General features: G+C 46.7%; 2 protein-coding genes across 2 annotated transcripts; one reads left to right on the top strand and one right to left on the bottom strand.

The window, feature by feature from the left end:
* The first annotated feature begins 23,759 nt into the window (after positions 1 to 23,759).
* On the top strand, positions 23,760 to 38,246 carry LOC145361967 (keratin, type II cytoskeletal 8-like). The gene is made up of 9 exons (XM_080217968.1): positions 23,760 to 24,141; positions 25,042 to 25,250; positions 29,333 to 29,393; positions 29,478 to 29,573; positions 30,664 to 30,828; positions 31,978 to 32,103; positions 34,853 to 35,073; positions 36,386 to 36,438; positions 37,517 to 38,246. Exons 1-9 carry the CDS (start codon positions 23,857 to 23,859, stop codon positions 37,657 to 37,659), a joined length of 1,359 nt encoding a protein of 452 aa, XP_080074094.1. The 5' UTR covers positions 23,760 to 23,856; the 3' UTR covers positions 37,660 to 38,246.
* Positions 38,247 to 46,687: 8,441 nt separating this feature from the next.
* Positions 46,688 to 55,025, bottom strand: LOC145361966 (intermediate filament protein ON3-like). The gene is made up of 9 exons (XM_080217967.1): positions 54,566 to 55,025; positions 53,001 to 53,209; positions 52,426 to 52,486; positions 52,190 to 52,285; positions 51,902 to 52,066; positions 51,074 to 51,199; positions 49,735 to 49,955; positions 49,259 to 49,308; positions 46,688 to 47,121 (listed from the first exon to the last, which is right to left on the bottom strand). The coding sequence occupies exons 1-9, from the start codon at positions 54,950 to 54,952 to the stop codon at positions 46,961 to 46,963; spliced, it is 1,476 nt and encodes a 491-aa protein (XP_080074093.1). The 5' UTR covers positions 54,953 to 55,025; the 3' UTR covers positions 46,688 to 46,960.
* Between the last annotated feature and the right edge of the window lie 17,064 nt (positions 55,026 to 72,089).

Raw genomic sequence — 72,089 nt, 5'->3', positions numbered from 1 at the left:
ATAAGAGATAGGATTTATAATCATCCAGAAAGGAATAATTTGATTAGGGATAGTTAGCGTGGTTTTGTGAAGGGTAGGTCATGCCTCACAAACCTTATTGAGTTATTTGCGAGGGTGACCAAAGAGGTGGATGAGGGTAAGGCAGTTGACATGGTGTACATGGATTTCAGTAAAGCGTTTGATAAGGTTCCCCACGGCAAGCTGTTGCAGAAGATACGGAGGCATGGGATTGAGGGTGATTTAGCAGTTTGGGTCAGAAATTGATTAGCAGCAAGAAGACAGAGGGTGGTGGTTGATGGGAAATGTTCATCCTGGAGTTCAGTTACTAGTGGTGTACTGCAAGGATCTGTTTTGGGGCCACTGCTGTTTGTCATTTTTATAAATGACCTGGGTGAGGGAGTAGAAGGATGGATTAGCAAATTTGCAGATGACACTAAAGTCGGTGGAGTTGTGGACAGTACAGAAGGATGTTGCAGGTTACACACACACACACACACACACACACACACACACACACACACACACACACACACACACACACACACACACACACACACACACACACACACACACGGGGTGAACATACTGACTCCACACAGACAGTGACCCAAACCGGGTGCCTGGTGCTGTGAGGCAGCAGTGCTAACCACTGTGCCACCATACCTAATAAGTGCACAGCATAATTTTCTCATCACTGTGCCCTTTCCTTGAGAGGATTTTGCTTTGTGCTTTTGTGTACGGGTTTTGTCCTGTCAGTGAGCCGATAGAAGCTGACAAAATTTCAGCGATATTGCTTCGTGGCAGTATGCAGATCAGGTATAGGTGGGGTTTTGTTCCCAGTAAATAGTGCACACACCTTGTCGAAAATATGCTTGTAGCCCTCTGCGTGTTTCATTGTGGGTCGTGGCCTGTGGAATGTAAACTGTTTTGGTCAAAATACTTTGAATGAAAAAATGTGATGTCTGTTCTTTGTTATGCATTCACGAGTATTATTGTGAAAGTTGACACGTGAATGATTTCTTTTTCCCCAAGCGTTTCCAGGCAAAAATGCTCACAAACTTGAAAGGCTGAGTGTCCATCGAGTAGAAACATAATACAGCGTGAATTTGCTCTGGAAGAATCTTGGTAAGAGTCACTATGAGAAGGTAAGCTACAGAGTAACTGCAATATAAGAACTAGGAGCAGGAGTTGGCCATCTGAGCCCCCTGCTCCACCATTCAATAAGATCATGGCTGATCTTTTTGTGGACTCAGCTCCACTTACCCGTCCACTCACCCTTAATTCCTTTACTGTTCAAAAATCTATCTATCCTTGCCTTAAAAACATTCAATGAGGGAGCCTCAACTGGGCAGGGAATTCCACAGATTCACAACCCTTTGTGTGAAGAAGTTCCTCCTCAACTCAGTCCTAAATCTCTCAAAGAGCACTAAAGCAATAGTTATAGGGAACTCTATAGTTAGGGGTGCAGATAGGGTGCTTCTGTGGACGTGAAAGAGACTCCAGGATGGTATGTTGCCTCCCTGGTGCCAGGGTCCAGGATGACTCTGAACAGGCAGAAAGCATTCTGAAGGAAGAGGGTGAACAGCCAGAGGTCATGGTACATATTGGTACTAATGGCATAGATAGGAAGAGTGGCAAGGTCCTGCAGCAGCAGTTTAGAGAGTTAGGTAGAAAGTTAAAAAGCAAGACCTATAGGGTTGTCATCTCAGGATTACTCCCTGTGCCAATGAGGCCAGGAACAAGGAGATAGTGCAGCTCAACACATGGCTAAACAGCTGGTGTAGGAGGGAGGGTTTCAGATATCTGGACCATTGGGGTCTCTTCTGGGGCAGATGGGACCTGTACAAGAAGGACGGGTTGCATCTAAATTGGAAGGGCATAAATATTCTGGCCAGGACCTTTGCTAGTGTCACACAGGAGGATTTAAACTAGTTTGGCGGGGGGGTGGGAACCAAAGCAAAGGTGAATTAGCTGAAGGGGAACCAGAGAGTAGGGCCAGTAAGACTCAGAGAAACAGCAGGCAGGGTGGGGTTGCTAATCAAAGAGGGTCTGGTGGACTGAGGTGCGTTTGTTTCAATGCGAGAAGTGTAACAGGTAAGGCAGATGAACTTAGAGCTTGGATTAGTACTAGGGTCTATGATGCTGTTGCTATTACAGAGACCAGGAGAGTTAATGCCCACTAACGCCTCTACTTTCTCAGAAGACGAAGGAAATTTGGCATGTCAGCTACGACACTCACCAACTTTTACAGATGCCCCATAGAAAGCATTCTTTCTGGTTGTATCACAGCTTGGTCTGGGCTCCTGCTCTGCCCAAGATTGCAAGAAATTACAAAAGGTCGTGAATGTAGCCCAATCCATCACACAAACCAGCCTCCCATCCATTGACTCTTTCGACACTTTCCACTGCCTCAGAAAAGCAGTCAGTATAATTAAGGACCCAACACACCCCGGACATTCTCTCTTCCACCTTCTTCCATCAGGAAAAGGATACAAAAGTCTGAGGTCACGTACCAACTGACTCAAGAACAGCTTCTTCCCTGCTGCAGTCAGACTTTTGCATGGACTGACATCACATTAAGTTGATCTTTTCCTACACCCTAGCTATGACTAGAATACTACATTCTACACCTTCTCCTTTCCTTCTCTATGAATGGTATGCTTTGTCTGTATAGCACGCAAGAAACAATGTTTTTCACTGTATTGCAATACATGTGACAATAATAAATCAAATCAAATATTAAGTTGATCTTTCTCTACACCCTAGCTATGACTGTAACACTATATTCTGCACTCTCTCCTTTACTTCTCTATGAACGGTATGCTTTGTCTGTATAGCACGCAAGAAGCAATATTTTTCACTGTATTGCAATACATGTGACAATATTAAATCAAATCAAATCACATTAAGTTGATCTTTCTCTGCACCCTAGCTATGATTGCAATACTACATTCTGCACCCTCTCCTTTCCTGCTCTATGAATGGTATGCTTTGTCTGTCTAAAGCCCAATAAACAATATTTTTCACTGTATCCCAATACATGTGACAATAATAAATCAAATCAAATATTGCTTCCCCCTATCCTTTGTGTTTATGCTAAAGAATAAGATATCCTACAGTGATGTGCTATAATGGATGTTTTGATACATTTAGAAGTCTTTTATTACTTATAAAATGCTTGGGAATGAGACAGAATGGACCAAGGTTGGCTTTACTATATCAGCTCTGACTCTGACTGTTTGCTATCCAAAGGCTAGTCATTCATTCCTTAAAGAGTCCAGTTGTATTTCTTTTTTAATTAAATCAAATGGAATATCCAGATTAACCTCCATCAAGTCATGAATTTGTATTATGGTGCATTCTGACCTTTTCTTTGCGGTCTGATAAGTTAGAGATTTGCTTTCACTGTGGATTCCTCACCCTCAGAGTGAGTTGCACCCAGCTCAGCAATGCACTGATTCAGAGCGTGTCAGAGTTTTGATATGCTGCTCATCCTTTTTTCATCCCACTTCCTGGTTCCTGAATTCAATGCAGATTATCACTCAGAATGGGGTCAGGCTTGGCCTGACAATGCAGTTGGTAATTGCCTGAAAATAGGGTCGGTAATGGCCTCAAAATGGCCTTAAGCTCCATTAATGCCAACAAAGAGGCTGTTTTAAAAGTCTCTCATTATTGGGTGCCCAGAACATATGCCTGTCTCAGGTGTGAGGCCATCTTTCATTTGCAAACGGAGGTCCAGTATACCCAACCAGCCAACAGCCATTCTACATCAGAGCTGGGCAGTGTGTTGTCCACGTTCCGACCATTTCCACAGCTGATGGGAATAGGCCCAACCCATGGTACTCAAAACCAGAGTCCTGGGTTCGATGACAGACAATTGGGTGACTGTCTGTTCGGAGTCTGCACATTCTCCCTGTTTCTGCATGGATAGGTGGATTGGCCATGCTAAATTGTCCCTTAGTGCACAAAGATGTGCAGGTTAGATGGATTGGCCATGCTAAATTACCCCTTAGTGTACAAAGATGTGCAGGTTAGATGGATTGGCCATGCTAAATTACCCCTTAGTGTACAAAGATGTGCAGGTTAGATGGATTGGCCATGCTAAATTGCCCCTTAGTGTCCAAAGATGTGTAGGTTAGGTGGATTGGCCATGGTAAATTGTCCCTTAGTATACAAAGATGTGTTGCTTAGCTGGATTGGCCATTGTAAATTGCCCCTTGGTATCCAAAGATTTACAGGTTAGGAGGATTGGTCATGCTAAATTGCCCCTTAGTGTTCAAAGATGTGTAGGTTCAGTGGGTTAACCATGCTAAATTGTTCCTTAGTGTCCAAAGATGTGCAGGTTAGTTGGATTGGCCATGCTAAATGCGTGGGGTTACGTGAATAAGGCGGGGGTTGGGGGGGCGCTGGGTAAGATGCTCTTTCAGAGAATTGGTGAAGACTTAAACATAGAAACATAGAAACACAGAACAGTACAGCCCTTTGGCCCTCAATGTTGTGCTGAGCTATGTCCAAACCCAAGATCAAGCTATCCCACTGATGGGCCAAATGGCCTCCTTCTGCACTGTAGGGATTCAATGGTTCTACGGGATGTTTGGGAGTATTTTTGTGGGGTTTGACGCCAATTGTACATTTGTGGCCAGTTCTGGGAATCGGCATTTCCTGTTACATTCCCTCTGTTGCTTTTCTGCTCTTCCCAGAGTGAGCGCTCCATACGTGCAGTGCAGAAGCTTCCACACATTCGGAGACCGTCTTCTTTGTTAGCGACACACTTATTTCCTGACATCCACTGAAAGCAGTTTGTGGTGTTACCCTTTGTGCCACCCAGAAAGGCCAGTGCAGCACACATGTAGAAAAGCCCAAAGCTCAGGGGGTACAGCAGTCGAGTGGCAATCCAGAAGGGGATGCACATGAGTTGGCAGAGTAGCTAGTGCCACCAGTTGTTGACTGGTAAAGCCATTTGGTAGACCTTGATGAAGGAGACATTGATTTGAATGCCACGAGATACTGCCCCATTGCCACTCCTCCCATCATTTTGCTGATAAGGCAACATATTTGAAATTACTAAGAACAACCTACCTCAACATCTTTCTGTGCATCACATTATTCACAGAACAATGGACTCACAGAAGAGCATTGGAATGATAATACCAAATTCTTTCATTGGAGAATAGTATGCAACCTTCAGTACTTCCCATAGTATTTTCCCTTCCTGCCAGTGGCTACTTATTAAGCTGCATGTGCTAATCCGATGCTTTTTCTCAAGCGCTGGGCGGTATCTTGCTGTCAACTGGTGTTGAGAAATGGTTTTCTCACGGGACTGGTGTAGCACGGTGGCACAGTGGTTAGCACTGCTGCCTCACAGCGCCAGGAACCCTGGTTTCATTCCCACCTCCAGCTACTGACTGTCTGTGTGGAGTTTGCACATTCTCCCCGTGTCTGCATGGGTTTTCTCCGGGTGCTCTGGTTTCCTCCCACGCTCCAAAAATGTGCAGGTTAGGTGGATTGACTCTGCAAAATTGCCCCTTAGTGTCCAAAGATGTGCAGGTTAGGTGGATTGGCCATGCTAAATTGTCCCTTAGTGTTCAAAGATGTGCAGGTTAGGTGGATTGGCCATGCTAAATTGCCCCAGAGTGTCCAAAGATGTGCAGGTTAGGTGGATTGGCCATGCTAAATTGCCCCAGAGTGTCCAAAGATGTGTAGGTTAGGTGGATTGGCCATGCTAAATTGCCCCAGAGTGTCCAAAGATGTGCAGGTTAGGTGGATTGGCCATGCTAAATTGTCCTTTAGTGTCCAAAGATGTGCAGGTTAGGTGGATTGGCCATGCTAAATTGTCCTTTAGTGTCCAAAGATGTGTAGGTTAGATGGATTGGCCATGCTAAATTGCCCCTTAGTGTCCAAAGATGTGCAGGTTAGGTGGATTGGCCATGCTAAATTGTCCCTTAGTATTCAAAGATGTGCAGGTTAGGGGATTGGCCATGCTAAATTGTCCCTTAGTATTCAAAGATGTGCAGGTTAGGTGGATTGGCCATGCTAAATTGTCCCTTAGTATTCAAAGATGTGTAGGTTAGGTGGATTGGCCATGCTAAATTGTCCCTCAATGTCCAAAGATGTGCAGGTTAGATGGATTGGCCATGCTAAATTGCCCCTTAGTGTTGGGGGACTAGCTCGGGTAAACACATTGAGTTATGGGGTTAGGGATTGTGGTCAGTGTAGACTCAATGGACCAAATGGCCTCTTCTACACTGTAGGGATTCTATAACACTCCAATAATAGGGTTAATATCAATAGATTCATCACACATGTTTGAAAAAAGTTGAGAACACAAAGGCCCAGAAAGTAGCCAACCCTGGCAATGACCGGAACATATGAAACAAAGTCACAGGAACTAAATGACATCCCATGGAGATAGGATCCAGTCCAGAGCACATCCTAGTAAGGCTACCTCAGATAGAGCTCTTTACAACAATCTCTTTACAACAATCTGAGGTCCCTATCTGCTTCAAGAAGGTGACCATCATCCCAGTACCTAACAAAAACCAAGCAGTGTGCCTTAATGACTATCAGCTGGTGGCTCGGAGATCCATCATTCGAAAGGTTAGTCATGGCACGAATCAATTCCAGGCTCCCAGACTGCCTGGATCCACTGCAGTTTGCCTACCGCCGCAACAGGTCCACAGCAGACACCATCCCCCTGGCTCTGCACTCAACCTGAGATAACAAGGACACCTATGTCAGACTCCTATTTATTGACAATAGCTCAGCTTTTAACACTATTATTCCCATGAAACGTATCTCCAAACTCTGTGGCCTGGGTCTCGGCTTCTCCCTCTGCGACTGGATCCTGAACTTCCTAACTCACAGACCACAATCAGTAAGGATAGGCAACAACACCTCCTCCACAGTAATCCTCAACACCGGTGCCCCACAAGGCTGTGTTCCCAGCCCCCTACTGTACTCCTTATACACCTCTGACTGTGTAGTCAAATTCCCCTCCAATTCGATCTTCAAGTTTGCTGATGACACCACCATAGTGGGTCAGATCTCAAACAATGATTCTGGAAGCCTGGAATTGATTCGTGCCATGACTAACCTTTCGAATGATGGATCTCTGAGCCGCTGGCCGATAGTCATTAAGGCACACTGCTTGGTTTTTGTTAGGTACTGGGATGATAGTCATCTTCTTGAAGCAGATAGGGACCTCAGATTGTTGTAAAGAGTACAGGAAAGAGATAGAGAATCTGGTGAACTGGTGCGGCGACAATCATCTCTCCCTCAATGTCAACAAAATAAAGGAGATTGTCATTGACTTCAGGAAGCGTAAAGGAGAACATGCCCCTGTCTACATCAACGGGGACGAAGCAGAAATGGTCGAGAGCTTCATGTTTTTAGGTGTCCAGATCACCAACAACCTGTCCTGGTCCCCCCCATGCCGACACTATAGTTAAGAAAGCCCCACCAACGCCTCTACTTTCTCAGAAGACTAAGGAAGTTTGACATGTCAGCTACGACTCTCCAACCTTTACAGATGCTCCATAGAAAGCATTCTTTCTGGTTGTATCACAGCTTGGTATGGGCTCCTGCTCTGCCCAAGACCACAAGGAACTACAAAAGATTGTGAATGTAGTCCAATCTATCTTGCAAAACCAGCCTCCCATCCATTGACTCTGTCTACACTTCCCGCTGCCTCGGGAAAAGCAGCCAGCATAATTAAGGACCCCACGCGCCCCGGACATTCTCTCTTCCACCTTCTTCCATCAGGAAAAAGATACAAAAGTCTGAGGTCACGTACCAACCGACTCAAGAACAGCTTCTTCCCTGCTGCAGTCAGACTTTTGAATGGACCTACCCCACATTATGTTGATCTTTCTCTAGATCCTAGCTGTGACTGTGACACTACATTCTGCACTCGCTCACTTCCTTCTCTATGAACAGTATGCTTTGTATAGCGCGCAAGAAATACTTTTCACTGTACACTAATATATGTGACAATAATAAATCAAATCAAATCAAAAGCTGATGAGGAACTTTAAAGCAGACCAGGTCTAACACACAACGCACTCTGAAAAGAATCGCCTGCCATTGACCACCAGAAAGCTCGGTCTTCAAGTCTTTCTTCCAAGGTGTTAGCTAAAGACAGACCAAATAGTTATAAATGCTTGAAACAAAACTCTTTCAAATGGGCTCGAAAACAAAGACAAGTGACACTTTCAGGATATGGAGAAGGGAAGGAAGCAAATATTTATTGGCAAAAGTGCAAACTGATGTTAAAGCCAAAGGAAAAAAAACAATTCTCCCTTAATAGATAATTAGAAGGTGGCGGGGTGGCACAGTGGTTGGCACTGCTGCCTCACAGCGCCATCGATCCCGGCTTGGGTCACTGTCTGTGTGGAGTCTGCACATTCTCCCCGTGTCTGCGTGGGTTTCCTCCGAAGGACGTGCTGGTTAGGTGCTAAATTCTCCCTCAGTGTACCCAAACAGGATTGTGGTGACTAGGGGAATTTCACATTAACTCCATTGCAGTGTTAATGTAAGCCTCACTTGTGACACTAAGAAATAAATAAAAATAATAAGTCAGTGGATAATATTTGCCGGAAGCTAGTTCTGGGGATGAACAGTGCGTAGGTGTGCGCCTAGACTACCCAAACAGGTTTTTAGGAGTCATGCAAACTGATGTGGCAGATAGGATGAAGGTATGATCCAGTTTGGTATGGCCTCGCTGACAGTCTCTGTGCTGTTTGAAAAGCAACTATTATCAGTTAGAGAGAACCGTACAAACTGGTTTTCAGCAAATTGCTCAGAGGGCGGATAAATTCTTCCATTGCACTTCTCATTGATCTCATTCCAAATCAGGCAAACATCTCCACCTAAGCATCCCGGTTGACCCTACTTTGCAATGGGTGACGGCCAAACTGCGGGGCATCTCAAAACAATTTCTGAAGGTTCTTGAAAGGTGGATTCACAGGTAGATAGGTCAGTGAAGAAGGCTCTTGGCATCCTGGCCTTTATCAGTCAGGGCATTGAGTATAGAATGGAATTGTATAGAATAGAGTATATAGGGGATGGCACAGTGGTTGGCACTGCTGCCTCACAACCCCAGGTACCCAGGTTCAATCCTGGCCTTGGGTTACTGTCTGTGCAGAGTCTGCACTTTCTCCCTGCCATGTCTGTGTGGGTTTCCTCCCACAAAGATGTGCGGGTTAGATGGATTGGCCTTGCTAAATTGCCCCTTTAGTGTCAAGGGGATTAACAGGATAAATGTATGGGGATAGGGCCTGGCTGGGATTGTGGGTCAGTGCAGACTCGGTGGGCCAAATGGCCTCCTTCTGCACTATAAGCTGTTTATTAGCTTGAAGTTGGGAAGTTATGCTGCAGTTGTATAGGACATTGGTGAGACCTGGAGTATTGTGTTCAGTTTTGGTCACCTTGCTATAGGAAAGATGTTATTAAACTGGAAAGAGTGCAGAAGAGATTTACAAGGATATTGCCAGGACTCAAGGGACTGAGTTAGGGGGAGAGATTGGACAGGCTAGGACTTTTTTCTTTGGAGCATAGGAGATTGAGGGTGATCTTATAGAGATGTATAAGATCATGAGAGGCATGGATAGGGTGAATGCACTCAGTCTTTTCCCCAGGGTTGGGGAATCGAGAACTAGAGGGCATAGGTTTAAGTTAAGATGGGAAAGAATTAATGGGAACCTGAGGAGCAACTTTTTTACACAAAGGGTGATACGTATGTGCCGGAGAAAGTGGTTGAGGCAGGGACATTGCCAACATTTAAAAGGCATTTGGACAGATACATGGATGGGAAAGGTTTCGAGGGATATGGGCCAAATGCAGGCAAATGGGGTTAGTTTAGATGGGCATTATGGTCAGCATGGACCAGTTTGGGCTGAAGGGCCTGTCTCCATGCCACAGATTCTATGATTCCAGGATTCTTACTTGGATCCCTGTATCACACAGGCCACCCATATCTAGTGAGGGTTACCATCAGTCTGGCCCAAGTTTAAATCGCTGATTTGCCCTCAGCAGTTCTGGGATCCACAATTTAGGAAGGATGTGAAGGCTTTAGAGAAGGCACAAGAAGGATTCACAAAATAGATGGGAGAAAGCTGAGGATTAACAGGGGATTTCCTTAGAGAAGAGAAGATTAAGAGATTTTTTTTATATATAGAGAGAGGTACTCAAAATCATGAGGGGTGCAGACAGGGCAGACCAGGAGAAACAGTCCCCATTGTGAAAGCATCCTGAGCCCAGTTCGAGAATGGCAAAAGAAGCCACAGCAACATGAAGAAACTCTTTTCTGTGCACTGTAAAAAAGTTTATTTATTTATTAGTCACAAGCAAGGCTTACATTAACATCGCAATGAAGTTACCATGAAATTCCCCTAGTCACCACACTCCGGCGCCTGTTCGGGTCAATGCACCCTAACCAGCACGTCTTTCAGACTGTGGGAGGAAACCGCAGCACCCGGAGGAAACCCATGCAGACACAGGGAGAACGTGCAGACTCCACACAGACAGTGACCCAAGCCAGGAATCGAACCTGAGTCCCTGGCACTGTGAGGCAGCAGTGCTAACCACTGTGCCACCGTGCCGCCCATAGAAAGAACGGGCACTTAATGTCATAATGTAAGCAATGATAAGATTAGAGTCTGTTATAATGTAAACAATAGTAGCATACTGTGAGGGTCAGGTGACCCAGCTGACCCGGTAGAAATAGAAAGCAGGTGGGGATTGTGGGAAGTTTTGTGTAGCCCAGAATGTGGACTGAGTGGTGGTGTAATGAAGTTCCTTTATTAAACCTTATTCTTTGATTTACTTTGTGAAGTGAGTTCTTTTAGTGCTTGCAACTGAAGTATCCTCAGTGTGGGATGGCCACTTAATAGGCACCTTTGATGTTGTCAAGAACATAAGAACATAAGAAATAGGAGCAGGAGTAGGCCATCTAGCCCTTCGAGCCTGCCCCGCCATTCAATAAGATCATGGCTGATCTGTCGTGGCTCAGTTCCACTTTCCCGCCCTCTCCCCATAACCCTTAATCCCCTCGCTTATCAAAAACCCATCAACCCGCGTCTTAAAAATATTTAGCGAGGTAGCCTCCACCACTTCAACGGGCAGAGAATTCCAGAGATTCACCACCCTTTGAGTGAAGAAGTTCCTCCTCAACTCCGTTCTAAACCGCCTCCCCTTTATCTTGAGGCTGTGCCCCCTAGTCCTACTGTCTTTTTTGAGCGGGAAGAGTCTCTCCACCTCTATCCTATCCATCCCATTCATCATCTTATACGTCTCAATGAGATCTCCCCTCATTCTTCTAAACTCTAACGAGTACAAGCCTAGTTTATTCAGCCTCTCCTCATAGCTCAACCCCCTCAACTCCGGTATCAGCCTAGTAAACCTCCTCTGCACTTCCTCCAAGGCCAAAATATCCTTGCGCAGGTGCGGCGCCCAAAACTGCACACAGTACTCCAGCTGTGGCCTCACCAATGCCCTATACAGCTGCAGCAAGACCTCCCTACTTTTATATTCAATCCCCCTCGCTATGAAGGCCAGCATCCCATTCGCCTTCCTGACCACCTGCTGCACCTGCAAGCTGGGTTTTTGCGACTCATGCACAAGGACCCCGAGGTCCCTCTGCACCGTCGCCTGCTGCAGTTTTACGCCAATGTTCCAAGATGTTCCAAGATACTTTACAGCCAATGAACTGCTTTTGAGGTGCAGTGACTGTAGGGAATATGGCAGCCATTTTGCACACAGCAAGCACAAACAACAATTACATCATAACCAGCTCGTCTGTTCAATGTTGTTGATTTATTGGACACTGGCCAGAACAGACCTAATGCTGATAGGCCCTGATCCAGTTCTAACAATGGGTATTACACTGGCAACTCTCCAGTGCACATCCTTCTGCATAGAACCCTGCACTTTCGTTTTCAAACCTCCCCTATTTCTTCCTCCATCTTGTGCAGAATCAGGGATAAAGCCAACCAGTTTGTGGCCTGCTGTCTTCCTTCAGCCAAACTAATTTGAAGTTTATTTATTAGTGCCACAAGTAGGCTTACACTAACTCTGCAATGAATTTTCTGTGAAAATCCCCGAGTCCCCACACTACAGCAGCCTGTTCGGGCACACTGAGGGAGAATTTAACACAGCCAATCCACCTAACCTGCACATCTTTGGACACTAAGGGACAATTTAGCATGGCCAATCCACCTAACCTACACATCTTTGGTCACTAAGGGACAATTTAGCATGGCCAATCCACCTAACCTACACATCTTTGGTCACTAAGGGGCAATTTACCATGGCCAATCTATCTAACCTGCAATTGGACACTAAGGGACAATTTACCATGGCCAATCCACCTAACCTGCACATCTTTGGACACTAAGGGGCAATTTAGCATGGCCAATCCACCTAACCTGCACATCTTTGGACACTAAGGGGCAATTTAGCATGGCCAATCCACCTAACCAGCACATCTTTGGACAGTAAGGGGCAATTTAGCATGGCCAATCCACCCTAACCTACACATCTTTGGACAGTAAGGAGCAATTTAGTGTGGCCAATCCACCTAACCTGCGCATCTTTTGGAGCGTGGGAGCAAACCGGAGTACCCAGAGGAAACCCATGCAGACATGGGGAGAATGTGCAGACTCCACACAGACAGTGACCCGAGGCCAGAATCGAACCCGGGTCCCTGGCGCTGTGAGGCAGCAATGCTAACCACCGTGCCACCGTACCACCCCAGTAAACGTTCTCAGAACTGCTTCCAATGCATTTACACCCTTCGTTAGATAAGGAGACCAATTCTGTACACGGTGCTCCAGATGCAGTCTCACTGGTGCCCCGTATAACCACAGCATAACCTCCCTAACTCTTGTATTCAATTCCCCTCGCAATAAACGATAACATTCCATTAGCTTTCCTCATTGCTTGCTGTACCTGTATATCAACCTTTTGTGATTCATGCACTAGGACACCCAGATCCCTCTGCACCTCGGAGCTCTGCAATCTCTCACCATTGAGATAATGAGCTTCTTTTATATTCTTCCTGACCAAAATGGACAATTTCACATTTCCCCGCATTATACCCCATTTGCCAAATCTTTGCCCACTCACTAAAACTATCTATTTGTTGCCTTCTTAGGTCATCTTCATGACTTCATTTCCTACCTATGTTTGTGTCATCAGCAGATTTAGCAACCATACCTTCAGTTCATTCATCGAGATCATTTCCGTAAATTGTCAAGATGTGAGGCCCCCGTCTGGCACACCACTTATTATATCTTGCCAATCAGAGGATGACACATTTAGGCCAACTCTCAGTTTCCTGATAACTAGCCAATCTTCAATCCAAAATGTTACCCTGTATGTACACCATAAGCTTTTATTTTCCACAATAACCTTTGATGTGGCACTTTATCAAACGCCTTCTGGAAATCCAAATATAGTACATCTTCCGGTTCTCCTTAATCCACAGCATGTGACTCCTTCGAATAACTCCAACAAATTGGTTAAACTTGATTTCCCTTTCACAAAACCATGTTGACTTTGCCTTGCATTTGCCAAATGCCTTGCTGCTACATCTTTAATAAAAGCTTTGAATATTTTCTCTGACAGATGTTAAGCTGTAGTTTCCTAGTTGTCTTTTTCTCTTTCCAGAGTGAGTCACAGGTTAGGCTGTAATGTGTGTGAGCAAAACATTGGTATTCCTTTCTCAGGGAATAGAATGCAAAAGCAGGGAAGTAGTGTTGAATTTAAATGGAACTTTGCTACGCCACGCTTGGAGTACTCTGTGTGGTTCTAATATTTTTACTACATAAAGCATCTTGAAACTCTGGAGTGTAAGTTATGGGCAAAGTTAAAGTTTATTAGTCACAAGTAGGCTTACATTAACACTGCAATGAAGTTACTGTGAAAGTTTCCTAGTCGCCACACTCTGGCGCCTGTTCAGGGACACCGAGGGAGAATTTAGCATGACCAATGCTCCTAACCTAGACATCTTTGGACACTGAGGGAGAATTTAACATGGCCAGTCCTCCCAACCTGCACATCTTTGGACACTAAGGGGCAATTTAGCATGGCCAATCCACCTAACCTACACATCTTTGGACACCAAGGGGCAATTTAGCATGGCCAATCCACCTAACCTGCACATCTTTGGACACCAAGGGGCAATTTAGCATGGCCAATCCACCTAACCTACACATCTTTGGACACCAAGGGGCAATTTAGCATGGCCAATCCACCTAACCTGCACATCTTTGGACACTAAGGGGCAATTTGGCATGGCCAATCCACCCTAACCTACACATCTTTGAACACCAAGGGGCAATTTACCATTGTCAATCCACCGAACCCGCACACCTTTGGACACTAAGGGGCAATGTACCCTGGCCAATCCACCTAACCTACACATCTTTGGACACTACATAAAGTATTTTAAAGCACTGGGGTGTAAGCTATAGGTACTATTTGAAATTAAATTCTAATTGTGTTCATCTGAGAATTTAATTATATAGGCAACAGGTCAAGTTACTCAACATTTTTAAAAATAATTTGTAGATTAATACTTATCAAAATCAGGACAGGACTTGACTAGCGCAATATAGCTTTTGCTTCTCAGTTAGCCTTGGGCATAGGATTGAAATTCAGGGCTGGATTTTACAGCGTCGCTCATCTCAAAACCGTAAAATCCCATCCGAGGTCAACAGAGCTTTCCACAGTCCGCCCCCCCCGTCTGCTCCGATTCCCGAGGTGGGCCGGGTGGTAAAATTCCAGCCTCTGTCTCTGTTCTCTCCCTGTAACTTCTGCTTCCCTGTGGACAGCAGACTCTGCAGTTTCAGATTTGCTGTGCAACATATTCACTGAAAGCTGTTCCTTATTAACTCCAATTCAAGCCACAACCCTTTAGAAATAGGAGCAGGAGTAGGCCAACTGGCCCCTTCCTCCACCATTCAATAAGATCATGGCTGATCTTTTTGTGGACTCAGCTCCACTTACCCACCCGCTCACCCTTAATCCCTTTACTGTTCAAAAATCTATCGATCCTTGTCTTAAAAACATTCAATGAGGTAGCCTCAACTGGGCAGGGAATTCCACAGACCCTTTGTGTGAAGAAGTTCCTCCTCAACTCAGTCCTAAATCTGCTCCCCCTTATTTTGAGGCCATGCCCCCTAGTTCTGGTTTCACCCACCAATGGAAACAACTTCCCTGCTTCTACCTTATCTATTCCCTTCATAATCTTATATGTTTCTATAAGATCTCCCCTCATTCTTCTGAATTCCAATGAGTATAGCCCCAGTCTATTCCTCACCCTACCCACAGCATGAACAATGATGTTATTCCATTCTGATTGGCCTAAATGGCGCAAGGCTGTTTTTAATTGGCTTAAGGGGTAGGCAATCAGTCTGTGATTGGCTCAGGTGGCGCATGGTCAGTTTCTCATTGGCTCCTCAAGAGTCATCTTTCGCTGTAATTTGCCATTGCCACATGATTGGCCCTCGCTTGTGTAAATTACTGATGGGACCACCCCCTCTCATTAAAGTTTGATTCTGTCACTCATTACTTTCCTTTCTTACTGTGAGACATGGGCATCTCTGGCTGGCTAGCATTTATTGCCCATCCCTCGTCACCCTTCAACTGAGTGGCTCGCTAGGCTATTTCAGAGGGCAGTTGAGAGTCAACCACATTGCTGTGGCTCTGGAGTCACATGTAGGCCAGACTAGGTAAGGATGGCAGATTTCCTTCCTTAAATTACATTATTGAACCGGATGGGTTTTTCCAACAATGGCTTCATGGTCATCAATAGATTCTTAATTCCAGATTTTTTTTATATTGAATTCAAATTCCATCATCTGCCGTGGCGGGATTCGAACCCCGGGTCCCCAGAACATCAGCTGAGTTTCTGGATTAATAGTCTGGTGATAATACCACAAGGTCATCGCCTCCTCTAAAAGAATATTTCATGATGGCCGGAATTTTGCTGTCCTGGAGCGGGCGAGGGGCAGACCATGGAAAGGTCTGTTGACCTCGGGCAGGATTTTCAGGCTTCAGTGCGAGTGAGGCTGGAAAATCCCACCCAATATCTTTCTTGCCTATTTGTTCAGTAAGAGTAATATGCTCTCATGTGTTCGTGACTCCCATTGGTATCACGGTACCCATGGTAGCCATAAGACCATAAGACATCGGAGCAGAATTAGGCCACTCGGCCCATCGAGTCTGCTCCCCCATTCAATCATGGCTGATATTTTTCTCATCCCCATTCTCCTGCCTTTTCCCCATAACCCCGATCCCCTTATTAATCAAGAACCTATCTATCTCTGTCTTAAAGACACTCAATGACCCGGCCTCCTCTGTGGCAAAGAGTTCCACAGATTCCCCACTCTCTGGCTGAAGAAATTCCTCCTCATCTCTGTTTTAAAGGATTGTCCCTTTACCCTGAGGTTGTGCCCTCTGGATCTAGTTTTTCCTACTAGTGGAAACATCCTCTCCACGTCCACTCTATCCAGGGCCTCGCAGTATCCTGTAAGTTTCAATAAGATCCCCCCTCATCCTTCTAAACTCCAACAAGTACAGACCCAGAGTCCTCAACCGTTCCTCATACAACAAGCTCTTCATTCCAGGGATCATCCTTGTGAACTTTCTCACAAGCCATTGTTTCAAACTTGTTTAATTGGTGTGAGGTCTTCATTTAGCAGTGACTAGGGCTGGGATTTTCCGGCCATTCCTGCCGGCGGGATTATCCGCTGCAGTGAACGGAGATTTAGCTAAGCGCCACATTTCTCTGTCCTCGCTTGCTATGGCTGTGGGGCATGAATGGTCGGAGAATTCTGGCCAGTACGTTTTGCATCGGTCATTTGAAGAATGATATTCCTTCTCTCTGAGGTTACTTGGAATGAGTTACTTCCCTTTTAAAATAAAGGGTAGAGTGGTTAAGTTGTTTATTAGCCTTAAAACTAAGAAAGAGGTGTACAAAGTGAGTAGTACTGAGAAGTTATATTGGGAATGTATAGAATACAGGTGAGAATAGTTTGGAAGTCTGCTTTATTTGAGATAAGACAGCATGTTATATCTTGGTACATGGATTCAGCCGAGAAGCTTAATTGATCTATCATCAGGTCCTTTGGAAATTCATTGAACAGGCATTTATCAATGAGTTTTGTTGTATGTGTTGTTGTATCTGTCAGTGCTTTAGAAAGTTACATAAATTACATAAAGTCTCTATAAAATACATATAAAATCAATGCTTTGTGTGCTAAATTATTTATCAGTGTCACAAGCAGGCTTACATTAACACTGGAATGAAGTTACTGTGAAAATCCCCCAGTCGCCACACTCTGGCCCCTGGTTGGGTACACTGAGGGAGAATTTAGCATGGTTAATACATCCTGTCTCTCAGACTGTGGGAGGAAACCGGAGCACCCGGAGGAAACCCACGCAGGCACGGGGAGAATGTGCAAACTCCACACAGTGACCTGAGGCCAGAATCGAGCTCATGTTCCTGGCGCTGTGAGACAGCAGCACTAACCACTGTGCCACCTATATATAACACAATGCATTCAACTAATACAGATGGACATTAAAAGATCTCAAGAGTTACAAAGGTAATGACAGAACTGAACTCTAAACTTACAGGGATCAAGATGGTTAAATACCGTGAAAGGAAGAAGTTCAGACAAATCAGGGGGGATTTATAAAATTCTAACAGGACTCGACAGGGTAGATGCAGGGAGGATGTTCCCGATGGTGGGGGGAGTCCAGAACCAGGGGTCACAGTCTGAGGATTCGGGGTGGACCGTTTAGGACGGAGGTGAGGAGACATTTCTTCACCCGGTGAGCCTGTGGAATTCATTCCCACAGGAAGTAGTTGATACCAAAACATTGAATGTATTCAAGAGGCGGCTGGATATAGCACTGGGGGCGAATGGGATCAGAGGTTATGGGGAGAAAACAGGATTAGACTATTGAGTTGGATGATGGTGATGAATGGCGGAGCAGGCTCGAAGGGCCAAATGGCCTCCTCCTGCTCCTATCTTCTATGTTTCTATGAAATGACTTCTTTTTCAACCTCACAAGTTAAACTGCACTAATTTAGTGCACAAGGCCAAATGTTTTAACAATTGTTTTTCTTGTTTACAGATGCCCCATAGAAAGCATTCTTTCTGGTTGTATCACAGCTTGGTATGGGCTCCTGCTCTGCCCAAGACCGCAAGGAACTACAAAAGGTCATGAATGTAACCCAATCCATCACACAAACCAGCCTCCCATCCATTGACTCTGTCGACACTTCCCGCTGCCTCGGGAAAAGCAGCCAGCATAATTAAGGATCCCACGCACCCCGGACATTCTCTCTTCCACCTTCTTCCATCGGGAAAAAGATGCAAAAGTTTGAGGTCACGTACCGACCGACTCAATAACAGCTTCTTCCCTGCTGCTGTCAGACTTTTGAATGGACCTACCTCGCATTAAGTTGATCTTTCTCTACACCCTAGCTATGACTGTAACACTACATTCTGCACTCTCTCCTTTCCTTCTCTATGGACAGTATGCTTTGTCTGTACAGTGCAGAAGAAACAATACTTTTCACTGTATCCCAATACATGTGACAATAATAAATCAAATATTAAGCTGATCTTTCTCTACACCCTAGCTATGACTGTAACACTATATTCTGCACTCCTTTCCTTCTCTATGAACAGCATGCTTTGTCTGTACAGCGCACAAGAAACAATACTTTTCACTGTATCCCAATACATGTGATAATAATCAATCAAATATTAAGTTGATCTTTCTCTACACCCTAGCTATGACTGTAACACTACATTCTGCACTCTCTCCTTTCCTTCTCTATGAACGGTATGCTTTGTCGGTATAGTGCGCAAGAAACAATACTTTTCACTGCATCCCAATACATGTGACAATAATAAATCAAATTAAATCAAAATCAAATCAGATCTTTACACAATAGATCTTTGAAGTTAGAAAATGCGGTTGATGGGGGGGTGCGGGGTGGTGGTGGGAGGGGGGAGGGGGGCGCGGGGGGTGATGGTTCCACACCAGTCTTGCATCAGTAGCTGAAGAGTCATTTGTTTTTCCTCCCTTATCAATTGTGATGCTAAGACCAGGTCATGTGATGAGCTCGTGCCCCAGGATTCAATATGAAATCATGTTGTTTGACACTAATTGGCCAATGCCCATAACTGAGCTACAAACTAATTGTAAATCATTCTCAAACTTATACTTAGCAACAGGAGAAAGGGCACCCAAATTGAGAGGGAAAATCTATCAGGACAGGTTAACCAGGCTGAGGTGCTTTCCGATGAAATCCAACAGGAAGCCCAGAGAGGGCTTTCTAATTTGGACATGGTTCAATAGGTTTGGAGTGAAAAAGCTGTTTCTAGTCGCAAGTGAATCCAGAACGAGGGACGTGAAGATTTGACACCACTGACAGGCCAAAACAGCGTTCAGGAGGGATTTCCTTCGTCAGACAGTGGTGAACTCACTGTCACTTGGACAGAGTGAGGCATCGATTCTTTTAAGGGGAGGCCTGAAGGACTTCTAAGAGAAGGGAATAGAGAGATACCAGGATAGGGTAGGAAAAGTTAACGAGACAAAGAGGAAGCTCATGCCTGCCTGCTTTAGGATCACTTGTGAGACAGCACGGTGATACAGTGGTTGGCACTGCTGCCCCACAGTGCCAGGGACCCGGGTTCGATTCCTGGGTTGGGTCACCGTCTGTGCGAAGTCCGCACCATTTCCCTGTGTCTCCTCCCACAGTCCAGAAGACAGACAGTGACCCAAGCTGGGAATCGAAACCGGATCCCTGGTGTTGTGAGACAGCAGCGCCAACCACTGTGCCACCGTGCCACTCTGTGTGCGCGTGGGTTTCTTCCAGGTCCTCCCACAGTCCAAACCCGAGGCAGGAATCGAACCTGGGTCCCTGGCGCTGTGAGGTAGCAGCACTAACCACTGTGCCGCTATGCGTGTACATGGATTTCCTCTGGTTTCCTCCCACACTCCGAAAGATGTGTTGGTTAGTTGCATTGGCCGTGCTAAATTCTCCCTCAGTGTGCCCGAACAGGCGACTAGGGGATTTTCACAGTAACTTCATTGCAGTGTTAACGTAAGCCTGCTTGTGACACTAATAAATAAACTTTAAATATACCTGTATTTATCCTGTTACATTCCGTGCAAAGTTATAATTATTTTTTGTTCCAAATTGAACTTTGTCCTCCTCCATCAGAACAAGATGTTAAATACTTCCCAGTCATGGATAATGTTTTGCAATTTTTGTATTGTCTAAAGGCCCTGTCCAACGAGTTTTGTGTTTTTTTTAATAACCACACAGTCTCATTTGACTGATTTACATTGAATAAGCACTGATGCTGTCAGGTTGTTGAGAAGATAAATGAACAGGAACGGGTTTATCTGCTAAGGCAAGGCCTTGAAGTTTCATTGCATGAATGTTAGTGGATTTCTTTCTGATTATTTTGTGAGACATGGACAGCACTGACTGGGCCAGCGTTTAGTGGTCATCCCACTGAGTGGATCACTAGGCTATTTCAGAGGGCAGTTGAGAGTCAACGGCACGGTAGTACAGTGGTTAGCGCTGCTGCCTCACAGCGCCGGGGACCCAGGTTCGATTCCTGGCTTCGGTCACTGTCTGTGTGGAGTCTGCATGTTCTCCCCGTGTCTGTGTGGGTTTCCTCCGGGTGCTGCGGTTTCCTCCCACAGTCCAAACATATGCAGGTTAGGTTGATTGGCCGTGCTAAATTGATACTGATGTCAGGGAGATTAGTAGGGCAAATATGTGGGGCTATAGGCATAGGGCCTGGGTTGGATTGTGGTTGCTGCAGACTCGATGGGCTGAATGGTCTCCTTCTGCATTGTAGAGATTCTATGTATAGCCACATTGCGGTGGTTCTGGAGTCTCACATAGGCCAGACCAGGTAAGGACAGCAGATTTCCTTCCCTAAAGGACATTAGTGAACCAGATGGGTTATTCTGACAATGGCCATCAGTAAATTCTTAATTCCAGACTTTTTTTATTGAATTCAAATTTCACCATCTGCCATGGTGGGACTCGAACCCAGGTCGCTGGAACGTTGACTGAGTTTCTGGATTAACAGTCTAGCGATAATAAACAAAGAACAAAGAACATTACAGCACAGGAAACAGGCCCTTCGGCCCTCCAAGCCTGTGCTGCTCATTGGTCCAACCATTCGTTTGTATCCCTCCATTCCCAGTCTGCTCATGTGACTATCCAGATAAGTCTTAAACGATCCCAGCGTGTCCGCCTTCACCACCTGACTTGGCAGTGCATTCCAGGCCCCCACCACCCTCTGTGTAAAATACGTCCCTCTGATATCTGAGTTAAACCTCACCCCTCACCTTGAACCTGTGACCCCCTGTGATCGACACCTCCGACCTGGGAAAAAGCTTCCCACTGTTCACCCTATCTATATCCTTCATAATTTTATACACCTCTATTAGGTCTCCCCTCATTCTCCGTCTCTCCAGGGAGAACAACCCCAGTTTACCCAATCTCTCCTCATAGCTAAGACCACTCAGCCCTTAGCCCAGTGCGACGCATTCATGTGGATTTTGTTTCACTATTATTCTAATCCACAGGTGATTCAGTCTGCCTTGTTGTCTAACAAGGGGCATACACGCGGTGTATGTGCGAGGGCTGCTCTTGGATGTTTCGAGAGTAGCCTAGTGCTTCATGTCGTTAGTGTACGCTTAAACTGGACCAGATGCTGGGCAAGACGACAGCTCAGTGACTATCACTGTTTGCTGTGCAGATACATGGATTTGGGCCAGTGTTTGTGGGAGTTTGCGCATTCTCCCCGTGCTTGAGTGGGTTTTCTCCGGGTGCTCCGGTTTCCTCCCACACCCCAAAGATGTGCTCTTAGGCTGATTGGTGTAACAAATTGTCCCTAAATTAGTCTCCCCTCAGTGTGGTTTCCAATGTGGAGTGCCATAAGCATAGACAAGGGTAGAAGAGGGGACTCACAATGTTAAAATGGCGGCGCGGGCTCGTTGGGCCAAAGGGCCTGTTTCCCGTCGCTGTGTTGTTCTTTGTTCTTTGACTGGGATAAGCCATTTGAACAAGAAAACATCGCTTTTGAAATATCGGACAAGGGAGTTAGTCGCCATGTCTGTATGTGGATCTCTGTGCTGTCCCTCCATATTAAAATTCCACAACAAATTGGACTCAGAGTTTTGCTGATGTTTACTCCTTCAGCTGCATCTGTGACAGCTCTGCTAAGGCGTAAAGCCTTTTATTGACAAGGGCAAGCGGCCTCTTCTGTCCAGAGAGCCAGGTGGTAGTAGATGGAACTGGAATCTCTCCACGCTTTCAAAAGTGTTTATTTCCTGAGACACAAACATGCCCACACACTTTCAACCTGTTCTTATTCAGAGGGGCACAAGTGAATGTCCACCACCTACATGTACATGGTAAGAAGTCTCACACACCAGGTTAAAGTCCCCAATGAAGGAGCAGTGCTCCGAAAGCTCGTGATTCCAAATAAACCTGTTGGACTTTAACCTGGTGTTGTGAGACTTCTTACTGTGCCCACCCCAGTCCAACACCGGAGTCTCCACATGACGCACGTACATATTAAGAGGACCTAACCCGTTTTAGACAACTGGCTTCAATCCTTTGGCCTCGGATGTTTCTCAGACAGACTTGGTGCAACAAAATTGGTCATTTTTGCCCCATTTAAGTTTATTTATTAGTGTTACAAGCCGGCTTACATTAACGCTGCGATGAAGTCACTGTGAAAATCCCCTAGTCGCCACACTCCTGTTCAGGTACACTGAGGGAGAATTTAGTGCCTAACCAGTATGTCTTTCAGACTGTGGGAGGAAACCGGAGCACCCGGAGGAAACCCACGCAGACACGGGAGGAATGTGAAGACTCCACACAGTAAAAAGTCTGAAAACCTGGTGTTGTCAGACTTTTTACTGTGTTTACGCCAGTCCAACGCTGGCATACCCACATCAAGACTCCACACAGACAGTGATCCAAGCTGGGAATCGAACCCAGGTCTCTAGTGCTGTGAGGCAGCAGTGCTAACCACTGTGCCACACACGGTGCCAATTTACTGCCAATTAAACTACGATACCCAATTTTTACCCCACTTAAATGACACTCTGCTTCATTGAGCTATTGGCATTGAACATTGAATTTGGGTGGCACAGTGGTTGGCACTGCTCCTTCCCAGCTCCGGGGTCCTGGGTTCGATTCCTGGCTCGGGTCACTGTCAGTGTGGAGTTTGCACATTCTCCTCGTGTCTGCGTGGGTTTCCTCCGGGTGCTCCGGTTTCCTCCCACAGTCCAAAGATGTGCGGGTTAGGTTGATTGGCCACGCTAAAATTGCCCCTTAGTGTCCTGAGATGTGTAGGTTTAGTTGGTAAATATGTAGAGATGTGGGGGTAGGGCCTGGGTGGGGTTGTTGCAGACTCGATGGGCCGAATGGCCTCTTTCTGTACTGGTGTTTCTATGAACAGGTGCTGATTGCTTTTTCCAAGACAAGTCAGTGGATACGGAATGATGCAGAACTTGTTCCCACTAAAATCACGAAGAGCAAGTCTTTTTAATTGTAATCATGGAATGTGCCCATTGGTCTTGGGCCCAGCCTTCGGTATGCTAGTAGCAGAACCACATTCCACACAACTCCCCAAAGAATGGCTATTCCTGATAAACGTGCAATACAACTTGAGGCAGGTCTTTCTATATAAAGGATAATCGAACAAGTCAACCTTACCCAGAGGTTGGCAAACTTTGTCTCTGAAGAGTTCCCGCTGATCTTCCCTCCCTGTCCCGTAACAGTGCTTTCTGAAAATGTCAAAACTGCAAAGCATTAAGAAAAGTGAGTACAGCAGTTCCAGCAGTGTGAGCAGCACTTTGAGCCAGTACAGGCATTCTGAAATGCAGCACCCAATAAAATCGAGCACAGTGACAACTGTGAGGAGCACTGAGCACGTCAGCTCTCCATCGTACCAGACCACCATCCAGACATCGTCTGCTCTGCGCCAAGAGCTCGACCCCCTCTTGCAGACGATCCGAAGAGAGGAGAAAGACCAGATCAAGACACTCAACACCCGTTTCGCAGGCTTTATTGACAAGGTAAATTGAATCTCAAGAACAGCTTCTTCCCTGCTGCTATCAGACTTTTGAATGGACTTACCCTCGCGTTAAGCTGATCTTTCTCTACACCTTAGCTATGACTGTAACATTACATTCTGGACTCTCTATGAACGGTATGCTTTGCCTGTATAGTGTGCAAGAAACAATACTTTTCACTGTATACCAATACATGTGACAATAATAAATCAAAATTAAGCTGATCTTTCTCTACACTCTAGCTGTGGCTGTAACACTACATTCTGCACCCTCTCCTTTCCTTCTCTATGAACGGTATGCTTTGTCTGTGTAGTGTGCAAGAAACAATACTTTTCACTGTATCCCAATACATGACAATAATAAATCAAATCAAACATTAAGCTGATCTTTTGCTACACCCTAGCTATGACTGTAACAGTATATTCTGCACCTTCTTTCTTTCTCTATGAACGGTATGCTTTGTCTATATAGTGCGCAAGAAACAATACTTTTCACTGTATCCCAATACATGACAATAACAAATCAAATCAAACATTAAGCTGATCTTTCTCTATAGCCTAGCTATGACTGTAACACTATATTCTGCACCCTCTCCTTTCCTTCTCTATGAATGGTAAGCTTTGTATAGTGCACAAGAAACAATACTTTTCACTGTATGTTGATACTTGTGGCAATAATAAATCAAATCAGATCAAAAAAAACTCATATTTTCCCTGTTAGTTTCTGCCCGAGATATTTTAGACCGTGCATTTAAAACAAAGGCTTGCTTTTTTTCCGCATCGGGAAGTGTGTGCTGTTCTTGTGTGTGCCTACCCTGAACCTGACAAGGACATCTCCTGCTTGCGTTCACGTCACGTCTTTTGCTCTCTCGACTTTCCCCCTCCATTCCCCACATCCTTCCAGGTTCGCTACCTTGAGCAGCAGAACAAAATGTTGGAGACCAAGTGGAGCCTGCTGCAGCAGCAGGGGGATTACGGTTCCAACAACGAGGACCTGTACAAGACATACATCAATGCCCTCAGCCGACAGCTGGAGAGCTTCAAGCAGGACAAGATACGGCTGGATGGTGAATTGCAGCAAATGCACAGTGCAGTGACTGGTCTCAAAATACAGTATGTATCTCATTAACTCCTTAAACTCATAGTACACGGCTAATGTAAACCTTAATGTCGAAAGAAGATCATCTGTTGTATCTGTCTCATATCTCCACAGTGTTGTACCTTCCCTTGCTTTCAATGACCCTTCCCCCTCTGAACAGATATAACAGTCTCACCTCAACCACTCACTCACATGGGTGGCATGGTGGTTAGCACTGCTGCCTCAGAGCACCAGGGACTCAGGTTCAATTCCAGCCTGGGGTCTCTGTCGAGTCTGCACCTCATCTCCATGTGTTTCCTCCGGGTGCTCCAGTTTCCTCATAGAATAGAAGCCCTACAGTGCAGAAGGAGGCCATTCAGCCCATCGAGTCTGCACCGACCGCAATCCCACCCAGACCCTTGCCCCATCACCCACATATTTTACCTTAGCCTGTCCCCCTGACACTAAGGGGCAATTTAGCATGACCAACCCGCACACCTTGTGCTGTGGGAGGAAACTGGAGCGCCCGGAGGAAACCCACGCAGACACAGGGAGAACGTGCAAACTCCACACAGACAGTGACCCGAGCTGGGAATCGAACCCGGGTCCCTGGCGCTGTGAGGCAGCAGTGCTAACCCACTGTGCCACTGTGCCACCCCACAGTCCGAAAGACATGCTGGTTGGGTGCTTAAATTCTCCCTCAGCGTACCCCAAACAAGAGTGTGGCGACTCAGGGATTTTCACAGTAACTTCATTGCAGTGTTAATGTAAGCCTACTTGTGACACTAATAAATAAACTCATTTGGCAAAGCTGATTGGAAAATTCGCCACAGTAAGAGATTCAAGAAGGGATCCTCTGTTTGTAACTGTTCTCCCCAACTGTGCTGAGGTTTGTATAGACCAAGGAGTGGACTCTCTCCAAGTCACTCTCTGGTGAGCGCAACTGAATTACTTCCTTAGAGGCTGCTCTTGGTGAATGACAGAATTTATAACTCATTGTGCTACATTGAAATGAAGAGGTGGTGTCTGTATTGTATGTTGAGGCAGCTAGTGGAAGCTAATCTCTGTCACACATCACTTGGGCGTCACACCTGCTACAGGATAACTTGGCAGCCAAAAGCAAAAAGCAAATTCAGAAAACTTACCATCCACCTGCTCCCTCATGCCAGAAGCTTTGCTGAGAGGTGAGAGAGAACAGTTATTGTAACTCAGGGTTGCAACCACATGTCTGTCAGCAGAGACTACAGTAAGAAGTCTCACAACACCAGTATTTGATAGTAAACCCACAAGCTGTTGTGAGCCCTCTTGCTGTATTTACCCCAGTCCAACGCCGGCATCTCCACATCAGCAGAGACTGCACTCAGACCCATCAGAACAAATTTTCTGTAGAAGGGCAATTTAGCCTCTCTCTCCACAGACGCTGCCCGATCTGCTGAGTTTCTCCAGCATTCTCGATTTGTACTTCAGATTAAAAATTAGCTTCCTCCACTTCTCCAACCAATTATTGAGCAATAATTGCTGGAAGAGAATTGTTCTTGTCAATTGCGATGATTACTGCATGGGCGTCAGCAAATTGAACTCGAGAGGCTGCGATTGTTTGAAGAGAAAAGCTTGCTTCCTCCTCCCATTGGTTTCTGAAAGGGAAGCAAGTACGTGATATAGCTTTTCCCCTCCCAGTTTAACTGCCAGGGTGAATGCAATTTTACCCAGATTGTCATGAACACTTTACCTGTTTCAGTACCAATGGCATAGCGGCATTGTCAGCGGACTGGTAATCCAGAGCCCTAGAGTCCCACCTGGGGACCAAGGTTCAATCCCACCGTGGTAGCTTGATGCCCCTGATCATGTGGTTAAAAAACCCATCTGGTTCACTAATGTCCTTTGGAGAAGGAAGTCTGCCATCCTTGCCCGGTCCGGCCTCTATGTGACTCCAGACCCACAGCACGGGCGGCACAGTGGTTAGCACTGCTGCCTCACAGCACCAGGGACCCAGGTTCGATTCCCGGCTTCGGTCACTGTCTGTGCGGAGTTTGCACATTCTCCCCGTATCTGTGCGGGTTTCCTCCAGGTGCTCCAGTTTCCTCCCATAGTCCAAAGATGTGCAGGTTAGGTGGATTGGCCATGGTAAATTGTCCCTTAGTGTCCAAAGATGTGTGGGTTAGGTGGATTGGCCATGCTAAATTGTCCCTTAGTATCCAAAGATGCGCAGGTTAGGTGGATTGGCCATGCTAAATTGTCCCTTAGTGTCCAAAGGTGTGCAGGTTAGGTGGATTGGCCATGCTAAATTGCTCCTTAGTGTTCAAAGATGTGCTGGTTAGGGTGCACTGGCCGTGCTAAATTGCCCCTCAGTGTACCCAAACAGGAGTGTGGCAACTAGGGGATTTTCACAGTAACTTCATTGCAGTGTTAATGTTAGCCTACTTGTGACACTAATAAATAAATCACAGAATCCCTACAATGCAGAAGGAGGCTGTTCAGCCCATCGAGTCTTCATCAGCCACAATCCCACCCAGACCCTATTCCTGTCACCCCCACACATTTACCCTGCTAATCCCTTGACACTAGGGTCAATTTAGCACAGCCAATCAACCTAACCAGCACATCTTTGGACTGTGGGAGGAAACTAGAGCACCCGGAGGAAACCCATGCAGACACAGGGAGAACATGCAAACTCCACATAGACAGTGACCCAAGCTGGGAATTGAACCTGGGTCCCTGGCGCTGTGAGGCAGCAGTGCCAACCACTGTGCCACCGTGCTGCCCACTAAACTTAAACACCAACCTGGGAAGGAAGAATTGGATGAAGCTACACTTCATAGGTTAGTGAATAACAAGAAAATAAATCCAGAACATTCCTTTGTGTTAAATTAAGAGGGGTCAAGAGGTCAAGGGTAGAGAGTAGTAGAAAGGAAATTTGGACCCGATGTCAGAAGATGCCCCGTTAGACACAAAGTGATCAGTTGGTGAATGTACCCCAGGAGCTATCCTTACACAAGGTGAGGATGAATGCTGCAATCACAGTCAGTGTAGTGACAGCTCAGGACGTGGCTGGTGACTGCCATAAAGACCCAGAGTTCTCCTATCTGTGGAAATCTAGCAACCCCCAACACCAGTGTGGTGGCACAGCACCCTCTGTCCACCCAGTGGTTTGGCTGGCCAGCTGGGGGACGGAGGTGACATGGAAACGAGGCCATTCGGCCTGAAGCCTGGGAACCACTGAGACGGTACTTTCTAGAATTGGCTACTACCGGGTGAATACTCAGCACCACGCTGCTGACAAACTGAATGACTTGCCTGTAATTCACCACTTCCTACTTTAACCCGTCTTTTATGAGGACTTCAAAACAGCCCATCTCCTTCCTTCCTTTCCTGGTTCAATTGTAAGCTTATAAAATCCCAGGTTTAGAACAAGGATCAAAGTACAGCACAGGAACAGGCCATTCGGCCTTCCAAGCTGATCACGATGCCCTAACTAAACTAAAATTCTGCCCTTACTCGGTCCGTATCCCTCTATTCCCTCCCTATTCATGTACCCATCCAGATGCCTCTTAAATGTTGTTAATGTTCCTGCTTCCACCTGAATTTAAATGGAATTTATGCTGGCAGAGAAGTGAATTAAGCTTGAATTTACCATGTACATATGTACGTACAATTCCCCGTTAACAGGAGTACATTAATCTGCTTTGATATTGTTTATTTTGTTCAGTTTTGATTTTCACCCGATTCTTCATTTGATTTCCCAGGCACCCACCACTCTCTGCGTGGAAAGCTTCCCCCACACATCTCTGTTAAACTTTCCCCCTCTCACCTTGAACCTGTGCTCCCTTGTCATTGACACTTCCACCCCTGGGGAAAAGCCTCGGACTATCCACCCTGTCTACGGCTCTCATCGTTTTGTGGACCTCTATCCCGTTTCCCTTCCGCCTTTCCAACGAAAAGCTTGTGTCGCCAGACCACCGCGCCCTAACATAGTTTTTCTTCTCTCTTACACTGTTCACCCTTTGGTGTTCCTCGCTCCTTGACAGAAATGATGAAATGAGTATGAATGTATTGTCGTAGCAAGAGCAATGTTCACACATTTTTAGGATCACTAACGTTCCTTTTTCTTAAAAAAAAGGTACGAGGATGAGCTGAATAATCGCGCAGGAATGGAAAATGATTTTGTTACCTTGAAGAAGGTAGGTTTTTTATTGCCTTTTGATGTTGAACAATTGTCTCTCGTCGCTCCACACCTCTATTGAAAGTAAACTGTTCTTATTTAGACAGTCGATGAGTCATACCTGACCAAACATCAACTTGGGGATAAACTGGATGGACTTGTCAGCGAACTTGACTTCCTGAGACACGTCTACGATGAGGTGAATTGATCTTAGAATACTTGGCTAGCATTGGGTCGGCAAGGTGGCACAGTGGTTAGCACCACGCCAGAGACCCTGGTTCAATTCCTGGCTTGGGTCACTGCCTGTGTGGAGTCTGCACGCTCTCCCCGTGTCTGTGCGGGTTTCCTCCGTGTGCTCTGGTTTCCAAAAATGTGTGGGTTAGGTGGATTGACCGTGCTAAATTTCCCCTTAGCGTCCAAGGATGTGTGGGGTAGGTGGATTGGCCATGCTAAATTGCCCCTTAGTGTTCAATGATGTGCAGGTTAGATGGATTGGCCATGCTAAATTGCCCCTTAGTGTCCAAGGATGTGTGGGGTAGGTGGATTGACCATACTAAATTGCCCCTTAGTGTCCAAAGATGTGTGGGTTAGGTGGATTGGCCACGCTAAATTGCCCCTTAGTGTTCAACGATGTGCAGGTTAGATGGATTGGCCATGCTAAATTGCCCCTTAGTGTTCAACGATGTGCAGGTTAGATGGATTGACCATGCTAAATTGCCCCTTAGTGTCCAAAGATGTGTGGGTTAGGTGGATTGGCCATGCTAAATTGCCCCTTAGTGTCCAAAGATGTGTGGGTTAGGTGGATTGGCCATGCTAAATTGCCCCTTAGTGTCCAACGATGTGCAGGTTAGATGGATTAACCATGCTAGATTGCCCCTTAATGTCAGAGAGATTAGTATGGTGACTATGGGGATTGGGTCTGGGTGGGATTGTTGTTGGTGCAGGTCATTGGGCTGAATGGCCTCCTTTTGCACTGTAGGGATTCCATGATTTTATGATCTTACGACCTCCTTCATTCCAAAACCATAAAATCCCACCTGAGGTCGTCAGACCTTTCCATTGTCTGCCCCTCGCCTGCTCCAATTCCCATGGTGTGGCGCGTGGTAAAATTCCAGCCATTGCCCCTTATCATAGCGGCCTCACTATGATATCAACACGATTAGAAAATGGGGCTTTGATCTTGGAGCTCGGGCTCAGACACATGTTGGCGACTTTGTGATTTTAGTTTGCTCCTTGCTCTCAGTTTCTTAATTCCTAATCAATTTACTTTCCTTTCGACAATACCTAAGGAACTCTGTGAACTGCAAGCTCAGGTCAAGGATATTGCTGTCACTGTTGAACTGGATAATACCCGTAACCTGGACCTGAACGAACTGGTCGCTGATATGAAAGAACAATATGAGATTTTGGCAAACAAGGGTCGTGAAGAGGCTCAGGCTGCCTACAGAACCAAGGTAAAAAGAAAATGAGGTGAAGTTCTGGCTTTCCACTACTGGTGCCTGGGTTCAACACCCCACAGACTGATGGGGTGAAAATCTTGGCCACAAATTGGCACTCACGCTCAAGAGAGGGAGAAAGGTAAACATGTGGGAATGTGCCAAACTGATCCAATAGACTCCCCTCTTATGAGTTTGAGACTACGGGACATTATAGGATAGAGGCATTTTTACTCTCCATTTAGCTATGTAAGATAAAACCCTAACTTGTACCACACCATGGTAGTGCCAACAATCTGATGGCAGGCACTTGGCACACTGGCACTGTGTCCCTTGAAATGGAGACTTGAAGACTACAATGTGCTCACTGTGACCTGGGTTAGGGATGGTGGGCAGCAAGCGGGCATTCTGTTACATTAGGCTACCATCCCATAATATAGCTGGATTGTCTAAGCTGCACTATTGCCCCTTTGGGACAGGCACAGCTCCCAGCCAGCCTGCTGTTGTTACTGGAAGCCATATACCACTGTGCCCAAGTGGCATTGTGCCATTATCGCCCATTGCCGACTGCCTTTGAGAATGTGGTGGTGAGCTGCCTTCTTGAACCAAGTAAGTCCATGTGGTGTAGGTACACCCACAGTGCTGTTAGGGAGGGAGTTCCAGGATTGTTATTGGATATCAGTCAGTCCATGTGGTGTAGGTACACCCACAGTGCTGTTAGGGAGGGAGTTCCAGGATTGTTATTGGACATCAGTCAGTCCATGTGGTGTAGGTTCACCCACAGTGCTGTTAGGGAGGGAGTTCCAGGATTGTTATTGGATATCAGTCAGTCCATGTGGTGTAGGTACACCCACAGTGCTGTTAGGGAGGGAGTTCCAGGATTGTTATTGGACATCAGTCAGTCCATGTGGTGTAGGTACACCCACAGTGCTGTTAGGGAGGGAGTTCCAGGATTTTGACCCCGTGACAGTGAAGGAACGGCCGATATATTTCCAAGTCAGGATGATGGGTGGGTTGGAAGGAAACTTGCAGGTGGTGTGACTACACACCTCCTATCCTTCTCGGCAGTAGAGGTTACAGCTTTGGAAGGTGCTGTCAAATTCCGGGCTGTTAGACTTGGTGGCCCAAGCGGCCTTTTCTCATTCTCCGATGTTCCTTTCATTTCAGTTCAATCAGCTGTCTCAGTCTACCGGGAAATATGACGATGATCTGCGTGTTATCAAAAGCGACATTACTGAAACCAGCAGGAGGATCACAAAGATAAACTCTGAAATAGACGCTCTTAAGATTCAGGTAAGCATGCTGGCACCACTGCCTACCAAACACTTGTTGCTTCATTCCCAATTATTTCCTTCCCGTGCCAAGGGCCTTGTCTCCTTTAGGATGGCACAGGCTACAAGCGCCTTCTGCTCCTTGGCCTGCTGGAGCCCCAGAAGGGGGGTGAGACCCAGTAATTCCTTTCCCCAATGGTAACAGCGAGGACATTTCTGTAGGGGTTTGGTGGGGGCCAGAAGTTCCACCTGCCCCACAGGAGTCTGGCATCGTAAGTTGGGCCCAGTAGAACAGTAGCACCCATCAAATTACCCACTGCCCTCCCCTCTTCTGCCCCATGATGCCAGGGTTCATTTGATGGTACAATGGAAAGGTGTTGTAGCGGTCTTTCCAAGCTGAGGATTGACCCTCTGCTGAATGAGGTCACCAAGTAACACTTGTCTGCAGCAGAGTGTTATTAGGGGATTTTCACAGTCGCTTCATTGCAGTGTTAATGTAAGTCTATTTGTGACACTAATAAATAAACCTTTAAAATTTTTTTAAACAAGTACCCGCCCTTTTGGTAATGATTCCTGTGTGCAAGCACTACTTCCTGGGCCCACATAGAAACGTAGAATCCCTACAGTGCAGAAGGAGGCCATTTGGCCCATCGAGTCTGTACCTGATCATAATCCCACCCAGGCCCTATCCCCATAAACCCATGCACTTGCCCTAGCTAGTCCCCCTGACACTAAGGGGTAATTTAGCATGGCCAATCCACCTAACCTACACATCTTTGGACACTAAGGGGCAATTTAGCATGGCCAATCCACCTAACCTATACATCTTTGGACACTAAGGGGCAATTTAGCATGGCCAATCCACCTAACCTACACATCTTTGGACACTAAGGGGCAATTTAGCATGGCCAATCCACCTAACCTACACATCTTTGGACACTAAGGGGCAATTTAGCATGGCCAATCCACCTAACCTACACATCTTTGGACACTAAGGGGCAATTTAGCATGGCCAATCCACCTAACCTACACATCTTTGGACACTAAGGGGCAATTTAGTATGGCCAATCCACCTAACCTGCACATCTTTGGACACTAAGGGGCAATTTAGCATGGCGAATCCACCTAACCTATACGTCTTTATACTAAGGGGCAATTTAGCATGGCCAATCCACCTAACCTGCACATCTTTGGACACTAAGGGGCAATTTACCATGGCCAATCCACTTAACCTACACATCTTTGGACACTAAGGGGCAATTTAGTATGGCCAATCCACCTAACCTGCACATCTTTGGACACTAAGGGGCAATTTAGCATGGCGAATCCACCTAACCTATACGTCTTTATACTAAGGGGCAATTTAGCATGGCCAATCCACTTAACCTGCACATCTTTGGGACTGCGGGAGGAAACCAGAGCACCAGAGGAAACCCACGCAGACACTGGGAGAATGTGCAGACTGCGCACATGCAGTGACCCAAGCTGGGAATCGAACCCGGGTCCCTGACACTGTGCTACTGTGCTGCCACAAAAGATAGCATATAACAGCTACTGAAAGCTACTCCATACGAGCTCAGATCAAAGAACCCAGTACATTATGCCCATACAAAGGTTAATTTCTCCAGGTTGCTATGTCTCGTGGTATTACAGATCATTTGTGAACATTCATCTGTTCACCAGTTTGAGTTCACAATAAATACAGAATACAGGCAATCTTCTGAATGCCTTTCTTCACACATGATTCCCTGAGCAACCTTTAAATAGCTGATTTACCCACAAAGTCATTGGCTAACCTGAAAACTGAAAACTATTCGGTGCGAATTAAGGGTAGTTAAAGGTATCTACTCTCTCCCCACCACTGCCCAGTTGAAACAAAGTAACTCATCACACAAAGCAGGGATCGGATCTTGAACCTTTATCCTCCGAGTGACCCAATCCCACACATACGCTTCATTCATTCACTGAGCTATTCGGGGAGTTGGGGGATGGAGGTTATTTTTTAAGCAGTAAACAAATGCTTGCCTTCATCGGCCGGGGTATTGAGTTTAAAAATTGGCAAGTCATGTTGCAGCTTTATAGAACCTTAGTGTGGTGGCACTTGGAATATAATGTTCAATTCTGGTCGCCACACTACCAGAAGGATGTGGAGGCTTTGGAGAGGGTACAGAAAAGATTTACCAGGATGTTACCCTGGCATTAGCTATGAGGAGAGGTTGGAGAAACTTGGTTTGTTCTCACTGGAACGATGGACATTGAGGGGAGACCTGATAGAAGTCTACAAGATTATGAGAGGCATGGACTGAATGGATAGTCAGAAGCTTTTTCCCAGGGTGGAAGAGTCAATTACTCGGGGGCACAGGTTTAAGGTGCGAGGGGCAAGGTTTAAAGGAGATGTACGAGGTAAGTTTTTTTACACAGAGGGTGGTGGATGCCTGGAACTTGTTGCCGGGGGAGGCAGTGGAAGGGGATACGATAGTGAGTTTTAAGGGGCGTCTTGACAAATACATGAATGGGATGGGAATAGAGGGATATGGTCCCCAGAAGGGTAGGGGATTTTAGTTCAGAGGGGCAGCATGGTCGGTGCAGGAGGGCCGAGGGGCCTGTTCCTGTGCTATAATTTTCTTTGTTCTAAAAGATTGTTAAAATACAGTATTTTTCAAGTATGCATTTTCTTGCAAGAAATTGAACAGTTCAAGAGGATTTATTGATCATTGAAGATGTACGGTTCTTTGCTGACATTTTGACTTTTCCCACAAACGCCCATTTAGCGCTCTAGCTTGGAAGTGGCCATCACAGAAGCCGAGGAGCGCGGGGAGATGGATTTGAGGAAAATCAGAGCCGCGATCGCGGAGAAAGAAGACAGCATATTCAACGCCAAGCAGGAAGTTGCCCGGAAATTGAGGGAATACCAGGATCTAATGAATGTCAAACTTGCTCTCGATTTTGAAATTGCCACATATAGGAAAATGCTGGAGGGAGAGGAAATCAGGTATGGAGATGGCAAATTCCAATGAAGGAGTGTTGAATAAAATAGGTAGAACCGTAAGAAAATTGTATAACCAAATCGTGTTCGCAAAGTGCATATGTATTATTTGGCTGCAGATGGCACACTGACAAAATGTGTCCACATGCCAGTTTTTAAAAATATATTCCTTTAGATCATATTCCTTCAAGGATTCAGCGTTAAATTCTTCACACTGTTTCAGGAAGGTTTGTGGACAAACTCAAACTCAAAAGACTCATGGAATGGTGTATATTCCAAAATGACCTGGATTGGAGCTCACCACAGTTCCTTTTAACCCAAGTTACACAACCTGCAGATCTTGTCCCTAAAATGAAACTCTGGGTGTAAAGCTGTGGGCTACTTCTTATGTTCTAATATTTTATTTGCCTGCACCAGTAAGTTGGAGACAAATCATAGAATCCTATAGTGCAGAAGGAGGCCATTCAGCCCATCAAGTCTGCACTGACCACGATCCCATGCAGGCTCTATCCACATTCATCTGCTCTAGCTACTCCCTCTGACACTAAGGGACAATTTAGCAAGGCCAATCCACCTAACCTACACATCTTTGGACATTAAGGGGCAACTTAGCATGGCCAATCCACCTAACCTATACATCTTTGGACACTAAGGGGCAATTTAGCATGGCCAATCCACCTAACCTACACATCTTTGGACATTAAGGGGCAACTTAGCATGGCCAATCCACCTAACCTACACATCTTTGGACATTAAGGGGCAATTTAGCACGGCCAATCCACCTAACCTACACATCTTTGGACACTAAGGGGCAATTTAGCATGGCCAATCCACCTAACCCACACATCTTTGGACATTAAGGGGCAATTTAGCATGGCCAATCCACCTAACCCACACATCTTTGGACTGTGGGAGGAAACCAGAGACACGGGGAGAACGTGCAAACTCTACACAGGTAGGGATCCAAGCTGGGAATCGAACCTGGGTCCTCGTGAGGCAGCAGTGCCAACCATTGTGCCACCATGCCATCCAGTAGGTTGTGCCAATGATTAAGTTGGCGCGACCAGTCGAACAAACTTCAGGTATGTCATTTAACTCTCATGAGGTTTCGAGATCATGAACAGCTGAATTCTTGTAGACCCAGTGTACAAAGCAGATGTGTATAGTGAGCCATGGACTGCAGAAGTCCAATTTGGTGGCATTGAGAAGATTTTTGTGTGGCAAACTGTCGTGTGATCAAATTTCTGAATGAAGCATGTTTAATACAGTTGTACTTTTTCAGGCCCAACTTATTTATATCATAAATATTAACTTACAGGCTTGGTCAGCAACAGAAGGCAATTCTTCACATTAACACCCCGCCAATATCTGGTGAGTTCTATCATAAAGAGTTGATTAAGCTGAAATCTAACACATTAAGTCAAGTCAAAACAGACATTGTCCTGAGCCAGTCAAGTTCAAAGGATCCGGCATTTTAAGGGACTGTCCCTTATTTTGATTGTTTGCCTTTTGTCCCACATTTCCATCGAATCCCTGCAGTGCAGAAAGAGGCCATTTGGCCCATCGAATTTGCACTGACTCTCCAAAAGAGCATCATACCCAGAGGATACCCACGCAAACACGGGGAGAACGTGCAAACTCCACGCAGACAGTCACCCAAGCCGGGAATTGTACCTGGATCCCTGGTGCTGTGAGGCAGCAGTGCTCGCCACTGTGCCACCGTGCCACCCAGGGACGCCTGTAGGGGACTGAGTCTGGGAGTTCACCCATTCCTTTGGCCACACGGTCATATACAACCTGCTGTATCCCACCTCCCCCCAGCCCTCCCCTCTCTCTCCTCCTCCCTCCACATGCCCGCTATCACTCCTGTTCACCACCATCTTACCCCCTGCTCCTAACCCCATCCCACAGTCGAAGGACCTGTCATGGGGGAACCTCCCACAGTGCTTTACGGCCAATGAAGTACTTTTGGGGTGTAGGGTAGGAAATGTGCCAGCCAGTTTGTGCACAGCAAGATCCCACAAGCAGCAATGCGAGAGTGCTCGATGGTTTCCTCTTTTGGATATGGAGGCAAGGCGATGGCCTGTGTTATTATGGCGAGACTATTCATCCAGAAACTCAGCTACTGTCCTGGGGGACAGATGGTGTAGAACGAAGAACAATACAGCACAGGAAACAGGCCCTTCGGCCCTCCAAGCCTGCGCCGCTCATTGGTCCAACTAGGCCATTCTTCTGTATCCCTCCATTCCCAGTCTGCTCATGTGACTATCCAGGTAAGTCTTAAACGATCCCAGCGTGTTGTTCCCTCCATACCCAAAAGACAGAAAAGAAGCTGTGCCAAAATAACCTGATAAAGGTGAAGCAAAGAGACGTTGCTATTTCTCCTCTGCGATAGCTTTCTGCACCTACAATCCCCATTGCTTTTTTTTTTCCCCTCTCGGCAATGCAGGTTCAAATTTATCATACTCAAGGAGTTTCTCGAGTGAACAACAGGAGACCTCAATGGGTTCTCAGGAGGCTTCCAGAGCTTCATCTACAAAAAAGGCAGTCATGGTCAAGACCGTTCAGTCAAGTCAGAGAAATGTACGCTAAAAGGGAGCCTTGACAACCGCAGACAAAGGGCCGATGGTTCCCCAGCTCGTTACCCCTCACTTTCCTTTTCTTTTTGTACTGAATGGGCAGTAAAAAAAATCATATTATTAATCAGGCTAACTCATTCATCTCCCTGCGTTATTGCTGTGAGATGTTTCCATGCTGAGAGCCTTCCTGTATTGGATTCCAGGGTGAATGAGTGAATTCCCTTGGTCAAAACATTCTCTGGTATCATGTCACCAGAATAATAATGACCGTGCTACGGTGAGAATCATATCATCAGTACCAAAAGGGTTCAAACTGAATGACCTTATAGTTCTCTGCATTAACTAGTCTCCAGTTAGCTGTGGAAAAGAGAAATTGAGAAGCTTGATATTAAACATTGACTTCATCACTTGATGGCTGTGGGCTTTTGCTTAAGGGAAATCCTGTGTCAGTCATATTCACTCTTGTCAACCGTTAACGGTTCATGGGTAATGTTGCGGTTTCATATTCTCCCCATGTTTTGACTACTGCTACCACTGTATCTCTGGAATAACTGTTATGTTTGGCCTCCATGGTAAACTTAATAAATAGTTTCATTCTAATCATGTGTCTGCCATTCACTGAATCACAACTGCATGTAACGGGGTGGATCCCACACACTGACTTGGTCACAAGTCAGGCTTACATTAACACTGCAATGACGTTACTGTGAAAATCCCCCAGTCGCCACACTCCGGCACCTGTTTAGGTCAATGCACCCTAACCAGCATGTCTTTTGGACTGTGGGAGGAAACCCACACAGACACGGGGAGAACATGCAAACTCCACACAGACAGTGACCCGAGCTGGGAATCGAAACCAGCTCGCTGGTGCTGTAAAGTAGCAGCGCTAACCACTGTGCCACCGCGCCGTCCCTGTTACCATGCACTCGTGTTTGTGTCTGGACCTCCCATATTCAGCACTGACTTTCCACAGTGGAGTACCACAGTGGCAATCCACCAGGTGCACTGCAGGAACTCAGAAAGCTGCCCGCATTCTGCAAATCAATTGGAAAGAGAAGGAACAGGCCCTTCCATCACACAGAGGGGAGGAAGAGAAATGAGTCACGCCTACACCAGGGCATCATAGAATCTCAACAGTTCAGCCCATTGAGTCTACGCGACCGCAATCCCCAGACTCTATCCCTGTAACCCCTCATATTTATCCTGCTAATCCCACTGACACTAAGGGGCAATTTAGCATGGCCAATCCACCTAACCTGCACATCTTTGGACAGTAAGGGACAATTTAGCATGGCCAATCCATCTAACCTACACATCTTTGGACACTAAGGGGCAATTTAGTATGGCCAATCCATCTAACCAGCACATCTTTGGACACTAAGGGACAATTTAGCATGGCCAATCCATCTAACCTACACATCTTTGGACACTAAGGGGCAATTTAGCATGGCCAATCCACCTAACCTGCACATCTTTAGACACTAAGGGACAATTTAGCATGGCCAATCCATCTAATCTACACATCTTTGGACACTAAGGGGCAATTTAGTATGGCCAATCCATCTAACCAGCACATCTTTGGACACTAAGGGGCAATTTAGTATGGCCAATCCATCTAACCAGCACATCTTTGGACACTAAGGGACAATTTAGCATGGCCAATCCATCTAACCTACACATCTTTGGACACTAAGGGGCAATTTAGCATGGCCAATCCACCTAACCTGCACATCTTTAGACACTAAGGGACAATTTAGCATGGCCAATCCATCTAATCTACACATCTTTGGACACTAAGGGGCAATTTAGTATGGCCAATCCATCTAACCAGCACATCTTTGGACACTAAGGGGTAATTTAGCATGGCCAATCCATCTAACCAGCACATCTTTAGACACTAAGGGGCAAGTTAGCATGGCCAATCCATCTAACCTACACATCTTTGGACACTAAGGGATAATTTAGCATGGCCAATCCACCTAACCTACACATCTTTAGACACTAAGTGGCAAAGTAGCATGGCCAATCCACTTAATCTGCACATCTTTGGGCACTAAGGGACAATTTAGCATGGCCAATCCACCTAACCTGCACATCTCTGAACTGTGGGAGGAAACCCACGCAGACGTGGGGAGAACATGTAAACTCCACACAGACAGTGACCCAATCTGGGAATCAAACCCAGGTCCCTGGCGTTGTGAGGCAGCAGTGTTAACTGCTGGGCCACCATGCTGCCCATCACTCTCCGTCATTGCCAGATAATCAGTTGAGAGCAGCTTGAATGTAAACTTGGGGAGAAACTTGTCCGTTAGGTATTTATTTTTGTGAAAATATATATATTGGGTTTGTGAGCCAATATACTGTTGCCTTGCTCACAGTTGGTGGGAAACATTCCTTTGGTATGCAGGCAGCATAATTGAGGACCCCACGCAACTCGGACATTCTCTCTTCCACCTTCTTCTGTCGAGAAAAAGATACAAAAGTCTGAGGTCACGTACCAACCAACTCAAGAACAGCTTCTTCCCTGCTGCTGTCAGACTTTTGAATGGACCTACCTCACATTAAGTTGATCTTTCTCTACACCCTATCTGTGACTGTAACACTACATTCTGCACCCTCTCCTTTCCTTCTCAATGAACGGTATGCTTTGTATAGCACACAATAAACAATACTTTTCACTGTGTCCCAATACATGTGACAATAATAAATCAAATATTAAGCTGATCTTTCTCTACACCTTAGCTATGACTGTAACATTACATTTTGCACCCTTTCTTTCCTTCTCTATAAGCAGTATGTTTCATCTGTATAGTGCGTAAGAAACAATACTTTTCACTGTTTCATAATACATGTGATAATAATAAATCAAATATTATGCTGATCTTTCTCTACACCCTAGCTATGACTGTAACGCTACATTCTGCACTCTCCTCTATGAGCGGTATGTTTTGTCTGTATAGTGCGTAAGAAACAATACTTTTCACTGTGTCCCAATACATGTGACAATAATAAATCAAATATTAAGCTGATCTTTCTCTACACCTTAGCTATGACTGTAACATTACATTTTGCACCCTTTCTTTCCTTCTCTATGAGCGGTATGTTTTATATGTATAGTGCGTAAGAAACAATACTTTTCACTGTCTCATAATACATGTGACAATAATAAATCAAATATTAAGTTGATCTTTCTCTACACCCTAGCTATGACTGTAACGCTACATTCTGCACTCTCTCCTTTCCTTCTCTATGAATGGTATGTTTTGTCTGTACAGTGCACAAGAAACAATACTTTTCACTGCATTCCAATACATGTGACAATAATAAATCAAATCAAAACCACATCTCAATCCAGGAAAGCTGGTCTTTCCCAGTTTCAAACTTTTATTCCTGATCTGTCTTTGCTCTTCCCCATCCTTATCTAGCAGGGCTGAACCCATGAGCAGGTAGGGGACAGGGCTAGCCCATTGCGTTGTGAGTGCGCTGACGCTGCGACGGTGGTTTGCCTAAGTTAGGGTAGATCAGGGATGGCCGACGAGGTTTAACCGCAGCTAATGTGATTTTTCAAACACATCGCGACCCTCTGGCTAAGGCGAAGCATCAGGTGAAGCCCGGGAGGGGGTACAATGTCCCATCCTGTCAGCTTGGATCATCGAGGTCCAAGACGGGATGCAATGTCCTGTCTTGTCAGCTTGGATCTGGTTTGTCCCTCATGTGGGGACCGGGATTGGACCAAATTTGAATGGACTTTTTTTGATTAGAATTAAAAACCACCCTCCCCCACCCGAAATCGAACTGGATTCTGATTGCTGCCCAGTGTCTGCGCAGTGAGAAGAATCATTAGTGAATTGAAGTTTTAAAGTGTTGCTGGTCTGTGATTTGGTTAACAATCGTGTTTAAAAATGACCCAATTCACATCGTGGTGATGGTCCCCACGTGAGGTTCTCAGCCTTTCTGCGGGGTTGTAGGTGGCAGCCACGTGGCAGGACCGGGTGAGTGGGCAGCATTCTGAGAGTGGCATTGGCAGTACATGGTCTCCCAGTGCAACCATATCCTTTCTATAGTGTGACAAACAGAACGGTGGCACAGTGGTTGGCACTGCTGCCTCACAGGGCCAGGGACCCGGGTTCGATTCCCGGCTTGGGTCACTTGTGTGGAGTCTGCACATTCTCCCCGTGTCTGCGTGGGTTTCTCCAGTTTCTTCCCATAGGCCGAAAGATGTGTGGGTTAGGTGGCTTGGCCATGCTAAATTGGGATACATAGGTCAGAGGGATTAGCGGGGTAAATATGTGGGATTACAGGGATAGGGCCTGGTTGGGATTGTTGCCGGTGCAGACTCGATGGGCCGAATGGCCTCCTTTTGCACTGTAGGGCTTCTATGATTTCAATGAACTACACACAGTACTCCAGCTGTGGTCTAACCAGTGTTTTATACAGCTCTATCATAATCTCTCTGCTCTCAGGCGGCAGTGTAACACAATGATTAGCACTGCTGCCTCTCAATGCCAGGGACCCAGGTTCAATTCCGGCCTCGGGTCACTGTTTGTGCGGAGTTTGCACATTCTCCCCGTGTCTACGTGGGTTTCCTCTGGGTGCTCTGGCTTCCCCCCCGCCCACAGTCTGAAAGATGTGCTGGTTAGGGTGGATTGGCCGTGCTAAATTCTCCCTCAGTGTACCCGAATAGGAATGTGGCAACTCGGGGATTTTCACAGTAACTTCATTGCAGTGTTATTGTCAGCCTACTTTGAGGAAGTGCTCCAAAAGCTTCTGCTACCGAATAAACCTGTTGGACTTTAAACCTGGTGTTGTGAGACTTCTTACTGCACTTGTGAATATTTTAACTGAAATATATGGAAATATTTTTACGCGTTAAAGGCACTGAATAAGTTCAGATTGTTGTCTGGGACGGAGTTCCCTTGGCCAATAGTGTTTGGGGAATAAGTTGATCTTGCGATTGATAGGATACAGATGGCAATAGCGAGTGAGAGCTGAGTGAAAGAATCCACTTCATTCCAGTCTCTGAGTGTTTTACCTCAAGTAGTCCCCCTGCTGTTTAAATCCAGCCAGGACCCTGGTGCATCTTTCTTATCCTGTATCAAGTGTCGGAATGCAGAATCTGGGGAGTGAGTAGTTTTGAAAAGAAGGATTTAAATGGGAAAGATTGTTCATTTCTGGTTCATCGAAATTATGTAAACTGTGCATGGATAATTCCAAACAGGAAAATTTCCCTGCAAAACTGTTGATTTTGGAGATTTCTATTACAATTTTTAGCTTCTGTAAAGGCTAGTCCCTGCCTCGCTGTCTGCTGCTCCTTCATCCTGAGCTGATTCCAAAGCGGGATTCAGTGGGAGCTCCGTCAACAAATGCCATACCTTCCCCCCAACCCGAAGCCACCTCCACAAGCATTCGGGCAAGGTTCAGGCTATTTGAGGGTGGCACAGTGGTTGGCGCCGCAGCCTCACAGTGCCAGGGACCCGAGTTCGATTCCCGGGTCACTGTCTGTGTGGAGGCTGCACGTTCTCCCCGTCTCTGCGTGGGTTTCTCCTGAAAGACGAGCTGGTTAGGTGCTAAATTCTCCCTCAGTGAACAGGAGTGTGGCAACTTGGGGATTTTCACAGTAATTTCATTGCAGTGTTAATGTAAGCCTACTTGTGACTAATAAATGAACTTTTTACTTTAAGTTTCATAGAAACATAGAAAAACTACAGCACAATACAGGCCCTTCGGCCCACAAAGTTGTGCCGAACATGTCCCTACCTTAGAGATTACTAGGCTTACCTATAACCCTCTATTTTATTAAGTTCCATGTAGTTATTTAAACGTCTCTTAAGAGCCCCTATCGACCGTGACAGCTTCACTGCTGGGACCTATCTTCGCATTCAAACCTGCTCTGCCGTTTGATAAGATCATGGCTGATCTAATTGTGGCATCAACTCCATTTTCCTGTCTCCCCCTTGATTCCCCTGCCAACCAAGAGTCTACCTGAACCTTAAAATAGTCACTGATCTGCCTTCTGAGGAAGAGAGTTTCAGAGATTAACAGCTCTGAGAGATTAAAATTCTCCTCATCCCTGGATTTAATGGGGGATTTTTACTTGTAGTTCCAGCCTCTCCCACACGGGGCAACATCCTGTCAGCACCCACACGGTCAAGCCCCCTCAGGGCCTGATATGGTTTGTCTCTCATTCTCCTAAACTCCAGTGGGTACAGGCCCAATCTGTCAAACCTTTCCTCAGAAGATAACCCCTCAACCCAGGAATCAGTTGAGTGAACCTTCTCTGAACTCTTTCGAGTGCAGTCATATCCTTTCTTACGTAAGGAGGCCCAAACCAATGCCCTGAACAACTGCCCATCTAACCTACACTATTCCAGTATCATCCATATGTTTATCCAATGACCATTTAAATGCCCTTAATGTTGGCGAATCCACTCCTGTTGCAGGCAGGGCATTCCACGCTCTTGCTCCTCTCTGAGTAAAGAACCTACCTCTGACATCTATCCTATACCTCAATTTAAAGCTAGGTCTCCTTGTGTTAGCCACCACCATCCGAGAAAAAAGGTTCACGCTATCCACCCTATCTAATGCTCTGATCATGTTATATGCCTCTGTTAAGTCACCTCTTAACCTTCTTCTCTCTAACGAAAACAGCCTCAAGTCCCTCAGCCTTTCCTCATAAGACCTTCCCACCATACCGGGCAACGTCCTTGTAAATCTCCTCTGCACCCTTTCCAATGCTTCCACATCCTTCCTATAATGCGGTGACCAGAACCATACGCAATATTCCAAGTGCGGCCACACCAGAGTTTTGTACAGCTGCAACGTGACCTCATGGCTCCTAAACTCAAAAGAAACTTAAGAGTCCAAAGATGTGTAGGTTAGGGGTATAGGTGAAATAGATGTTTGGGGTTATGGGGATAGGACGGGTGGTGGGCCTGGGTAAGATACTGCGTCGGAGTGTCAGCGTAGACTCGATGGGCCGAATGGCCTCCTTCTGCACTGCAGGGATTGGATGAACTCTAATGTCAGTCCTGAAATCTCCCCAATGGAAAGAAAAAAGACCATCTGCCCACAAGCAAGAAAATGTCCCCGTAAGCAAGGAGGGCAGAGCCCCCCCCCACCCCCCCCACCCCTGCTTACCCTGCCCGCTTCCTGAACCAAAATCGAATGCGAATGGTATCAAACTTTAAACTGAAGTCCCCCTCACCTCACCACCAGAGCACACCAGTGGATTAATTCCATCCCAAATAAATAGACATTCTGGTTTCCAGAGGATAACAGGTGACATTCTTGTATATCATACAAGGATGTCAGGATAAAAGACATCATCAAACCAGGAGTACAGATACAAGGAGAAAAAAGTTCAGGATTAATGATGAACTGCAGGATAATATCGCCATCTGTAGAGCCAGCACCATGACAGGATCATCCAGCAACCTCCAGGAAATTCGCCTCCGCTGAGTTGTCACCCAGACAACCTGGTGAAGTGAGAGCTGGGCCCCACCTCGGCAAGACCATCGATCAGGATCCTTGACCGACCTCCAGGCCTCGGAGAGTGGATACAATAGGCCCCACTGAACTCGAAACATCAGCCCTTAAATTGTGAAAGCATGGCGGCCAATTCTCAAATCCGGCTGGGAATTCCTCCCCAGCTGCCCTTGGGAGACCCGACGTACGGATACTCCTCCTCTGGCCTCATCTCCCTGGATTAGCCAGGATGTCCGACATACCATGCAGAAGGATTGTGGAGGATAGATAGAGTGGACGTGCAGAGACTATTCCCTAGGATGGATGTAGCTGTTACTAGGGGGGCATAACTATAAGGTTCATGGTGGGAGATATAGGAGGGATGTCCGATGTAGATTCTTCACTCAGAGAATGGTTGGGGTGTGGAATGCACTGCCTGCTGTGATAGTGGAGTCGGACACTTTAGGAACTTTCAAGCGGTTATTGGATAGGCACATGGAGCACTCCAGAATGATAGGGAGTGGGATAGCTTGATCTTGGGTTCGGACATAGTTTGGAACATCGAGGGCCAAAGGGCCTGCACTGTGCTGTACTGTTCTATGTTCTATAAGCAATTCTGTCCTGATGAGTGCAAGACATAAAGTTTTGACAGCATGTATTTTTTTAGAGCAGTACTCCAATTATTATATTCTTATTATACCGGGGGGACATTTTGTCTTTTCATTGAATCATTCTTCATGAAGGCCCTTTGCCTGAAGTGTAGCGACCCTCAGGTTAGATCACCACCAGTCAGCTCTCCCCCACAAAGGGGAATGCAGCTGATGGTCATCTGGCACTATGGCAACTTTATCTTATGGATGCTCCATTTTACTGTAAACTAACCTAAATGCTGGGGAATAGAGCCACCTTCCTCAGTCCCTAATTGTTATAATCAGAATGATATTCTTTTGTTCCAATCCTGTAACATTTCCAAGTTACCTCCATTAGTGGGGGCTTAATTCTACAAATTAGGGGCTACATTTTACCCCTATCTGCCGTTATATGATATACAAACCCCATTGTGGGATACTACATTAACCTATGTCCAGTGCTGGCATGCTTAGCTGATGGAAGAAGTGATTTCATTAGTGGAGGTGAAGGATTTAAACTTGATTTCTTAGTGGGCTTACATTAACGCTGCAATGAAGTTACTGTGAAAATCCTCCAGTCGCCGCACTCCTATTTGGGTACACTGAGGGAGAATTTAGCACCTAACCAGCACATCTTTTGGAGTGTGAGAGGAAACCGGAGCACCCGGAGGAAACCCACACAGACATGGGGCAGACTCCGCACAGACAGTGACCCGAGCCGCGAATCGAACCCAGGTCCTTGGCGCCGTGAGGCCGCAGCGCCAAGCACTGTGCCACCGCCGACAGACTATATCATGCACCGAGCAGTTTTGTCGATGGAACCACCAAGTGGTCTCCCTGCGTTTCGCTCCAAAGGTTATGCTACAAGAAAATGAAAGATCTGAAATCTCAGGAAAGTGGCTCTTATCACTAACTTTGTATTGAGCTGAGGCAAAAAAGCAGACCAGATTTGAGAATGAGAGCTTTATTCATAAACAGGAATGTCATAAAAAGTAAATCCCCGATACAAAGTGATAAAAGACTATCGAAACAAGTGTTCAGCACCGAAAGCAGAGGGCTATTTCCCAATTTCCAACAACTACAGTGTGAATGGCTTATAACTATTCCAAACAGCAGACATGATCAAAAAAACTCATAAACCATCAAACTAAAGGCAATAGATGAAACAGAATTCTTGACAATCAACTCAGTGGGCTGGTATTAGTTTATTTCCTCGTTGACTCAGTAAGACTGCTCTATTTTCTTCACAATCAACGTTTGCCCGCTGGTGCTACTGGAGGAGCCAGAGCCGATGCCCATGCCGATGCCGATGCCCATGCTACCACCACCGCCAAGGGAGCTTTCTAATCCCCCACTCATGCTCGAGAATCCCATCATATTCGCTGCAAAAGAGGAAAGGAAAGCATTTATAATCTTCTTTCTCCCTCCGTGGGAACTGCACATCCCTAATTGCGGCTAAGCAGAATTTTATACACCACCTTTAACAAAGTAAAACGTCTCAAAGTGCTTTATCAAACAGAAATTTGACATCAAGGCTCATATCAAGATGGCTTGCTCAACCAAGTAGCTCCTAAGTAAGAGGTACAGAGGAGGTCAGGGAGGCAGTTCCTAAACTCAATTGTGTGGCCACCCCAGGTGGATGACTGAAATTCGGCATGTGGACCAGGAATGCAATAGTCTGAGATTACGTACCAACCGACCCAAGAACAGCTTCTTCCCTGCTGCCGTCAGACTTTTGAATGGGCCTACCTCGTATGAAGCTGATCTTTCTCTACAATGACTGTAACACTGTATTCTTACAGGAAAAACTTACAGGATACTGCGAGGCCAGGATGGAGTGGACATGGAGAAGATGTTTCCACTAGTAGGGAAAACTAGAACCAGAGGGCACAACCTCAGGGTAAAGGGACGATTCTTTAAAACAGAGATGAGGAGGAATTTCTTCAGCCAGAGAGTGGGGAATCTGTGGAACTCTTTGCCGCAGAAGGCTGTGGAGGTCAGGTCATTGAGGGTCTTTAAGACAGAGATAGATAGGTTCTTGATTAATAAGGGGATCAGGGGTTATGGGGAAAAGGCAGGAGAATGGGGATGAGAGAAATATCAGCCATGATTGAATGGGGGAGCAGACTCGATGGGCCGAGTGGCCTAATTCTGTTCCTATGTCTTATGGTCATATTCTGCACTCTCTCCTTTCCTTCTCTATGAACAGTATGCTTTGTATAGCATGCAAGAAACCATACTTTTCACTGTATACTAATACACGTGACAATAATAAATCAATAAAGGACAAGTGTTGAAAAGCATTTTTGTGTTGGAGGATGTTACAGAGATAGAACGGGATGATACCCTGGAGGGATTTGAGCACAAGAATGGGAACTAGACTCAAGGCAATCTTAGATTTGGAGCCAACGTAGATCACTGAGCACAAAGGGTGGACAGGGCTTGGTGCAAGCTTGACTGGTGGGTAGTCTTGTCGATGGAGTGGCTATGGGTTCAGAAGCACAGCTCAAAGTCCAGTATGGCACCAAGGCTGGTTCAGGCTTGGCATTTGTTAGAGAGTGTGAGCGAAAAGACAATGATTCTGGTTAATCCCATGTTGGAGGAAATTTCTGCTCATCTAATGCCAAATGTTGGACAAGCAGCCTGACTAATCAGAAACAGCGGAAAGGCTGGCAGTGGTACTGAGGTCAAACTGGTTGTCATCAACATTCCCGTGCAATTTGATCTGGTGGTTTTGGGCAATATTGCCAAGAGATAGCAACTGAATGAGAAGGTACAGGTGGGTGAAAGAATATACCCTTCCCTAGGTAACAATGTGGGAGCGGGCACAGAAGCCATTACACAGGAAATTCTCTGGTTATGACTGGACAGATCGAAGCGGATTCAGAACCCCATACAGCAGGACAAAGCAGAATAGGCACTGGAGGTACCGTGAACCACATCTATGGCTGCAAAACGGACAGGGAAGGCTGAGGGGAGACAGTTTCATACGGCCACAGTTAACGCCATGTCAGTTGTGAGGTGGGCACTTGCTTTAGGGAGGTAACAAGGACTTTGAAGGAGAGGGGGAAAATAAAGCAAGCTTGGGGACTGCAAAAGTGAAGGGTGAAGCGTGGGATTTTTTGTGGTGGGAGGTGATGATTTGAAGGGGACAGTATTCGAGGAGAATGAATCATTCATTGAATCAGCGAGCAGCCAGGATACAAGCTGGGCAGCCAGCAATATTGGAAGTGCACTGAATGACAATTGAGCTTCACGTTGGATGCGATTATGTATGACAAAAATGAGAGCAGAAATGTTGGCAAAGTCACTCAGGCTCTGGGAACAGAGCAAAGAAAGATGAAGATTTGGGGAGCACTGTATAGATCCTTCTTCAGAACACACGCACTGTGGCCCAAAATGACACATTCCCTTCTCAACAAAATGAAAAATCTACTGTGTAAATCCCCACTTCTGTTTATTTCCTTGCTCTTCCTGCAGGAATTCTTAGTTCAAACTAGGAGTGAGAAATTCTCTTACCTTGGCTCTGTACTTGCTGGATATTGAGGGTTTTTACCCCTTCTAGCATTCTGTTGACAAAGGAAACACATTCACATTACAGCAGGTAATGTGCAATATATTTACAGTCAGGTATCCCACCCCCCACACCGCTGAGTTTACCAATACTACCCCCCCCGCCCTCTCCCAGGGACACTGGTATGTGCTGGGGTTCAGTTCCGAATGGCCACAGTCACCCTCCAGCCTCTCAGTCAAAGTGCCCATCAGGCAGTAAATGCCAACAGGCCATTTGATCACAAGGGATAGGAACTCCAGAACTCGGAGTGAGTTTGATGTTTGCGTCTCCCCGCTCGATACCCAGGCAGCTTGCAAACCAAAGATCTTGTCGAATACCACGGCACTCTGAATGTCCGCATTCGGCTCAATTCAGAGACCAGAACTACCAATCAGATTGTAAATGGAGGGATGGACTGTGCTGGAAGTGCCCTCGATCTTACCTTTTCTCCTCTCCTTGCAGAAGACTATCGTAGGTGGCAATCTCAATAACCAGAGCCATCTTGATTTGTGCCAAGGCATCGTATTCCTGGACTTGCTTGGCCAACTGTTTCCGTGCATTGGCAATGGCATCATCCAGTTCTGTAATCTTGACCTTAGCTTCTTTGAGAGACAGTTCGCCGCGTTCCTCTGCATCTTTGATTCTAGCCTCCAGTACCTGACGCTAAATAGCACAAATATTAATATGGTCAGAGTCATCGACATGCTGTGCATCAGAACAAAGCACAAAACAAGTCCACGGGCTTATGACCAGCGCCTTTTGGACTGCAGACGGACTGGCAATGGATTCCCTGCAGTCCAGAAGGCAGCCATTCAGCCCATCAAGTCTGCACCAGTGCTGCCCGCCAAATTCTGAGCTCACTGCAGCATGAAAAGAGGGTAGGATTGCGCCCAAACGTATTTACCCCACTAATGTGCCCCTAACCTAATCTTGAGACACTGAGGGGCAATTTAGCATGGCCAATCCACCTAACCTGCTCATCTTTGGACACTATGGGGCAATTTAGCATGGCCAATCCACCCTAACCTGCACATCTTTGGACACTAAGGGGCAATTTAGCATGGCCAATCCACCTAACCTGCTCATCTTTGGACACTAAGGGGCAATTTAGCATGGCCAATCCACCTAACCTGCACATCTTTGGACACTAAGGGGCAATTTAGCATGGCCAATCCACCTAACCTGCTCATCTTTGGACACTAAGGGACAATTTAGCATGGCCAATCCACCTAACCTACACATCTTTGGACACTAAGGGACAATTTAGCATGGCCAATCCACCTAACCTACACATCTTTGGACACTAAGGGACAATTTAGCATGGCCAATCCACCCTAACCTACACATCTTTGGACACTAAGGGGTAATTTAGCATGGCCAATCCACCTAACCTGCACATCTTTGGACACTAAGGGGCAATTTAGCATGGCCAACCCACCCTAACCTGCCCATCTTAGGGAGGAAACCGGAGCACCTGGAGGAGACCCACACGGACACGGGGGAGAATGTGCAAAGTCTGCACAGTCACCCGAGGCTGGAAATAAACCTGGGTCCTTGGCGCTGAGAGGCAGCAGTACTAACCACTCTTACCATTATTGAAAGGTCATCAGTGAGAGAGCAAGACTGGCTAGGAGAAACTAAATTGAACTGATTCTGTGACCAGTTCTTAACTAAGCGCTATTTTGCAGATTGGGAGAGAATGACAGAGAACTGCAAACAGCCCATTACAACAACTGTCCAGTTGCTGTCTATTATCCTGTTGCTTTCACTCCTTTGCTTACCTGGTTTCTCAGATTCTCAATGTCATTATTCAGTCCACGGATACGCAGGTTCAGGTTTTTAATCTCATCTCTCATCATGCCGAGTTCATCGCCGTATTGTCCAGATGACATGCTCAGTTCCTGAGTCTGCAATAAAGTTTTTAAAGAGTATTTATTAGTCACAAGTAAGGCTTACATTAACATTGCAGTGAAGTTACCGTGAAATTCCCCTAGTCGCCACACTCCAGCGCCTGTTTGCGTCAATGCATCTAACCCGCACATCTTTGGACTGTGGGAGGAAACCGGAGCACCTGGAGGAAACCCATGCAGACATGGGGAGAATGTGCAGGCTCCACACAGACAGGGACCCAAGCCGGGAATCAGACCCGTTTCCCTGGCGCTGTGAGGCAGCCTTGCTAACCACTGTGCCACCGTAAACCCCACGCAGACACGGGGAGAATGCGCAAACTCCACATAGACAGTAACCCAAGCCTGAAATCGAACCCATATCCCTGGCGCTGTGAGGCAGCAGTGCCACTGTAAAACCCACGCAGACACTGGGAGAATGTGCAAACTCCACGTAGACAGTAACCCAAGTCTGAAATCGAACCCATATCCCTGGAGCTGTAAGGCAGCAGTGCCACTGTAAAACCCACGCAGACACTGGGAGAATGTGCAAACTCCACAGAGACAGTAACTTAAGCCTGAAATCGAACCCGGTTCCCTGACGCTGTGAGGCAGCAATGCTAAGCACTGTACCCACCCCAGTGAAAGACCTGTTAGTAAAAGAGCTTTGCGCTCCAGCACGGACTGCAGATCTAAGTGGGACACGAGGATCGGGATATGAACCTTAGTTTTTCTCCACGCCTCCGACTGCTGACGGTTTGCATTGGCCAGCGCGTCGTACTTCTCCCTGGCTTCTGCGATCAGCTGCTCGACATTCAGTCCGGGTCCACCTGCAAGTTGCACGCTGACAGCTGTGTTCTGAATCTGAGCCTGGAGCTCACGGATTTCCTAAGGAGTCAGCAAGGTGGGACAGGAGGTTAGAAAAAAAACAGATTGAGAAGCATTGTGGGGAACCAATTTGGTTGGATGGAACAGCAGAAGAGGACCACGTGCTGTGTCCGTTTTTTTTACCTCATCGAAAATTGATTGGAGGAAGTTGATTTCGTCAGTTAGGCTTTCCAGTTTAGCTTCCAGCTCCACTTTGTTCATGTAGGATTCATCCACATCCTAAAGTGAGGAGGGAGAAATTATTTTCAGTCAGGAGATCAGTTCACCTTAGCCAGACAAATATAATCTGGTCAGAGATTAAATATAATCTAGATAAATATAATGTAGGCAGAGATATATATATATCGATATAATCTCACCTTCTTGACGAGGACAAATTCATTCTCCATCTCTGTACGCTTGTTAATTTCATCCTCATATCTGGAATAAAACAGATGATTTATTGAGGATCTTCAGGAAGGCAATCCACATCCCCAGTCTGATTATCCATCTGTACATTCACTATCCCGCCCCTTTCCCTCCCCACCGAGGGTAGTCTTTACTGAGTGGAAGAACCGCTCAGCCCGGGAGTCCACCCACATTTACCAAACCCACTAACTCCTTCCAGCTCCACCCATTCAGAGTTCTCCAGGGACGCCAGAGACTCCACCCCCCAGTCCAGCCACACCCCACACCCTCCCCCCCTTCCCCACTCTCGGGCATTTCTCCGGGACAGGACTGGATAATGTTTCCCAAGGTGGTGGTGGGGGGGGGCGGATGGTACTGAGGTCAAATGGGGCAGTACACGGCTGCATCCCCAGGCATTTTTACACACCCCCGTCTGGCCAACACCCTCTGCATTATTTCGCCCAGGTCCTGCCCAAGAGGTCTTCAGACATAAAGTGATTCAGTTCAGACTGGGGTCACAATGAATCCCACAAATCCCACCACTTACTTGCCCTTGAAGTCCTCAACGAGTCCTTGCATTTGGACCAGGTCAGCTTCGAACTTCAGTTTCTCCTGCCCGAGGGAGTCCAGTTGCCTCTTTAGGTTCTCGATGTAAGTCTGGAACATACTGTCGATGTTGGATGTGTAAGCCCCCTGCTCCTTCAGCAGTTTCAGCTGGATCTCCAACTTCTTGTTTTTCTGCTCCAGCTCGCGGACCTAATGGGGGCAAAAATACAAGCCACGATTGGAACTGGAGACACTCATTCCGGAGGGAAAGGCCAGAGAGAACACTGGATTGGGAAAGGACACGGCAGGGAGCACTGGATTGGGAAAGGACACGGCAGGGAGCACTGGATTGGGAAAGGACACAGGGGGAGCACCACTGGATTGGGAAAGGACACGGCAGGGAGCACTGGATTGGGAAAGGACACGGCGGGGAGCACTGGATAGGGAAAGGACACGGCGGGGAGCACTGGATTGGGAAAGGACACGGCGGGGAGCACTGGATTGGGAAAGGACACGGCGGGGGGGAGCACTGGATTGGGAAAGGACACAGGGGGAGCACTGGATTGGGAAAGGACACGGCGGGGAGCAATGGATTGGGAAAGGACACGGCGGGGAGCAATGGATTGGGAAAGGACACGGCGGGGAGCACTGGATTGGGAAAGGACACGGCGGGGAGCACTGGATAGGGAAAGGACACGGCGGGGAGCACTGGATAGGGAAAGGACACGGCGGGGAGCACTGGATAGGGAAAGGACACGGCGGGGAGCACTGGATAGGGAAAGGACACGGCGGGGAGCACTGGATAGGGAAAGGACACGGCGGGGAGCACTGGATTGGGAAAGGACACAGGGGGAGCACCACTGGATTGGGAAAGGATAGAGGGGGAGCACTGGATAGGGAAAGGACACGGCGGGGGGGCACTGGATAGGGAAAGGACACGGCGGGGAGCACTGGATTGGGAAAGGACACAGGGGGAGCACCACTGGATTGGGAAAGGATAGAGGGGGAGCACTGGATAGGGAAAGGACACGGCGGGGGGGCACTGGATAGGGAAAGGACACGGCGGGGAGCACTGGATTGGGAAAGGACATGGCGGGGAGCACTGGATTGGGAAAGGACACGGCGGGGAGCACTGGATTGGGAAAGGACACGGCGGGGGGGGCACTGGATTGGGAAAGGACACGGCGGGGAGCACTGGATTGGGAAAGGACACGGCGGGGAGCAATGGATTGGGAAAGGACACGGCGGGGGAGCACTGGATTGGGAAAGGACACGGCGGGGGGGCACTGGATTGGGAAAGGACACGGCGGGGAGCACTGGATTGGGAAAGGACACGGCGGGGAGCAATGGATTGGGAAAGGACACGGCGGGGGAGCACTGGATTGGGAAAGGACACGGCGGGGGGGGCACTGGATTGGGAAAGGACATGGCGGGGAGCACTGGATTGGGAAAGGACACGGCGGGGAGCACTGGATTGGGAAAGGACACAGGGGGAGCACCACTGGATTGGGAAAGGATAGAGGGGGAGCTCTGGATTACAAAAGGACAGAGAAAGGGCACACTTACCATGCCAATGAAGCCGGCAAACTGGTCGTTCAGTCCCTTGATCTGCCTGCTCTCCTCCGCACGGATAACCTGCTGTCTGCAGTCGATGGTTGGAAGAGGGGCTGAGAGATCAATGTGTGCTCTCTGTGCCTGCACCAAGCCCAGACCCCCTGACAGACCTCCTATCCCGCTGCTCCCATAGCTTATTAAGCTCTGGCGCCCTGAGATCGGTCTACTCTGCGACATCTGTCTGGTCTGGGAGACTATCAGACTGCGCGATTTTCCAGACATCCTGCTGCCTCCTCCCAGACCCCCAACTAATCCGATTGCTGATCCGCTGGAGTATCTGGTGCTCCTGCCGGTGTTACCTCCAGCATAGGTGCTGATGCTGCTCTTATATTGGGACATGGTTCACGGTTGTGCGAAGGTAGAGCTCCGGACTTTCCAAAGAGACTGAACGGCTGCTGCAGGCTGACGGTGCACCCAGTGCCTTTTAAAGGCTGTGCGGAGCTGGGCTCGGTCAGAGTATCAGATAACACCAATCCCATCTCTAGGGTGGAGCGAGAAACCGCCCTCTGCCACTGTGCCCCAACCTGTCCCAGTGTAGAACAAGCACACCGACCCCACCCTGCTCCAAGCTGTGTGCCTTCCCTTAAAGTTTCTTTATTACAACTAGACTTTATATCAACACTGCAATGAAGTTACTGTAAAACTCCCCCCCAGTCACCACACTCCTGTTAGTCTACACTGACCTTGGTCAATCCACCTAACCTGCACATGTCTGGACACTAAGGGACAATTTAACATGGTCAATCCATCTAACCCACACCCATTGCTTTGGCTGATGGGATTAAGGAAAATCCAAAGGCATTTTACTCTTATATTAGGAACAAAAGGGTGGTTCGAGGGGAAATAGGTCCTCTTAGGGACAAAGGAGGGGAATTGTGCATTGAGTCTGAGGGAATGGGGGAGATCCTGAATGAACACTTTGCGTCGGTATTCACGAAGGAGAGGGGCTTGGTGTCTTGTAATGTCTTGGAGGGAGCTGTAGACCAGTTGAGGGAAATATCCATTACGAGGGTAGAAGTGTTAGGGTTTTTAGGTAGCATAAAAACTGATAAAGCTCCGGGGCCTGATGGCATTTATCCCAGGCTGCTTAGGGAGGTGAGAGATGAAATTGCTGGGCCTCTGACGCAAATCTTTGTCTCTTCTTTGGACACAGGTGAGGTCCCAGAGGACTGGAGGATAGCTAATGTGGTACCGCTGTTTAAAAAGGGCAGTAGGGATAACCCTGGTAATTATAGGCCGGTGAGTTTGATGTCAGTGGTAGGAAAGTTGTTGGAAAAAATTCTTAGGGTTAGGATGTATAAGCATTTGGAGCGTTGCGATCTGATTAGGGATACACAGCATGGCTTTGTTCAGGGGAGGTCTTGCCTTACGAATCTGGTAGAATTTTTTGAGGAGGTGACAAAAACAGTTGCCGATGGGTGAGCTGTTGATGTCGTCTATATGGATTTCAGTAAGATGTTTGACAAAGTCCCTCACGGTAGGCTGGTAGAAAAGGTTAAGGCTCATGGGATACAGGGAAAGGTATCTAGATGGATTGAAAACTAGCTGGGCAACAGGAGACAGAGAGTAGTAGTGGAAGGGTCCTTTTCTAGCTGGAGGTCTGTCAGCAGTGGTGTGCCGCAGGGCTCAGTACTGGGACCTCTTCTATTCGTAATATATATAAATGACTTGGAAGAGGGCGTACGTGGTGTGATCAGCAAGTTTGCAGATGACACAAAGATGGCAGGATTGGCAGATAGTGAGGAGGATTGTCAGGTGACACAGCAGGATATAGATAGGCTGGTATATTGGGCAGATAAATGGCAGATGGAGTTTAATCCTGACAAATGTGAGGTGATGCATTTTGGACGGAATAATGCAGGGAGGAGTTACATGATAAAGGGTAGACCAATTAAGAGTATAGAAATGCAGAGGGACCTGGGAGTGCAAGTGCACAAGTCTCTGAAGGTGGGAACTCAGGTGGAGAAGGTTGCAAAGAAAGCTTACGGTATGCTAGCCTTTATAGGAAGGGGTATAGAGTATAAGAGCTGGCGTCTAATGCTACAGTTGTACAGAACGTTGGTTAGACCGCATTTGGAGTACTGCGTCCAGTTCTGGTCACCTTACTACCAGAAGGACGTGGAGACCCTGGGGAGAGTGCAGAGGAGGTTTACCAGGATGCTGCCTGGTATGGACGGACTGCGTTATGAGGAAAGATTGGGTAAACTGGGGCTCTTTTCCTTAGAAAGACGGAGATTAAGGGGGGGATCTGATAGAGGTGTATAAAATAATGAAGGGTATAGATAGAGTAAACAGTGGCAGGCTTTTTCCTAGATTGGAGACAAATATCACGAGGGATCACGAGCTAAGGGTGAAGGGGGAGAAGTATAATTTGGATACTAGAGGGAGGTTTTTCACACAGAGGGTCGTGGGGGTATGGAATGCACTACCAAGTAAGGTGGTGGAGGCAGGCACGCTGGACTTGTTTAAGGTTTACTTAGATAGGCACATGAGTGAAACAGGGATGGAGGGTTATAGGAGAAGGTTTTAAATAAGGGTCAGAGCCTCGGGACATTACTGGAAATCTAATGCTACATGTGTTGATGTTTTTGTCTCTTTACTCCGCAGGTGTGTCGGTCCACCTTGTTGTCTAACGAGGGGTATGCACACGGTGGGTCGTGCGTGGGCTGCTCTTGGATGTTTCGAGAGTGGCCTAGTACTTCGCGTCATTGTGTGTGCTTAAAACTGGACCAGCAGATGGGCACCACCACAGCTCAGTGACTATCACTGCTAGCTGTGCAGATACATGGATTTGGGCCAGTGTCTGTGGGAGTTTGCGCATTTTCCCTGTGGTTGTGTGGGTTTCCTCCGGGTGCTCCGGTTTCCTCCCACACCCCAAAGATGTGCTCTTAGGCTGATTGGTGTAACAAACTGTCCCTAAATTATTCTCCCCTGAATCTGGTTTCCAATGGGGGTACCATACGCATACACACGGGTCAAGGGAGGTGTAGGAAAAATACATTGTTAAGATGGCGGCGTGGGCTCGTTGGGCCGAAGGGCCTGTTTCCCGTGCTGGGTTGTTCTTTGTTCTTTGTTTTGTTGTATCTTTGGACACTAAGGGACAATTTAGCATGGCCAATCCACCTAACCTGCACATCTTTGGACACTAAGGGACAATTTAGCATGGCTAATCCACCTAACCTGCACATCTTTGGACACTAAGGGACAATTTAGCATGGCCAATCCACCTAACCTGCACATCTTTGGACACTAAGGGACAATTTAGCATGGCTAATCCACCTAACCTGCACATCTTTGGACACTAAGGGACAACTTAGCATGGCCAATCCACCTAACCTGCACATCTTTGGACACTAAGGGACAATTTAGCATGGCCAATCCACCTAACCTGCACATCTTTGGACACTAAGGGACAATTTAGCATGGCCAATCCACCTAACCTGCACATCTTTGGACACTAAGGGGCAATTTAGCATGGCCAATCCTCCTAACCTACACATCTTTGGACACTAAGGGGCAATTTAGCATGGCCAATCCACCTAACCTACACATCTTTGGACACTAAGGGACAATTTAGCATGGCCAATCCACCTAACCTACACATCTTTGGACACTAAGGGACAATTTAGCATGGCCAATCCACCTAACCTACACATCTTTGGACACTAAGGGACAATTTAGCATGGCCAATCCACCTATCCTACACATCTTTGGACACTAAGGGACAATTTACCATGACCAATCCATCTCCTGCACACCTTTGGACTTTGGGAGGAAACCGGAGCATCCAGAGGAAACTCACGCAGATATGGGGAGGATGTGCAGACTCCGCACAGACAGTGACCCGAGCCCGGAATCGAACCCTGGTTCCCGGAGCTGTGAGGCAGCGGTGCTAACCACTGTGCCACCATGCCACCTTGTAGCCATCAGCTAGATGTAGGGCTCGGAAATGCTAAAGGCCTTGCACAGGAGACCTTTTTTTGTGTAAAATGAACGTGATAACCATTACACTAGAGAAACAGTGTGATAAGATCATAATGATCACTTTTACATGAGATTACAACTGAATTCTCAGGCGGTTTTGATTTAAAGCATTGGCCAAGTGGGTCAAGGCACCAGTTTTCGACAAGGACGCTTCCTGAATGTAAATGGGGGCAGCAGCTCACAGTATTGGAGTCTATTGTTAGGATTTTCCAGCCCCACTCACACTGAAACCAGAAAATCCCACCCAAGGTCAACAGACCTTTCTATGGTCCGATTCTCGTCACAGGCAGGGACCCGTAAGGATTGGTGAGGATCAGTCTATACCTTTCAGTCTTGGCAGCGGGCACTTATCATTAATTTACCAGTCCCATTTTCCAATGGGACTACATGGATTTGCCACCCTGTGCTGGGAGCTGCATTGTCACAATACATACACTAAATACAGGGTTACATCCTGAAGGGCAGGTTCACCGTTGGCGGATAAAAGCCAAAATGTTGCAGGTGCAGGAATCTCAAGCAGAAAATGCTGGAAGACCCTCAGTAGGTCTGACAGAGAGTGGAGTCAGGATAGCTCTACCCTCTCTCCACAGGTGCTCAGGGTTTGCGGATCCAGGGCACATGTGATGTCCCTTGTCCCCGGCCAGCTGTCCCCAGCACATTTCAAGAATTCAGTACAGAACAGCATGGGGAGATGGTATAAGCGAGGGCAAAGTAGGCACAGCTCCCTTCATCAATGTCTCTGGAGACATCTCCCCGGGTGCAGTATTCATAGAATCCCTACAGTGCAGTTGGAGACCATTCAGCCCATTGAGCCTGCATCAACCACAATCCCATCCAGGCCCTATCTGCATAACCCCACATATTTATCCTGCTAATCCCCCTGACATAGGGGCAATTTAGCATGGCCAATCCACCAAACCTACACATCTTTGGACACTAAGGGACAATTTAGCATGGCCAATCCACCTAACCTGCACATCTTTGGACACTAAGGGACAATTTAGCATGGCCAATCCACCTAACCTACACATCTTTGGACACTAAGGGACAATTTAGCATGGCCAATCCACCAAACCTACACATCTTTGGACACTAAGGGGCAATTTAGTATGGCCAATCCACCTAACCTGCACATCTTTGGACACTAAGGGACAATTTAGCATGGCCAATCCACCTAACCTACACATCTTTGGACACTAAGGGACAATTTAGCATGGCCAATCCACCAAACCTACACATCTTTGGACACTAAGGGGCAATTTAGTATGGCCAATCCACCTAACCTGCACATCTTTGGACACTAAGGGACAATTTAGCATGGCCAATCCACCTAACCTGCACATCTTTGGACACTAAGGGACAATTTAGCATGGCCAATCCACCTAACCTGCACATCTTTGGACACTAAGGGACAATTTAGCATGGCCAATCCACCTAACCTGCACATCTTTGGACACTAAGGGACAATTTAGCATGGCCAATCCACCTAACCTACACATCTTTGGACACTAAGGGACAATTTAGCATGGCCAATCCACCCTAACCTACACATCTTTGGACACTAAGGGGTAATTTAGCATGGCCAATCCACCTAACCTACACATCTTTGGACACTAAGGGACAATTTAGCATGGCCAATCCACCTAACCTGCACATCTTTGGACACTAAGGGGCAATTTAGCATGGCCAATCCACCTAACCTGCACATCTAGGGAGGAAACTGGCGCACCCAGGGGAAACCCACACAGATACAGGGAGAACATGCAAACTCTACATAGACAGTGACCCGAGGCCAGAATTGAACCTGGATCCCTGGTGCTGTGAGGCAGCAGTGCTAACCACTGTGCCACCGTGCCATCTTCATGGGTCAGTAGAAAATACTGAACAAATAGGCAATTAATCCTGATATTAAAACTGCTTGCGCCATGCCCATTATCCATCCACAGTCCTGACCAAGTGTTACCCTCCCATGATTCACTGGGAGCTGGTCTCCGCCAAGCAAACCGATACAGCAACGTAACACTGATTAGTAACTCACTGAAGTCTTGCCCAGTTAAAACAAACGCACGCCAACTCAGAGTTAAATGAGTATTGCCCCGCTCCCCAAAAGGACCTTGAACATCCAATGTAAGAAATTGTTGGGGTAGGAATCTGGTCCTGTTCGCTATTGTGTACAATAACTTTCATTTATATAGTTAAGGCTCTTCACAGGGTAACATAGACTGCAACAAGACAAGCTGTTCACTAACTCAGAGGTGGTTTGATTTGATTTGATTTATTATTGTCACATGAATTTGTACACAGTGAAAAGTATTGGCTCTTGCACGCTATGCAGATAAAGCATACCGTTCATAGAGAAGGAAGGGAGAGAGTGCAGAATGTAGTCTACCCTGGTCCTTTCACTGCACTTTCAAATCAAATAGCATTGAAAGCAAGAAGCCAGCACCTATCTTTTGTCACTTGTTTCAATGCTCCTCCGCCCTACTTTTCAAATTTGAGTCATTATGGCACAGTAGGAGGCGATTCAGCCCGTCTAGTCCATTCTAGCTCTCTGTGGAGCAACCCAATCAGCCCCATTTCCCTCCCACTCTACCCCCCGGCAAGTTCGTTCCCCATCCAATTTCCTTCTGAATCATCTCCGCTTTCACCCACTGCCCCCCCTGGTAGGTGGCATTGACCATGACTCACAGAAGGGAAGAGTTTGTAAACCAGGATGGGAGCTTTAACGTCAGGTTAGGGTGGGTCGGAAAGCCCAGTGGTAATGGAGGGGGGGATCTTGGTGCAAGTTAGGATGCAGGAAGCAAAGTTGGGGAGGGAGTTTTCTTGACAGAGGCAAGGATGAGGCAGCATGATGAGCAGAGGCAAGGAGATGGAAACCGCCAAAGTAAATATTCCAAAGTTATAAATCAAAAAGTTTCTTTACGATAAAGGAGAAAGAAAGAATGGCTTGAATTACACGCACTTCTTTTGTGGTCTCGTGACATCACGTTACAGCCAATGAAGTACGTGTCCTCACTGTTATAATGTGACAGCCAGTTTGTCAGCTAAATAATCCTACAAACCACAATGTGATCATGATTAATGACTGGATGATTTGTTTTGGTACAGTTCATTGTGGGCGGATTATTGCCCAGAGGTTGCCCTTCTGCCTTTCAGCTGGAAGGTTTTGGGTTCGATGCCCACCCTAGCGATCTGAGCACATAATCCAGGCCAGCGGGGGACAAGCTGCAACCTGCCAACAATATGACCCATCGTGTTTCTGAATGCCATGAGGCCGTTGCCCCAGGCACAGACTTGCCACATTCTGCTGATTCCCGTCCGTGCAGTTTTTTTTTCCTGCCGGTGTGACTGAAGTGGAAAGCAACGGCGAGAGAAGTGAGGTGTGTGCTGATTCCACACAACATTGAGTGTGAGAACCGTGCACTCCCTCTGTGTCCAAAGTGTCAATAATTCTTTTGGTTTTTAACCACTTGACAGTTCCATTAATATAGAAATGATGAAGCATTTTCTATAACTCATTCTGGAATATTCAGCGTGGATTAAATGTATTGAATCTTATTCATGGGGACACGGTTAGTGAACAAGCCCGGTTTCAATCTCGCAGCCCACTGAGATGGAGGGGGCTCCCCCAGGCCCACTATGTTACACTGCTGCTCTTGGCTGATACAGCTTGGGGAGCACTGAGGGAGTACTGTACAGTTGGAGGTTCTGCCTTTCACAGGAGGTGTTAAACTGATGTGGCCTCAAAAGATTTGACTCATTGTTTGAAGGAGATTCCAGAAAGTTCCCTTGGTGACCCTGGCTGATGTTTACCCCTCAATCGACATCTGGAAAGCTGACATTCTCTCTTTCTATTGGGCACTTTAAGAAAATTAAACTTTAAAAAAAAAGGAATTGCATTTTACATCCAGCTTGATGGATTTGGAGGATAGTTTTTAGCATTTGGAATCTACAATTTGAGTTAGACTTGGTGTAAAAGCTTGCTGTTCATTTCAAGGTAAAGTGTGCCACCTAGAGGCCATGGTGGTTGTAACAACCATGGACTCAGTCCGCTCCCTTGGTTCCAAAGTAAGCAGTCACAATTTGGATTAAGAAACATTTTTCTGATTTTTTTTCAGACTATTTCAGTTAATTGAGAAGCTGTGAGGTTGAAGAAGTCTCACAGGCTTCTGAAAACGGTGGCACAGTGGTTAAGCACCGCCGTCTCACAGTGCCAGGGGCCCGGGTTCCATTCCCAGCTTGGGTCACTGCCTGTGTGGAGTCTGCACGTTCTCCCTGTGTCTGCATGGGTTTCCTCCGGGTGCTCCGATTTCCTCCCACAGTCCGAAAGACGTGCTGGTTAGGTGCCAAATTCTCCCTCAGTGTAGCCGAACAGAAGTGTGGCGAATAGAGGATTTTCACAGTAACTACAGACACTTGTCCACCTGAGTTGCCACCCCCAGTGAACTGTGTACCTGCATGCCTAGATCCCTCTGTATGCTAATATTTCTAACTGCTCAACCATTTACTGTATCCTTCCCTCCTGCAGCGGACTTTCCAAATTGCACCACCTCACACTTGTCCGCGTTAAATTCCATAGCGAGGGGGATTGAATATAAAAGTAGGGAGGTCTTGCTGCGGCTGTATAGGGCATTGGTGAGGTCGCAGCTGGAGTACAGTGTGCAGTTTTGGTTGCCGCACTTACACAAGGATATTTTGGCCTTGGAGGGAGCGCAGAGGAGGTTTACTAGGCTGATTCCGGAGTTGAGGGGGTTGAGCTATGAGGAGAGGCTGAATAAACTAGGCTTGTACTTGTTAGAGTTTAGAAGAATGAGGGGAGATCTCACTGAGACGTATAAGATGTTGAATGGGATGGATAGGATAGAGGTGGAGAGACTCTTCCCGCTCAGAAAGGACAGTAGGACTAGAGGGCACAGCCTCAGGATAAAGGGGGGGCGGTTTAGAACGGAGTTGAGGAGGAACTTCTTCACTCAAAGGGTGGTGAATCTCTGGAATTCTCTGCCCGTTGAAGTGGTGGAGGCTGCCTCGCTAAATATTTTTAAGACGCGGGCTGATGGGTTTTTGATAAGCGAGGGGATTAAGGGTTATGGGGAGAGGGCGGGAATGTGGAACTGAGCCACGACAGATCAGCCATGATCTTATTGAATGGCGGGGCAGGCTCGAAGGGCTAGATGGCCTACTCCTGCTCCTATTTCTTATGTTCTTATGTTCTTATGTAAATTCCGCCTGCCATCTTTTGGCCCAGGTCTCCAGCTGATTTATGTCCTGCTGTGTCCTCTGACAATCCTCCTCACTATCCGCTACTCCCCCAATTTCTGTATCATCTGCAAATTTATTCATCAGACCACGTACATTTTCCTCTAAATCAGTTTTATATATATTACAAGCAGCAGAGACCCCAGTTCCTTGTGGAGCACCCCTCGTCACAGACCTCCAGTTAGAAAAGTACCTTTCCACTGGTCCCCTCTGCTTTCTATGCCCAAGCCAGTTTTGTATCCATCTTACCAGCTCATCTTTTGTCTTCACCTTCTGTATCAGCCTGCCATGAGGAACTTTATCAAAGGTTTTACTGAAGTCCATGTAAACACCATCCACTCCCCTACCCTGGTCAATGTTTCTTGTCATTTCCTCAATATCGGGCATATTCCTGCACACGAGAGGGCCCTATGGCTATTCCACATGTTATTCATTTGCTGCTTCAAGCACTTTCTGATATCAATCTTTAGGTGCCTTCTTTACTGGAGTGAACCTACATTCCAAACCCTGCCCCCCTCCCCACACATAATATTCTGGATTAATTTTTCCATCCAATTTGTGATCTTGTTCCATCTCTGCAATATCATATGCTTCCTTTCCAAAGTGAGACATTTGTGTCCCTCCAGAATATCCTCGTATCTACACGCCGCTTTAAATATCGTTCCCCTGGATAGTTGGAGTCTTGGGGCGGGACTGTCCGTCCACACTCGCCTGGAAAATCCCACCCGAGGTCAACGGACCATCCCACACGCTACGGTTCCCGTGGCGGGCAAGATGGGAAAATATAGCTCATAGAGTTTGACAGCACAGAAAGAGGCCCTTCGGCCCATTGTGTGTGTGCTGGCCACCAAGCACCTATCTATTCTAATCCCATTTCCCAGCACTTGGCCCGTTGCCTTGTACGCTCTGGCGTTTCAAGTGCTCATCTAAATACTTCTTAATGTTGTGAGGGTTCCTGCATCTACCACCCTTTCAGGCAGCAAGTTCCAGATTCCCACCACCCCCTGGGTGAAAAAGATTTTCTCCAAATCCCCTCTAAATCTCTGGCCTCTTACTGTAAATCTATTCCTCCTGGTTACTAACCACTCCAATAGTGAGAGATCACCTTGGAACCAGTGACCATAATTCCATTAGTGTTAAGATAGCTATGGAGAATGATAGGTCTGGCCCAAAAGTTACAGTTCTAAATAGTCGTAGTAGAGGCGGGTACAATTCAGTCTTTTAAAAAGCATTTAGACAGTTACACGGGTTGGTATAGAGGGATATGGGCCAAATGCGGGCAATTGGAACTAGCTTGGTGGTTAAAAATGGAGCAGCATGGACAGGTTGGGCCAAAGGGCAAAAGTTTCTTCCTATCCACCCTAGCATCTATATGTTTTGGCCAAACACATATCTTGAGAGAGAACAAGTTCAAATTAATTGGACATCAAGTGTAAAAAAAAAGTCTGGCTTCCTCAACCTGTTAGATATTGATATGTCTCCAGAAAGCACACACATACACAATAGGATGCATTTCCCAGTCTCATTGCTCAACAATGCACTTTAAATGTTCATAAAAGGATTTTTAAAATTTAAACTAAATTTGAGAGTAAGAATGTTAGAGACAATAAGAATTATTGGTAACTGTTGGTTTACGATTGTCCTGTTTTACCACATCATTTATGAATTCCTTCATAAATGTTTCACATAAATGCAAAGTTTCTGTGTTGCAGTTGAGCTTATGAACTGCAGCCAGTGCTGATAGGCTGGGGGATGGACAACTTTCCTTCAGTAGGTTCTGAGATGGCTGAAGACTCTGCCACATTCGGGACAGGTTCAGTGGATGAGGAATCTGGGGCTTTATGCGTTCCTTTCGACATTGGTGGCACGGTGGCACAGTGGTTAGCACTGCTGCCTCGCAGCGCCAGGGACCCGGGTTCGATTCCCGGCTTGGGTCACTGGCTGTGCGGAGTCTGTACGTTCTCCCCAAGTCTGCGTGGATTTCCTCCCACAGTCCGAAAGATGTGCAGGTGAGGAGGATTGTCCATGCTAAATTGCCCCTTAGTGTTCAAAGATGTGTAGGTTAGGGTGGATTGGCCATGCTAAATTGCCCCTTAGTGTTCAAAGATGTGTAGGTTAGGGTGGATTGGCCATGCTAAATTGCCCCTTAGTGTCCAAAGATGTGCAGGTTAGGTGGATTGGCCATGATAAATTGCCCCTTAGTGTCCAAAGATGTGCAGGTTAGGTGGATTGGCCATGATAAATTGCCCCTTAGTGTCCAAAGATGTGCAGGTTAGGTGGATTGGCCATGATAAATTGCCCCTTAGTGTTCAAAGATGTGTAGGTTAGGTGGATTGGCCATGCTAAATTGCCCCTTAGTGCCCAAAGATGTGTAGGTTAGGTGGATTAGCCATGATAAATTGCCCCTTAGTGTCCAAAGATGTGTAGGTTAGGGTGGATTGGCCATGTTAAATTGTCCCTTAGTATAAAGATGTGTAGGTTAGGTGGATTAGCCATGATAAATTGCCCCTTAGTGTCCAAAGATGTGTAGGTTAGGGTGGATTGGCCATGCTAAATTGCCCCTTAGTGTCCAAAGATGTGCAGGTTAGGTGGATTGGCCATGCTAAATTGCCCCTTAGAGTCCTGAGATGCATAGGTTAGAGGGATTAGTGGGTGACTATGTAAGGGTATGGCTTGGGTGGGATTGTGGTCGGTGCAGACTCGATGGGCTGAATGGCCTCTTTCTGTACTGTAGGGATCCTGTGAGCAACACTTCTCTATGCTGCCGAGACTTGGACAACCTATCGCAGGCACCTCAAAGCACTGGAGAAATATGATTAGCAATGCCTTTGAATCTGAGTAAGAAATCTCCCAACACCAGGTTAAAGTCCAACAGGTTTATTTGGAATCACGAGCTTTCAGAGCGTCGCTCCTTCCTCGGGTAAGTCCACAGTCACCTGATGAAGGAGCGGCGCTCGTGGTTCCAAATAAACTTTAACCTGGTGTTGTGAGACTTCTGACTGTGCCCCACCCCAGTCCAACGCCAGCATCTCCACATCATTTCTAATCTGATAGCAGGAAAGGTGGCTCACAGTGACACCCTCTCCCAACCCGACTCACCTGCCTTTGAGGCGCTAAGTCACCAAAATAAAATGCTCTGACAGGCGGGACATGTCATTCCGTACACCCACCGCAGGACTCCAGAAGCAGTCGCTCCACTTGGAATTTGGTCACAGCAGGTGATTCCCAGGGAGACGGCAGAAACACTTTAGGGGTGTCCTCGGAGATTCCCTGGAGAGGTCGAACAGCCCTGTTGACTCATAGGAGTCCCTGGTTTGTGACCAGCCAAAATGGAGTGGCACATTGAGGAAGGGAGAGAGCACAGTGAAAGACTGTGCCCGGGATGGCCAGAGGTGAATGTAAGGGAGAATCATACAGTGCAGAAGAAGGTCATTCAGCCCATCAAGTCTGCACTGACCACAATCCCACACAGACCCTATAATCCCATGCCTTTACCCAAGCTAATCCCCTTGTCACTAAGGGACAATTTAGCATGGCCAATCCACCTAACCTACACATCTTTGGACACTAAGGGACAATTTAGCATGGCCAATCCACCTAACCTACACATCTTTGGACACTAAGGGGCAATTTAGCATGGCCAATCCACCTAACCTACACATCTTTGGACATTAAGGGGCAATTTAGCATGGCCAATCCACCTAACCCGCACACCTTTGGACACTAAGGGACAATTTAGCATGGCCAATCCACCTAACCTACACATCTTTGGACACTAAGGGGCAATTTAGCATGACCAATCCACCTAACCTGCACATCTTTGGACACTAAGGGGCAATTTAGCATGGCCAATCCACCTAACCTACACATCTTTGGACATTAAGGGGCAATTTAGCATGGCCAATCCACCTAACCCGCACACCTTTGGACACTAAGGGACAATTTAGCACGGCCAATCCACCTAACCCGCACACCTTTGGACACTAAGGGGCAATTTAGCATGGCCAATCCACCTAACCCGCACACCTTTGGACACTAAGGGACAATTTAGCACGGCCAATCCACCTAACCTGCGCACCTTTGGACTGTGGGAGGAAACCGGAGCACCCAAAGGAAACCCATGCAGACATGGGGAGAATGTGCAAACTACACAGACAGTGACCCAAGCTAGGAATCGAACCCAGGTCCCTGGCGCTGTGAAGCAGCAGCGCTAACCACTGTGCCACCGTACCGCCAGCAGCTAAAGCGTGACAATGTTCTGTTCCCTTCCTTCAGATGTGATCGCTATGCCGGAGTATTAACTGAAACCACAAGCGCACCCTTGTGGTGATAGTTTATAAGTGAAGTCAATTCTATTCAAACACTTGCTTCACCACAATGAGGCAGTGTTGTTTAAGAAATCAAAATAAATCGGAATCTCAGGCTTTTGGTTTCATTTATGTTTTCCTCTTTGAAATAAAGACTCATCTCTCAAAATTACCCCAAAGCACTTCACCACTATGGATTGCTTCACTTGTTTTATGTAAGCAAACACAGCAGCCATTTTCCGCACAGGCCATTCCCACAGTCTTAGCCAAGTCACTGGGAATCATACAATCCCCACAGAGCAGAAGGAGGCCCTTTGGCCCATTGGGTCTGCACCAACTCAATCCCAAGCAGGTCATATTCCTGTAACCCCCCCATGTATTTACCCTAGCCAGTCCCCCTGACAGTAAGGGTCAATTTAGCATGGCCAATCCAACCAACCCGCACATCTGTGGAGTGTGGGAGGAAACTGGAGTAAACCCACGCAGACACGGGGAGAATGTGCAGACTTCACACAGACAGTGACCCAAGCTAGGAATCAAACCCGGGTCGCTGGCACCGTGAGGCAGCAGTGCTAACCACTGTGCCACCGTGACCGTATCTTTATCCATCGAGAAAAATATACAAAAGTCTGAGGTCACGTACCAACCGACTCAAGAACAGCTTCTTCCCTGCTGCTGTCAGACTTTTGAATGGACCTACCTCGCATTAAGCTGATCTTTCTCTACACCCTAGCTATAACACTATATAACACTACATTCTGCACCCTCTCCTTTCCTTCTGTATGAATGGTATGCTTTAGCACACAAGAAACAATACTTTTCACTGTATCCCAATACATGTGACAATAATAAATCAAATCAAATATTAAGCTGATCTTTCTCTAAACCCCAGCTATGATTGTAACACTATAATCTGCACTCTTTCCTTCTCTATGAACGGTATGCTTTGTCTGTATAGTGCACAAGAAACAATACTTTTCACTGTATCCCAATACACGTGACAATAATAAACCAAATCAAATCAAAACCACATGGACCCCTCAGATCTGCTCTGCCATTCAGTATGACCAAGGCCGTTCTTGGTTGTTAGTTGAGATTTTTCTGGGGTACACCATGCTCTGTCAGTGCCATCTCCAATGTTGACATACCGGATTGCATTACTGAGTCCTGATGGCGGGGACTGCAGCTTCCCACTTTCCCTTACGAGCGATGTGTATCCCGCAGCTCAACGATATGAGATACTGGGCCGGTCTTTCCGAATGGATACCCAAGCTGGCCCCGACCCCACCCCACCATTGGATGAAAACCAATTCATTCCAGTGAAATGACCTGCCTCCCCTAACAGAATCACCATACAGGTGGCACGGTGGAACAGTGGTTAGCGCTGCTGGACCCAGGTTCGATTCCTAGCTTGGGTCACTGTCTGTGTGGAGTCTGCACGTTCTCCTTGTGTCTGCGTGGGTTTCCTCCGGGTGCTCCAGTTTCCTCCCACAGTCCAAAGATGTGCGGGTTAGATGGTTTGGCCATGCTAAATTCTCCCTCAGTGTCAGGGGGACTAGCCAGGGTAAATACATAGGGATAGGGCCTGGGTGGGAGTGTGGTCAGTGTAGACTTGATGGGCCAAATAGCCTCCTTCTGCACTGTAGGATTCTGTGATAGTCCTTCTGTGAGGCTTTCTGAGCCTCCACCTCCCCATCAAATTTGGGAGAAGAAGAGCAAGGCAGTGTCTCAGTCCCATTGGTAATTCTGGCAGTGTAATACTGCACTTACACAGAGGGGGCGTTATAGACAGGAGGAAATTGGCCAATTGGAGAGACAGTGGGCTGTCAGACTGCTTCCACAGTGCTGCTGTGAAAGTCTGCACTGCCCTTTCAATTCAAAAACTCCCGTCCTTTAGCTTTTACTCAAGTTTCACTTCCCTTGCTCCTGAAGACTAACCTCTTTTTATTTTTAATTTTCTGGATCTTTCCATATCTCCTCATTCACCAACCACATCGGGTTCACTACTTCATCTACCCCTCAGAGTCTGGCACCACCTGAAACAACTCTGAACTTTCATAGAGTCATACAGCACAGGAAGAGGCCATTCGGCCTATCGAGTCTGCACTGACCACAAACCCACCCTGGCCCTATCCCCATAAGCCCATGCATTTACCCTAACTAATCCCCTGACACTAAGGCACAATTTAGCATGGCCAATCCACCTAACCTGCACATCTTTGGACTGTGGGAGGAAACCGGAGCACCCGGAGGAAACCCACACAGTCACCGGGAGAACGTGCAAATGCCACATAGGCAGTGACCATGCTAAATTGTCCCTTAGTGTCCAAAGATGTGTGGGTTAGGTGGATTGGCCATGCTAAATTCCTCCTTAGTGTCCAAAGATGTGCAGGTTAGGAGGATTGACCATGCTAAATTGTCCCTTAGTGTCAAAGATGTGCAGGTTAGGGTGGATTGGCCATGCTAAATTCCTCCTTAGTGTCCAAAGATGTGTAGGTTACGTGGATTGGCCATGCTAAATTGTCCCTTAGTGTCAGGTGGACTGGCAGGATAAATGCATGGGGTTACGGGGATAGCGCCTAGGTGGGATTGTGGTCAGTGCAGACTTGATGGGCCAAACGGCCTTCTTCTGCACTGTAGGATTCTATGATTCCATTCCGTTTTTTCCCTCATATGCTTATCTAGTTATCACTTAAATGCACCTATGCAATTTGCTTCATCCAGTCATAGCGATAATCATTTCCACATTCTGTCACTGTTTTGGGAAAGATGTGGCACTTGAGAGCCCTATTGGATTGATTTGTGAATGTGGTATTACGTCTGGTGTTCCAATCTACTGGGACACTTTCAGAATCAAAGGAAATCAGTGTATTCACAATCTCCTCAGCTCCCTCCTTCAGAAACCTAAGACAGTTTCAGTCCAGGGTATTTGTTGGGTTTTGGTCCTCCTAATTTATCCAGTACTTCTCATTTACAAATATTCGTTATGCATTCTCATTAGACCCTTGGCTCTCAAATACTTCTGGGATTTTTGTGTCTTCTATTGTGAAGACAAATACAAAATACATGGGTGGCACAGTGGTTGGCACTGCTGCCTCACAGCCCCAGGGACCCGGATTCAATTCCTGGCTTGGGTCACTGTCTGTATGGAGTCTGCACGTTCTCCCCGTGTCTGCGTGGGTTTCCTCTAGTTTCTTCCCATAGTCTGAAAGACGTACTGGTTAGGTGGATTGGCCATGTTAAATTGCCGCTAAATGTCCAAAATGAGTAGGTTAGGTGTACCTGAACAGGAGTGTGGTGACTAGAGGATTTGCACAGTAACTTCATTGCAGTGTTAATATAAGCCTACTTGTGACAATAATAAATAAATTTGTTTTACATCTCTTTCATTTTCTTATTATAATTTCACCTCAGCTTTAAGGAACCCCTTTTTAACTCTTCCTTTTTTCTATATTTGTCATAGCTCTGATGATCTTCTATTTTCCCACTAGCTTACTCTCATACTCAATTTCTCTCTCATTATAAACATTTTGATCATCCTTTGTTAGATTCTAAAACTTGCCCAATCTCCAGGCTTACTACCCTGCTTGTTAACATTACAAGCCTCTCTTCAAGTCTAATCCTATCCTAATTTCTTTAGTAAGCCACGAATGGGGGAATCATTCTTGCTGTGGCATTTTTATTTCTCAAAGGAATGTATGTGAAATAGTTCACCATTGTTTCGCTACTGTCAGACCTTCCAATTAACCTTCAAATTTACCTTAGGCTGCTCACCCTTCAAATCTGTGTAATTCGCTTTATTTAAGTTTAAGACTGGGTTTGGACTGGTGTGTCACTCTTGAATGCATTTGATTTATTATTGTCACACGTATTAACATAGAGTGAAAAATATTGTTTCTTGCATGCTATACAGACAAAATATACGTTCA

This window comes from Carcharhinus amblyrhynchos, chromosome X (genome assembly GCF_965287045.1).
Source record: "Carcharhinus amblyrhynchos chromosome X, sCarAmb.v2.hapA, whole genome shotgun sequence".
Lineage (NCBI taxonomy): Eukaryota > Metazoa > Chordata > Chondrichthyes > Carcharhiniformes > Carcharhinidae > Carcharhinus > Carcharhinus amblyrhynchos.
This window is presented reverse-complemented; position numbering and strand designations above follow the sequence as displayed.

Coding starts and splice junctions, on each gene's coding strand:
- LOC145361966 (XM_080217967.1), bottom strand. CDS start 54,952: ATGTCCCAATATAAGAGCAGCATCAGCACCTATGCTGGAGGTAACACC. Junction 51,200..51,901: donor AGGCGTGGAGAAAAACTAAG/GTTCATATCCCG, acceptor ACTTTATTGCAG/ACTCAGGAACTGAGCATGTC. Junction 47,122..49,258: donor CCAGCAAGTACAGAGCCAAG/GTAAGAGAATTT, acceptor CCTCTTTTGCAG/CGAATATGATGGGATTCTCG.
- LOC145361967 (XM_080217968.1), top strand. CDS start 23,857: ATGTCAAAACTGCAAAGCATTAAGAAAAGTGAGTACAGCAGTTCCAGC. Junction 24,142..25,041: donor TCGCAGGCTTTATTGACAAG/GTAAATTGAATC, acceptor ACATCCTTCCAG/GTTCGCTACCTTGAGCAGCA. Junction 30,829..31,977: donor AGGCTGCCTACAGAACCAAG/GTAAAAAGAAAA, acceptor CTTTCATTTCAG/TTCAATCAGCTGTCTCAGTC.